Consider the following 72,089-nt stretch of genomic DNA (forward strand, 5'->3'; position numbering starts at 1 on the left):
GGGATAGGATTTACTCCCATTTGGAAACAAATGGATTTCTTAGCGAGAGGCAGCATAGTGTTCCCTAACTTGATCGAGTTTTTTGAGGAAGTGATGAAGATGATTGATGAAGGAAGGGCAGTAGATGTTGTCTATATGGACTTCAGTAAAGCCTTTGACGAGGTCCCTCATGGCAGACTAGTACAAAAAGTGAAGTCACACGGGATCAGAGGTGAGCTGGCAAGATTGATACAGAACTGGCTCGGTCATAGAAGACAGAGGGTAGCAGTGGAAGGGTGCTTTTCTGAATGGAGGGCTGTGACTAGCGGTGTTCCGCAGGGATCAGTGCTGGGACCATTGCTGTTTGTCGTATAGATAAATGATTTTGAGGAAAATGTAGCTGGTCTGATTAATAAGTTTGCGGATGACACAAAGGTTGGTGGAGTTGCGGATAGTGATGAGGATTGTCAGAGGATACAGCAGGATATAGATCGGTTGGAGACTTGGGCGAAGAAATGGCAGATGGAGCTTAATCCGGACAAATGTGAGGTAATGCATTTTGGAAGATCTAATACTGGTGGGAAGGATACAATAAATGGCAAAACCCTTAGGAGTATTGACAGGCAGAGAGATCTGGGCGTACAGATCCACAGGTCACAGAAAGAGGCAACGCAGGTGGATAAGGTAGTCAAGAAGGCATATGGCATGCTTGCCTTCATCGGTCGGGGCATAGAGTATAAAAATTGGCAAGTCATGCTGCAGCTGTACAGAACTTTAGTTAGGCCACACTTAGAATATTGCGTGCAATTCTGGTCGCCACACTACCAGAGGGACATGGAGGCTTTGGAGAGGGTACAGAAGAGGTTTACCAGGATGTTGCCTGGTCTGGAGGGCATTAGCTATGAGCAGAGGTTGGATAAACTCGGATTGTTTTCACTGGAACGACGGAGGTGGAGGGGCGACATGGTAGAGGCTTACAAAGTTATGAGTGGCATGGACAGAATGAAGAGTCAGAAGCTTTTTCACACGGTGGCAGAGTCAGTTACGAGGGGACATAGGTTTAAGGTGCAAGGGCAAAGTTTAGAGGGGATGTGCAAGGCAAGTTCTTTACATAGAGGGTTGTGAGTGCCTGGAACTTGCTGCCTGGGGAGGTGGTGGAAGCAGGTACGATAGCAACGTTTCAGAGGCATCTTGACAAATACGTGAACAGGATGGGAATAGAGGGATATGGTCCCTGGAAGTGCAGAAGGTTTTTGTTTAGACAGGCATCAAGATGGGCGCAGGCTTGGAGGGCCGAATGGCCTGTTCCTGTGCTGCACTGTTCTTTGTTCTTTCTACATAGATAACACGTTTATAGATGTGGTCACCCCACAGCTTAAGAGTATGCAGGGAGAGAGGGAATGGGTGACCACCAGGCAGTCAAAAGGAATCAGGCAGGTCGTGCAGGACACCCCGAGTTGCGTCTCAATCTCCAGCAGGTATTCAGTTCTGAATACAGAGGACAATGATGCTTCACCTGGGGAGTGCAGCCAGAGCCAAGTCCATGGCACCATGGGTGACTCAGCTGCAAAGGGGAGTACAGGGAAGACTGGAAAAGCCATAGTGATAGGTGATTCAATCGTCAAGGGAACAATCAGGTGTTTCGGTGGCCACAGACGTGAATCCAGGAATGGAGTGTAGGCTCCCTGGTGCCAGGGTCAAGGATGTCATTGAGCAGCTACAGAGCATTCTGAAGGGGGAGGGTGAACAGCCAGCAGGGGTAGTCCACATCAGAACCAACAACATAGGTAGATATAAGGATGTTGTGCTGCATTCAGAAAATAGTGAGCAAGGTAAGAAATTAGCAAGCAGGACATCAAAAGTAATAATCTCCGGATTACTCCCAGTGCCACGTGTAAGTGAGTACAGGAATAGATGGATAAGACAGATGAATGTACAGGAATAGATGGATAAGACAGATGAACGTGTGGCTGGAAAGATGGTGCAGGAGGGAGGACTTTAGATTCTTGGGACAGGTTGGATGGGTTGCACCTGAACAGAGCCGGGACGGAGTTCCTTGCAGGATGTTTTGCTAGTGCTGTTGGGGAGGGTTTAAACTAGTTTGGCAGGGAGATGGGGACCGGAAGGTAGAGTCAGATGGGACAAAATCGGAAATGAAAATGGAAGGCAGAAAATTAATGCAGTTTGGAAGAGAGAGGAAACACTGATTCGGAAATTCAAAACAAAAAATGTTGGCACTGCTCAAGGATATCTAAATCAATGCAAGGAGTATAGCAAATGAAGCAGATGAGCTCAGGGCACAGTTAGACACATGGCAGTATGATATCATAGCTATTACAGAAACATGGCTTAAGGAGGGACAGGCATGGCAGCTCAATTTTCCTGGTTACAGGGTTTTCAGACGTGAGAGAGAAGGGGATAAAAAAGGAGGGGGAGTGGCAATTTTGGTCAAAGAAACTATTAAAGCTGTCAGGAGAGATGATATGTTGGAAGGTTTATCAAATGAGACCGTATAGATTGAGCTGAGGAACTAAAAAGAGGCAATCACACTACTGGGAGTGTACTATAGACCCCTAAACAGTCAGAGGGAGATGGAAGAGCAGATATGTCGGCAAATATCTGAGAAGTGCAAGAACAATAGGGCAGGAACAGTAGGGGATTTGAACCACCCCAACATTAACTGGGCTACTTTTCGTGTAGAGGGAATTGAGGGAGCAGAATTCTTGAGGTGCATTCAGGAGTACTTTTTAGCCAATATGTAGCAAGTCCAACAAGAGAGGGTGAAGTTTTAGACTCAGTTTTAGGAAATGAAGAGGGCAGGTGGAAGGAGTGGCAGTGGGAGAGCATTTTGGTGGTAGTGATCAGAATTCAGTCAGTTTTAATATAATTATGGAAAGGACAAGGACAGAACAGGAGTTAGAGTTCTCAATTGGGGCAAGGCCAACTTTACTAAGCTGAGGAGTGATTTACCGAAAGTGGACTGGAAACAGGTACTTGAAGGTAAATCAGTGTCAGAGCAGTGGGAAGAATTCAAAGGGGAGAATCAAGGGGTTCAGAGTCAACATGTTCCCACAAAGAAAAAGGGTGGGAAGGCCAAATCTAGAGCCCCATGGATGTCAAGGAGTTTATGGGTATAATAAGGTAGTAAAGGAAAGTTTATGCCCAACACAGAGAACTGAATACTACAGAAAGCCAAGAGGAGTACAGAATGTGGAGGGGGGAAATCAACATTGAAATTAGGAAAGTTAAGCGACAGCATTAAAGAATATTGGCAATCAAAATTATGGTGAACCCAAAGATGTTTTATCAATTCATTGAGAGTAAAAGGATAAATAAGGAAAGAGTAGGGCACAGAAAAGACCAAAAAGGTAACCTATGTGTCGAGCAGAAGAAGCTGGCATTGTTCTGAATAAATGCTTTGCATCTGTCTTCACAAAAGAGGGGGAAGAAGCATATATTGTAGATACGGAAGAGGGGTGTGAAGTATGGATGTGATCAACAGAGGGAGAGAGGACATATTACTGGGATTTCTTTTGGGCCTCCTTATCTCGAGAGACAATGGATACGCGCCTGGAGGTGGTCAGTGGTTTGTGAAGCAGCGCCTGGAGTGGCTATAAAGGCCAATTCTGGAGTGACAGGCTCTTCCACAGGTGCTGCAGAGAAATTTGTTTGTTGGGGCTGTTGCACAGTTGGCTCTCCCCTTGCGCCTCTGTCTTTTTTCCTGCCAACTACTAAGTCTCTTCGACTCGCCACAATTTAGCCCTGTCTTTATGGCTGCCCGCCAGCTCTGGCGAATGCTGGCAACTGACTCCCACGACTTGTGATCAATGTCACACGATTTCATGTCGCGTTTGCAGACGTCTTTATAACGGAGACATGGACGGCCGGTGGGTCTGATACCAGTGGCGAGCTCGCTGTACAATGTGTCTTTGGGGATCCTGCCATCTTCCATGCGGCTCACATGGATTAGTGTATATGAAAGTGGATAAATCACGAGCGCCGGATGGAATGCACCTCAGGCTGTTAAAAAGAAGCAAGAGAGGAAATAGCAGAAGAGCTGATCATCATTTTCCAGACCTCACTGGATACAGGTGTGGTGATGGAGGATTGGAGGACTGCTAACGTTGTACCTTTGTTTAAAAAGGGAGTGAGGGAGACCAAATAATTACAGGCCAGTCAGTCGAACATCAGTCGTGGGCAAATTATTGGAATCTATTCTGAGAGACAGGATAAAATGTTACTTCGACAGGCACAGATTAATCAAGGATAGTCAGCATGGATTTGTTAAGGGAAGATCTTGTCTAACCAACTTGATCGAAATTTTGAAGAATTAAGAAGGAAGATAGATGAGGGTAGTGCAGTTGATGTCGTCTACATGGATGTAAAGGTAGGAGGTATGAGTTTGCAGATGGCACAAAGATTGGCTGTGTGGTAAATAGCAAGGAGGATAGCTGTAGGCTGCAGGAAGATATTCATGGTCTGGTCAGATGGACAGAAAAATGGCAAATAGAATTCAATTCAGAAGTGTGAGTTGATGCATTTGGGGAGGTCAAACAAGGCAAAGGAGTACACAATTAATGGGAGAATACTGAGAGGTGTAGAGGAAGTGAGGGACCTTGGAGTAAATGTCCACAGATCCCTGAAGGTAGCAGGACAGGTCGATAAGGTGGTAAGAAGGCATATGGAATCCTTTCCTTTATTAGCCGATGTCTTGATTTAAGAGCAGGGAGGTTATGCTGGAACTGCATAAATCATTAGTCAGGCCACAACGAATACTGTATGCAGTTCTGATCACCTCATTACAGAAAGGATGTAATTGCACTCGAGAGGGTACAGAGGAGATTCACGAGGATGTTGCCGGGATTGGAAAAATGCAGCTATGAGGAAAGACTGGATAGGCTGGGGCTGTTCTCCTTGGCACAGAGAAGGCTGAGGGGAAATCTCATTGAAACATACAAAATTTTGAGGTGCCTGGACAGAGTTGAAGTGAAGGGCCTATTTACCTTAGCAGAGAGGTCAGTGACTAGGGGAAATAGATTTAAAGTGATTGGTAGAAAGATTACGGGGGAGATGAGGAAAAGTTTTTTTCAGCCAGAGGGTGGTGGGGGTCTGGAACTCACTGCCTCAATTCATTCAAAAGAAGTCTGGATATACACTTCAAGTGCTGTAATCTGCAGGGCTACAGACCAAATGCTGGAAGGTGGAATTAGAACGGGTGGAAATTTTTTCATCTGGCACAGACACGATGGGCCAAGTGGCCTCTTTCTGTGCCTTCACCTTTCTTTGATTCTATGATACTATAATTACCCAGCTGTTGTAATGGAAATTGAACTTGTTTCTCTGGACCATTAGTGGAGACTTCAGGATTACTCGTCCTGTAATGTCACCACAAAACCACCATACCGCTGTACGAGATTTTTTACTGGTTTGTTCTGTGGATTTCAATCTACACAAATGGAATTGATAATCTATTTCACACTGATAATGTTTGAGATGTTTTTGGCTGGTAAATAATGTGTATCTCAGTCGACTGTATTTTTAAATTCCGCAGTCTGGGTGAGTTCAGGCATTTAATTTACATCACAGTTTGCACTTTCTGTCAGCATTACTTAATCTAATACTGTTTTATTTTTGGACTGGCAATGTTTAGATCAATCTACACTCATGGAATTGATACTGTATTTCAGTTTGATATTGTATGAGTTTTTAGAATGGGATATAATATTTAGATCAATCTACACTAATGGAATTGATTCTGTATCTTTCCATTTCACAGTGTGGGTGAGTTCTGAACTGGTATCTAATTTGTGTCTCGGGTTACAATATCTTTCAGCACTTTAGAACTTTCACTGTAATGAATGTTGAACTTGTATGTAACTTGTATCTCAGGGTACACTATGGGGATGTTTAAACATCCTTTATCATGAATGGATGTGAGCTTTGAGTATGGTATTTAATTTAAATCTCAGGGTACAGCATTACATGAGATTCTGTGCCATTCAATCAATACTGTGTGCCAATTCTATCTGATATTTAATTGATAGCTAAGTCTGCATTATATTTAGATTGACACATTGTATTTCAATCTGTTAATGAGGGTGACTTTGACCTGGGATTGAGGTATCTGACTGTCAATGGGACTGAATTGGGGTGAAATGGAAACAACTTATTTCTCTCCTGTTTTGTTTGATTGTTGGATTGAAAATGTGTCTCTGGAACTTGGAATCAATGTGAGCCTGACTACTTCTGCAGTCTGAGACTAGGGAACTGATTAACTGTCGATACCTCTGTACTCTGAGTGATAATGTACCTACTGTGTGTGAGAGGAGCTGGCTGCACTGTTCCTTGTGCCTCGAGTGCAGCAACCATCACATTCATCACAATATCTTCAAGTATTTGCCTGCATGAAGAAAAAATATGTCTTAACTCAAGAACAGGGGAGGTGCAAAATAACAAAGAGGTGAATTTAATTTTGCAATTAATAATCATTAAAAACACCCACAAATGAAAACCAGTGTCAGTATCTGTCTCCACTGAAGTACTAAAGCTCCCAGCTCCTGCATCACAAGTATTCTGGGCAGATCCATCGAGACAAAACACTGCACTGGGATCGTCCCAACTTCTCTATGCTCTCCACATATTTCCAGCCACCCTGCTTCATATGCACAAATAAAGAAAAATAAAGCCCCATATGTATATCCCTCAATTCCTTTCTTCCCATACAGTTGTTCCACCTCCCCTTAAATGCATCAATACTATTCGCCTCGACCTCTCCCTGTGGTTGCAAATTCCAGATTCTAACCACTCACTACATAAATACCTTTTTCATGAATTCCTCATTGGTTTTATGAATGTCGATTTTATATTTTTGGCTCTTGTTTCATACACCACCACAAGTGGAAACATGTCTCCGTGTATTCTATAAAAGCCCTTCACTATTTCCTCACTTTTTTCATTTGTTAGTGTGATGTCGGCATCACTGGCTATGCCAGCATTTATTGCCCATTCCAAATTGCCCTTGTCAAAGTGGTGGTGAGCTGCCTTCTTAAGCCGCTGCAGTCCTTGAGCTGCAGGAATTCCAGCAGTGCTGTTTGGAAAGGAGTTCCAGGATTTTTACCCAGCGACAGTGAAGGAATGGTGATATAGTTCCAGGTCAGGATGGTGTGTGGCTTGGAGGGGAACTTGCAGGTGGTAGTTTTCCCATGCATCTGCTGCCCTTGTCGGTGGTCGAGGTTCTGGGTTTGGAAGGTACTGTCGAAGAAGCCTTGGTGTGATGCTGCAGTGCATCTTTTAGCTGGTACGCACTGCTGCCACTGTGCATCAGTGGTGAATGGAGTGAATATTGAAGGTGGTGGATGTGGGCAATCAAATAGGCTACTTGAGTGTTGTTGGAGCTGCACTCATCCAGGCAAGTGGGCAGTATTCCATCACACTCCTGACTTGTGTCTTGTGAATGGTGGACGGATGTGGGGAAACAGGAGGTAAGTTACTCGCCGCAGAATTCCTAGCCTCTGACCTGCTCTTGCAGTCACAGCATTTATATGGCTGGTCCAGTTCAGTTTCTGGTCAATGGTAACCAATGGTCAATGTTAATGGTGGGGGATTCAGTGATGGTAATGCCATTGAACATCAAGGGGAGATGATTAGATTCTCTCTTGTTTGAGATGGTCATTGCCTGGCACTTATCTGATGCCAATGTTACTTGCCACTTATCAACCCAAGCCTGGATGTTGTGCAGGTCTTGCTGCATCTGGACATGGGCTGCTTCAGTATCTGAGGAGTCATGAATGGTGCTGAACATTGCGCAATCATCAGAAAACATCCACACTTCTGGCCTTGTGATGGAGGGAAGGTCGTTGATGAAGCTGCTGCAGATGGTTGAGCCGAGAACACCACTCTGAGGAATTCCAGCTGTAATGTCCGGAGACTGAGATGATTGACCTGAACAACAACAGCCATCTTCCCTCGTGCTAGGTATGACTGCAAACAGCAGAGCATTTTGCCCCGATTTCTATTTACACTGGTTTTGCTAGGGCTGCCTTGTTGCCATACATGTCAAAGGCTGCCTTGATGTCAAGGGCAGTCACTCCCACCTCACAATGCAATGTTTCTTTAACTCTAAAATAAATGCAAAAGTCTGCAGATGCTGGAAATCTGAAATAAACAAAAATGTTGGAAATACTCAGCAGTTCAGGCAGCATTTGTGGAGGGAGAAACACAATTAACATTTCAGGTCTGTGTCCTTTCATTTTACAATATGCTTTATGTCCTGGCAGATAACAGTGCATTCAGTTTGTAGTAATGGAATTAATACTGTATCCTCCAGTCTGACCACTTGTGATATTTGTGGAGTTGTGTGTAACATGTAGCTCAGTCTGCAGTCTGGTTACATTATTGAGATTAATTCTGTACTTCACAATCAGGTACTGTTTGTCCGTTCTATCTGACATTGAATTTGTAGTTCAGGCTGCTGTCCTGCGCACTCCAGCTCCAGCTCCGGAAGTCAGGAACAGTGATGTCTTTGAGGAGGGACCGAGGGGAAAGACACCAACAGCAGAGGACAACCCAAGCCTTGCTGCCTACAAGACCCGCCCCCCACCCGCCGATGTCACCCCAGTGGAACAAAACCCTCATGAATAACCATGAGGGGTTTCTGGGCTCAACGAATGTGAAACAGCTTGCGTACACTATGGGTATGCAGGAACATACTCAAGGACTGGGACTAGCAAGGACACCTGGTGTGGTAAGCAACACCCAACTTTATAGTGGATATAAAGATTGCTTCGATTAACATGCATTGTGTTAAATCCACCACGTGATGTGTTTCAACCTTGGATGACTTCGCAAAGGTCAAAGCCGGCGTACTGTTTTGTCAGGAGTGTGGAATCCTGCACCGCAGCACTTACAGGCAATGGTCACGATGGTGATCCCATGGGACATCGATCTGGTCCAGGGGAAATGATTCCTGTTCCTCCGGCCTGGGGATTCTGCTGCAGGGAGGCAATTTAACCATCTCTGAAGTTAAGATGCTGGTGGGCGGTCGCCTTCTCGTAGCAGATGTAATGTACAACAATGCTCCGCTCCATTTAAGCAACGTATATGCCCCGGTCGAATACAGTGAGCGGCTGACCATCCTCCAGCAACTCACACTGCTGCTGGTGACATCCAGGCCGATCATTCTTGGAGGTGACTTCAACTGCATCATTGATGCAGCTGGACAATCTGGCAGTGACGACAGAAAACTGGACGCTACGCCCAGATTCTTAAAAAATGCCAAACTGCACAATGTCTTCAGCAAACCTGCAGACAGAGAGCAGCATAGATACACCTGGTCAAGATCGGACGGGTCTGCCCGTTCCAGGATTGACTTCCTGTATGTGTCCCCTGTTTTCACGGTCAGATCCACCGACGTCAAGCCGGTGTTCTTCTCCAGCCACTGCCTCTTACTGGCTGACTGTCACTTACAGGATGACCAGCGGGTTGGCAGGGGGACATGGAAGCTCAATGCTACACTACTAACCTCAGAGAACATTGAGCAACTCAAAAGAGATTGAAAAAGTTGGAGAACAGTGAGACCCTCCTTGAGTATCCGTTGCACTGGTGGGAAGTGATCAAGGTGAATATCAAGAGGTTCTTTATCTCCAAAGGTGTTCAGAGGGCGAGAGAGAGACAAAGGGAAATGTCCCAACTCCCGAAAAGTATGCAAAATCTGCTATGGCTGCAGTCGATGGGGGTCGAGGTCAAGGAGGATCTCCAAGAGGTGTAGAGCCAGCAGGCCTCGCTCTTTGCCACGGAGGCCTCCAAGATCATCTTCCGGTCCAGAGTCCGCTCCATTGAGCAGGATGAGACGTGCTCGCGTTTCTTCTTCCAAAAGGTACACAGAGAGAGCTCTGTGATCAGCAGCCTGAAGGAAGAGGATGGCTCAGTCACAACTTCACACTCCGACATACTAAGGATTAGCAAATCCTTGAATGCTGGGCTGTAAGACGTGAAGTCTATGGACAGCACGTCCTCCCAGTCCTTCCTGTCATCTATCACAGAGGTCTGAGATGACAGCATGCAGGAGAATCTGGACAAACCGCTAACTCTGGACAAGCTGACAAAGGCCATCAAGTCTTTTGAGACGAAGAAAACTCCCGGAAGCGACGGCTTACCAGTTGAGTTGTATTCGGCCCTGTGGTACTGGGTCAGCCCAGACCTGCTGGAAGTGTACGAGAGTATGCTCCTGGCCGGCAGCATGTCAGAATCCATGAGGAAAGGCATCATCACCCTCATCTACAAGCAGAAGGGGGAGAGGGCAGAAATCAGAAATTGGCGGCCCATCTCACTGCTTAATGTAGACTACAAGGTTCTGTCCAAAGTCATCGCCAGTCGAGTCAAGTCTGCTCTGGAGTTGGTGATTCACCCTGACCAGACCTGTACTGTACCCAGCAGGAAGATCTCTGATAGTGTCGTGCTACTTAGGGATACGATCGCCTATGTACGGGTCAGGAGGGTGGACACCTGCCTCATCAGCCTGGACCAGGAGAAGGCTTTTGACAGGATATCGCACACATACATGATGGATATGCTGTCCAAAATGGGGTTTGAGGAGGGAATCTGCAATTGGATCAAACTGCTCTCCACAAACATCAGTAGTACAGTCCAAAAAATTGGGTGGGAATCAGAAAGTTTCCAGTCAAATCTGGAGTCAGACAGGGCTGTCCTCTTTCCCCTGCCTTGTGTGTTTGCTGTATCGAACCCTTTGCTGAGTCTATTTGGAAGGATGCGGGCATAAGAGGGGTGACAATCCCAGGCAGCGGAGTCACTCAGGTCAAAGCCTCCCTGTCCATGGATGATGTTGCAGTATTCTGATCGGATCCGCTGTCCATTCACAGACTGATGAGCATCTGCGACCAGTTCGAACTGGATTCGGGAGCCACTGTTAACCATGGCAAGAGCGAGGCCATGTTCCTTGGAAACTGGGCTGACCGATCCTTTGTCCCCTTCACCGTCAGGTCAGACTACCTGAAGGTGCTGGGGATATGGTTTGTAAGGGCCGGGACGCGCACCAAAACCTGGGAGGAGCGAGTAGCCAGGGTACAACATAAACTGAGCAAGTGGGAGCAGCGATCTCTCTCTATTATGGGTAAGAACCTGGTCATCAGGTGCAAGGTGCTCACGTTGTTGCTGTAAGTGGCACAGGTCTGGCCCATACCCCACTCCTGCGCTGTGGCGATCACCCGAGCCAATTCCCGCTTTATCTGAAGACACAAAATGGACAGGGTCCAGAGGGACACGATGTTCAAACCTCTGGATAAAGGCGAAAAAATGTACTCAACATCGCCCTCAACCTGATGGCCGCCTTAGTATGTGGCTGCATCAAGCTGTGCGGAGAGCCCCAGTATGCAAACAGCAACTGTCACTATGTGCTGAGGTTCTATCTGACCCCGGTGTTGCGAAGGATGGATCTGGTCACATTGCCACGGAACGCTCCATCCAGTTGGACTGTGCGTTCGTGGAAATGTTTGTGTGGAAAAACACCTTTGACCACCAATCCATCAGGCAGTGGTCTGCACGGAATGTCCTCAAGTATATTTTTGGAAAAGAAAAGTCTGGAAGAGGAAAGACCGGCGGGAAAGCTCGGTCCAAGGCCAAGTCACGCTCCTCCTGGGCTGGACTGCAGTTCCCGGTGGGCCGTGTTCACAGGCTCCTGAGAAAGGTCAACTATGCTGAGCATGTGGGTGTCGGAGCCCCGGTCTATCTGGCTGCTGTGCTCGAATATCTGACCGCTGAAATCCTCGAGTTGGCCAGTAACGCGGCCCAGGACAACAGGAAGACCCGCAACATCCTCAGACACCTACAGCTGGCTGTCCAGAATGACGAGGAGCTCACCAATCTGCTGGGAGGGGTGACCATCACTCAGGGCTGGGTGCTGCCTAATATCTAGGCCATGCTGCTGCCCAAGAAAACCAGCGCTCCGGGCACCAAAACCAAGGCAATCTGCCAGGATTTTATCAAATACCCAAAGGTTCTTTTCAGAGCCACCCACAGTATCATTCTTGTAAATCTCCTCTGTACTCTCTACACAGCAATTATGTCCTTTCTGTAATGTGATGACCAGAACTGTACGCAATACTCCAGCTGTGGCCAAACCACCGTTGTAAACACTTCTCGCATTACATCCCTGCTTTTGTCGACCAAGAAAGGAAAGCATTCCATATGCCTTCTTCACCACTCTATCTACCTATCCTGTCACTTTCAGGGACCTGTGGACATGCGCTCCAAAGTCTCTCACTTCCTCTACCCATCTCAGTATCTTCCCGTTTATTGTGTATTCCCTTGCTTTGTTTGCCCTCCCCAAATGCATTACCTCACACTTCTCCAGATTGAATTCCATTTGCCACTTTTCCGCCCACTTAATTAATTCATTCATATCATTCTGAAGTCCACAGCCATCCTCCTCACTATCAATTACACGGCCAATTTTTGTGTCATCAGCAAATTTCCCAATCATAGCTCCCACATTTAATTCCAAATAATTAATTTTTTTTTGAAGAGATACAGCACTGAAAGAGGCCCTTCTGCCCACCGAGTCTGTGCCGACCACAAACCATCCATGTTATCCTAATCCTACACTAATTCCATATCCCTACCACATCCCCACCTGCCCCTATATTTCCCTACCACCTACCGAAACTAGGGACAATTTATAATGGCCAATTAACCTAACAACCAGCAAGTCTTTGGCATGTGGGAGGAAACTGGAGCACCCGGAGGAAACACACGCAGACACAGGGAGAACTTGCATACTCCACACAGGCAGTACCCAGAATTGAACCAGGGTCGCTGGAGCTGTGAGGCTGCGGTGCTAACCGCTGCGCCACTGTGCTGCCCGTGTGGTAATATACACCACAAACAGCAAGGGACCCAACACTGAGACCTGTGGAACGCCACGAAAAACCGCTTTCCATTTGCAAAAACATCCGTTGACTACTATCCTTTGTTTGCTGTCACTGAGTCAATTTTGGATCCAACCTGCCACATTCACCTGTATCCCATGGGCTTTCATTTTATTGACCAGACTGCCATGTGGGACCTTATCAAATGCCTTACTAAAATCCATGTAAACCACATCCACCGCACTATCCTCATCAATGTTCCTTGTTACTTCCTCAAAAAACTCAATAAAGTTAGTGAGACATGACCTTCCCTTAACAAATCCATGCTGACTATCCCTGATTAATCCGTGCCTTTCTAAGTGGTAGTTTATCCTGTCCCTCAGAATTGATTCGAATAATTTACCCACCACTGAGGTCAGACTTACCACATCCTTTTAAAATAATAGTACAACGTTCGCAGAGCTCCAATCCTCCGGCACCTCCCCCATATCCAGTGAGGATTTGAAGATGATCCTCAGCGCATCCACTATTTACTCCCTGGCTTCCTTTAACAACCTCAGATGCAAACCATCTGGCCCTGGTGATTTATTCATTTTCAAGGATGTCAGACCCTCTCGTACTTCCACTCGCATTATGCTTATCGTATCTAATATTTCACACTCCTCTTCTTTTACTACAATGTCTGCATCATCCCTCTCCTTTGTGAAGGCAGAGACAAAAAACTCATTAAGAACCCCGCCCACATCTTCTGGATCCACACAGAAGTTCCCTTGTACATCTCTGATAGGCCATACCCTTTCCTTAGTTATCCTCTTGCTCTTAATGGACTGATAAAACATCTTTGGGTTTCCTTCAAGTAGTTGTATCCAGTCCACATCCACCAAATCACCTCTCAGTTTTGTAAAATTTGCCTTCCCCCAATTTAGAACTTTTACTTTTCGAGCTGCCCTGCCATTACTTAGCTTTACAAACTCATTATTGCTCGTGTAATAAGTGGAATAAGTCGAATAATTTACCAGTTACTCACCGATCAGCTTCTTCCCCTATACCATGGAGGCTGAAAAGGCAGAAGAGACCAAAGAGCACCTCCTTCCCCCAGTCAGTGAAGTCCCTCACACATCAACTCACAGCTTTACACTCTGTCCAAACAGCACTTTCTAATTAGTAATTATTCATAAATTACACTAACTAAAACATTAGTAACCTGACCAATTACAAGGTAGCTATTTGAGGGTTTTTAAACAAAGAGCTTTTTTCCCTATCCCAAAGGCTCTTTTCAGATCCACCCACAGTATCTGAAAGGGTTGATTACTGTCTGAAGTCTGCTGTACCCACACCTCTGTCTATCCCTCTTCATCTAGAACAACCAGCATCATCTTCCATTCCTTTCACCATCATGTGTTTAACTCGCTTCTCCTTATAGACAGTCAGATATCAATGTAATAATGAAATGATCTGTGTCAGTGCTGGCCATTTCCCTGTCCTGATTTCAGACCCTACTCTGGACACTTGTTTCCCATTCCAGGACCTTCTTGTACTAATATTCATCACCACCTGTCAGTCAGAAACTTGTCTCAATGAACCGATCCTTTTACTGAACTTCCAACTGCTGCTGTCTATTTCTCGAGGGAAAGAGCTGCTCACTGGATAAGGATGTGAGGGGAATGTAACCCGGCTGCTGGTGAGACGGTCCCGTCTTCTTAATCAAAATTTTACTACAGTGATTCCCAGATTCCCAGCTGGTCTGTTGAGGATTTTGTTTTCACAGAAATATCTTGTTAAATACAAATCTGATTCCAACATGTCAGTAACAGGACAGAATGGGAACCTTTTAAAAGGATGAAGCAACTATTTCAGTGGCTTCTCACTGTCCCCCTGAAGCCTGTGTGAAGGGGAATTACCAATAGTCTGTAATTTATTACTTCCACACCGAGTTTGAGTTATTTGTCGTGTGAAAGATTGCTGAACGGAGTCTTTTAATGTCAGTTACGGATGAGAAGTTGACAAAAATTGGCAAAATAAAGCTGTTCATAAAATAGCACCAGCAATTTGAGTCGGTAAAAGCAAAATTGTGTTTTAAAAGTTTATTTAAACCGCTACGGGAAAATAGATTTTATGTACTTTCCCAGTCGATCACTTCTTTTCCACAGTGAAATTGGCGGCTTTCACAAATTCAAATATTCTGCCAGGTTGATAGGTTCAACCAATGATTTTTTTTATATTTTGTGCTTCGAGATTCTCTGATTGAATTATTCATGTAAGCTAATGGCTGTGTGGCCTAATGGATAAGGCGTCTGACTTCGATATATTCTATGATGTTATCAGAAGATTGCAGGTTCGAGTCCTGCCACGGTCATTTTGACCCGCAAGGATTTGGGGATTGAGTCGGGGACTGAACAGATTGGAAACCCGACATGGACTCAATGGGGCGAATGGCCTCCTCATGTGCTGTCACTGACTTTATGAGAAGAGGGTGACCAATCAGAAGTGGGCTGGGGTTACAGCGGGTTCAAACTGCAGGAATTCCAGGTCCCTGAATGACTGAGCTGAAACTTCTCAGTTTCACTGCAGGAAACACCGTCTCGGGGGAAATAACATCACAAATAATTCCATTTGACTAATTATTCAATTATAAAACAATGTGAAGGTGTGATGTTACTTTTCACTGTGAGGGGAGAATCCGCCATCTGGGTAAATCAGCAACTTTATAACATCGTCTGTACGTTTAGAAAAGAAACGATGAAAACTCTCCCCATAACCCTGGTGTGGTGGAAAGGCTCAATTCAGAGATTGGAATATAACGAGAGCAGAACATAAATCATTAACTGATATTTCCGGCATAAAACACACCCCAGCTCCCGTTCCCATGTCACTGCTGTCCCTATGAGGCGGTGGGTGACTCTGGAAAGAGACTTTGTTTTGTGTTTCTGCAGGAAAACCACAAAGATCCTCCCAGGCAGTGAAACTCATCTTCCCAGAATCTCCATACCAGATTGAAACAGAAAACACAAAGACAGTGAGAAAGTTCCAGAGAGTTACTGAGCATTAAAACCAATGAAATAACCCAATTCTAGAGAGATGTTGGTGCAGTTTTTTCAGAGCGATTGTGGGTGGCTCTTAAAAGAGCCGTTGTGTTTCGAGTGTTTTCACTACATGGTGGAGTTTTACTTGGAGTTGATGTACATGGTCACTCACTTTGTCCCTTCTCACATTCCGAGCGCTTTGTTGGGTGGAAATATTTATTCAGGCAGTTTCAACAGCTCAGAGCCGACTTTGAGTCAGAAACCAGAAATGGGATTACGGGACACAGACAAGGAATTTATGCTGGACCTTTAGAAATCTCACTGGTTATAGGCCTCAGTTAGAGCGTTGTGTCTAATTCCATGCTCCACACTTTAGCAGGAATGTCAAGGCCTCAGAGAGGGTGCAGAGGAGATTTACTGGAATGGTATCAGAAATGCAGGAATTCAGCTAATGTGGAAAGAATAGGGGTCTGGGGTGTGTGAAGCTGGGGTCCTTCTTCTTAGAGCAGAATGGCAGTTAATAGTTGTGTTCAACATTGTGAAGAGTTTTTATAAGAATAAAGAAGTTTGACTGCAATTAGACAGAGCCTTGGTGAGATCGCACATTATGGGCAGCACAGTGGTGCAGTGGTTAGCACCGCAGCCTCACAGCTCCAGCAACCCGGGTTCAATTCTGGGTACTGCCTAGGTGGAGTTTGCAAGTTCTCCCTGTGTCTGTGTGGGTTTTCTCCAGATGCTCCGGTTTCTTCCCACAAGCCAAAAGACTTGTTGGTAGGTAAATTGGCCATGATAAATTGTCCCTGGTTTAGGTAGGTGGGAGGGAAATATAGGGTCGGTGGGGATGTGGTAGGAATATGGGATTAGTGTAGGATTAGTATAAATGGGTGGTTGTTGGTCGGCACAGACTCGGTGGGCCGAAGGGCCTTTTTCAGTGCTGTATCTCTCTGTGACTCAAGAGATGTGGATGCTCGTTGGGTATATCCAAGAGAGAGATCGATAGGTTTTTGGATACTAAGGGAATCAAGGGATCTGTGCCAGTGTGGGAAGATGGAGTTGATGTAGGAAATCAGCTGTGATCTTATTGAATGGCAGAGCTATTTCCATGGGCCGAATGGCCCACTCCTATTTTTTATGTAACGTTCCATTCCTCTCAGGGAATATTTTTATTTTCAAAAAGAGAAATACTGCACACACTGGAAATCTGAATAATAACAGAAGATTCTGGAAACACTCAGCAGTTCCAGCAGTATCTGTGGAGAGAGGAAGGTAGGAGCAATGTTTCAGGTCTATAGAAGGGTCACAGAACTGGACCACTAACCCGAGCTTCTCTTCTCCACAGTTGTTTCCGGACTGGCTGAGTGTTTTCAGTATTTTAGGCTTTTTCTTTCTGTATTTCATCCTTTTCTCACTTGACTATTTGCTGTGAAACTTTCAGCGTTGTGCTCAATTCTTTGTGTCGTTGTGTTGCCTTTATTTGAAGTAATGTAAATAGTTTCCTGAAATGAATTTGCCAAATGGTTGGGCAAATTGTTCCAACCAGTTTTTGAGCAAGTTCACCACATGCACAGTGAAGGATTCCTTCACATTTGCGAAGACCATACAGGACTTGCATATCGATAGCAATGCCGTGTCCATGAGTCATTTGACATTGCTAGCCCATTCACCAATGTACCACTTCAGGAAGCCATAGATATTTGCAATGCAGTGCTATATCATGGTGATCTATACCCTTCACCATTGTGTGAATCTGTATTCATTGAACTTATGAACTCGGCAACTTGCACAGTTGAGTTCAGTTTTATTGACACCATGCATTGCTGGTGTTGCCATGGGATCCCCTCTAGGCCCAGCTCTCACAAACATCTTTGTTGGATTCCATGACAAAACTGTTTTTAAGGGAATGACACCTAACCTCCGACCGCTTGCATATTTCCAATATGTAGATGATACGTTTGCTAAATTTGAATCCGCAGCTGCATGAAATAATTTCCTTGCACGTCTTCATGGGCTTCATCCTACACTCAGATTCACCTTTGGAATGGAGCAGTCAAATGAGCTCCCTTTCCTTGATGTACTAGTTGAGAAATCTGCTAAGGGGTTTTCTACCACAGTCTACCGCAAACCTACCTTCACTGGTCAATACACGCGTTGGGATTATTACAGTTCCACGCGCTATAAAATTGGTCTTATCGACAACGTCATAAATAGGGCTGAGCCATTTGCTCACCATGCAAGCTTGATGCTGAAATAGGGCGAATCAAAGACATCCTGCATTACAATGGCTACACTGATCAGATCATTTCTCACTGCATATCACACAAACTTATAAATGGGCTGAAGGACGTCATTTTGAGCCCTGAAAAAGTGCCCAGTCTCCCTCAAATTACCCTGGAAGGGTAATATATCCCCAGTATTTGAGTAACAGGTGAAGCGAGCTGTTTCCTGCTGTTGCTATGCAGGAGCAACAAGTGTGGTGTTCGCCACTAACAGGATGCTGCTGTCAAGCAAAAGAGACATCCTGCCTATCACACAAATAAGTAACGTGATATATGAATTTCAATACCAGTGTGATGCTAGGTTTCTAGACCGTACATCCCAAAACTGGCGGATTGTATCAAATAACATGTCCCTTCCGCTGTTCGCAATGGGCCCAACCCAACCAACCCGTGCTTGCAAAACTCAAAACACAGTATCCAACATGAGATGTGATTCCACAATAGGACAACATTTGTGAAATAATTCTCAGTGTGCTGAGAATTACACTGACCACCGATTTAAGACTGTCAGTAGGGCTCGCAGTGTGGTGCACTGGTGTGTACTGCAAGCTACATATATTAATACACAGGGCCCTGTTCTTTGCAGACAGAAAGAACATGCACACATGTTGTGCCAGTTTCAGCTAAACAAAATAAGTGACAGCCATTCACTGGCTCATTCCACAGGGCAATGCCGTGACCAATCAGAGTCAAGCTGCCTGGTTTAAATTTCAGACAAAGCTGGGCAGTTATCTGTCAGTTACCATAAACTGATGCATTCTGAATGGCAATGCCTCGACCAATCAGAGTTCACTTGCCAACCAATCAGCACTCTCTTCTCATACAGAAGAAAGTTGTTGTTTTCCCTTCAATTGGTATTCTTGTGGATTGCCCTGCTGAGTGCAAGACGAAAACAACTGGCTACCAAAGTTTGGACAACATGTCACTATTTTCACGAAATGATTACTTTTATTTTCAATATAAAAATATAAAGCAATGTGAGTGTAACATTTACAGACAAATTCTATTACCTCACATTGCCTGATTCTTTCACACTGACAGACTATGTGAACTACTGTCCCGATTTTGCAGTTCTCACTTCCAGTTAGCAAATGTCAGCAATCTGTGATACAGTGCAGTTTACAGACCAGACCGTCAATCACAACATGCAATAATTGTTCAGCTTATGTTGGACTGGTGGGATTTAGAAATACTAGGAATTGAGATGAGCTGTTATTGTATTTAATTATTTGTTTCATGGGATGTGGACGTCGCCAGCCAGGCCAGCATTTATTGTCCATCCCTAATTGCCCATGAGAAGGTGGTGATGAGCTTCCTTCTTGAACCACTGCAGTCCATGTGGGGTAGGTACACCCACAGTGCTATTAGGAAGGGAGTTCCAGGATTTTTACCCAGCGACAGTGAAGGAAGGAATAGCGATATAGTTCCAAGTGAAGATGATGTGTAGCTTGGAGGAGAACTTTCAGGTGGTGGTATTCCCATGCATCTGCTGCCCTTGTCCTTCTAGGCAGTAGAGGATGCAGGTTTGGAAGGTGCTGCCTGACTAGCCTTGGTGCATTGTTGCAGTGCATCTTGTAGATGGGACACACTGCTGCCACTTTACGTCAGTGGTGAAGGGAGTGAATGTTGTGGACGGGGTGCCAATCAAGCGTGTTGCTTTGTCCTGGATGGTGTCGAGCTTCTTGAATGTTGTTGGAGCTGCACCCATCCGGGCAAGTGGATAGTATTCCATCACACTCCAGACTTGTGCCTTGTAAATGGTGGACCGGCTTGGGGAGTCAGGAGGTGAGTTACTCACCGCATGATTCCTACCCTCTGACCAGCTCATGTAGTCACACTATTTATAAGGCTACTCCAGTTCATTTTCTGGTCAATGGGAACCCCCAGGAAGTTGATAGTGGGGGATTCAGCGATCGTAATGCCGTTGAATGTCAATGGGAGATCGTTAGATTCTCTCTTGTTCGAGATGGTCATTGCCTGGCACTTGTGTGGCGCGAATGTGACTTGCCACTTATCAGCCCAAGCCTGGATATTGTCCAGGTCTTGCTGCATTTCTACATGGACTGCTTCACTATCTGAGGAGTCGCGAATGGTGCTAAATTTTGCAATCATCAGTGAACATCCCCACTTCTGACCTTATGATTGAAGGAAGGTCACTGATGAAGTAGTGAAGAAGGTTGGGCCGAGGATACTACCCTGAGGAACTCCAGCAGTAATGTCCTGGAGCTGAGGTGATTGACCTCCAACAATCACAACCATTTTCCTTTGTGCTAGGTACGATTCCAACCAGTGCAGAGTTTTCCTCTTGATTCCCATTGACTCCAGTTTTGCTCTGGCTCCTTGATGCCATACTCAGTCAAATGCTACCTTGATGTCAAGGGCAGACACTCTCACCTCACCTCTTGAGTTCAGCTCTTTTGTCCTTGTTTGAACCAAGGCTGTAATGAGGTCAGGAGCTGAATGGCCCTGGCGGAACCCAACTGAGCGTCACTGAACAGGTTATTGCAAAGCAAGTGCCCCGTCGATGACATCTTCCATCACGATACTGATGATTGAGAGTAGACTGATTTGGCAGCAATTGGCTGGGTTGGAATTGTCCTGCTATTTGTGTACAGGACATACCTGGGCAATTTTCCACATTGCCGGGTAGATGCCAGTATTGTACCTGTACTGGAACATCTTGGCTAGGGGCGCGGCACGTTCTGGAGCACAGGTCTTCAGTACTATTGCTGGAATATTGTCAGGGCACGTAGCCTTTGCTGTATCCAGTGCCTTCAGTCGTTTCTTGATATCACATTGAGTGAATCGAATTGGCTGAAGACTGGCATCTGTGATGCTGGGGACTTCAGAAGGAGGCCGAGATGGATCATCAACCCAGCACTTCTGGCTGCAGATTGTTTCAAATTCTTCATCCCTATCTTTTGCACTGATGTGCTGGGCTCCCCCATCATTGAGGTTGGGGATATTTGTGGAGCCACCTCCTCCTGTTGGTTGTTTAATTGTCCATCACCATTCATCATTGGATGTGGCAGGGTGTAGATCTGATCCATTGGTTGTGGGATCACTTAGCCCTGTCTATTGCATGCTGCTTCTGCTGTTTGGCATGAAAGTAGTCCTGGGCTGTAGCTTCATCAGGCTGATGCCTCATTTCAAGGTATGCCTGGTGCTGCTCCTGGCATGCCCTCCTGCACTCTTCATTGAATTAGGGTTGATCCCCCAGCTTGTTGGTAATGTTAGAGTGGGGGAATATGCCGGGCCATGAGGTTATAGAATGTGGTTGACTACAATTCTGCTGCTGCTAATGGTCCACAGCACCTCATGGATGCCTAGTTATACATTGCTGGTTCTGTTCAAAATCTATCCCATTTAGCACAGTGGTAGTGGCACACAACACGATAGAGGGTATCCTCAATGTGAAGACGGGACTTCATCTCCACAAGGACTGTGCAGTGGTCACTCCTACCAATACTGTCATGGACTGATGCATCTGCGGCAGGCAGATTGGTGACGATGAGTTCAAGTATGTTTTTCCCTCTTGTTCGTTCCCTCACCATCTCCCGCAGACCCAATCGAGCAGCTATGTCCGTTAGGACTCGGCCAGCATGGTCAGTAGTGGTGCTACCGAGCCACTCATGGTGATAGACATTGAAATCCCCCAGCCAGACTACATTCTGGACCCTTGCCACCCTCAGTGCTCCCTCCAAGTGGTGTTCATCAGTCTTTCGCTGTCTCTTGCTGGTTTGCTCAGTACCGTTCTCTGTCTGTTCCTTTCTGAGTCCTGATAATATCTTCCTGGTTTTCTGTGTGTCTTTCTCTGCCTGCCTCATTGTCGGTGCTGTTACTCCGTGTCCTTGTGTCATTGCGCAGTGAGGGTGAGTCCGTCAGCATGTGTGTTGCTGAGTCCGGGATTCTTGAGAAATCCGACTACAATCCTATTTTTATCAAAACATTGGGGAAATGAACATATTTCACTAACGGGCAGCCAAAATTTAAAACAGCAGTTAGCAGAGTGGCGCAGTGGAAGCGTGCTGGGCCCATAACCCAGAGGTCAATGGATCGAAACCATTTTCTGCTATTTATGCTTCGTAATAATGCAAACTGTTCACTTTCAAAACATCACGTATTTCCCCAGAATAACAAGATGCTTCCAAAGGCACTCCATTGCAATCAGCTTCTTCCTTCCAGTGAACACATCAATCAGTAACAAATCACATTTGCTCACACGAACACAAGCTGCAAACACGGACCAGCCGAGTCTCTCCCACTTTGTCAACCCCTTCCTGCAGAGCCTCCTCTCCACCACCAGATGGTGATGTTGGCCACAATAAAACCAGGACAAATGGTCACAGTGAGGAGACGGTCAGTCACAGAAAATAAAACAATAACAGGGAAAACCTTTGCACAACAACAGGGGACATCTTTACACAACAGAAAACATATTTACACACCAGGAAATACCTTTAGACAACAGGGAGAACACAATCATACAAATGCCTTGTTTCTCCGTCTCAGTCTCGTTGTCTCTCTCTCTGTCCCTCAGTTTTGCTTCCTCACTGTCTATTGGTTTTCTGTGTGTTTTTCTCTCTGTCCCGTTGTCGATGGTGTTACTCAGCGTCCTTGTAACATTGTGTAGCCAGGCTGAGCCTCCCAACACCTGTATTGCTGTAATAAAAACAGAAAATGCTGGAAATGCTCAGTAGGTCTGGCAGCATCTGTGGAGAAAGAAACAGTTAACAGTTCAGATCTGTTTCCTTAGCTCACATTAACTTTGTTCTCTCTCCACAGATGCCGCCAGACCAGCTGACTATTTCAAGCATTTTCTGTTTATGTTTCAGATTTCCAGCATCCGCAGTATTTTGCTTTTGTACGTGTGTTGCTATGTCTGGGACTGTTTGAGTGCAATGCTATTGCTTTATAAACAGCGTTGAAACAAACATTTATCTCGCTAACACACAGCACTAATACACAGCTGGATATAAACAGCAGCCTGCAGCAGAGGGCGCATTGGAAGTTTATCAACACAAATAATTCACCAACACTATATTTACTGCTATCCCCAATCACACCACGCTTCGTCTTAACATGTTTTACTCTTTATTTGCATCAACATCTTCCTTCCAGTAAACACTTCAATTTGGAACACAGCTTCCAAATCACCTTTATTCACAAACCCGAACACACACCAGCCCAGACTTTCCCCTTCCTGTCAACCCATTCCTGCATCACTGCCTCTCCACCAACAGTTGTTGCTAGAATCATACAATCATAGAATGGCGACAGCACAGAAGGAGGCCATTCAGCCTGTCGAACCCGTGCTGGCTCTCTGTTAGAGCACTAAAATAAAAGCAAAATACTGCGGATGCTGGAAATCTGAAACAAAAACAAGAAATGCTGGATTCACTCAGCAGGTCTGGCAGCATCTGTGGAAGGGTCACTGACCCGAAACGTTAACTCTGCTTCTCTTTCCACAGATGCTGCCAGACCTGCTGAGTGAATCCAGCATTTCTTGTTTTTGTCTCTGTTAGAGCAACTCACCTCATTTCACTCCCCAGTCAGTTCAATTTTGGAGGTGGGAAAACTTCTCGAAAGAATAATTCGGGACAAAATTAATAGTCCCATGGACAAATGTGGGTTAATTCAAGAAAGCCAGCATGGATTTCTTAAGGGAAAATCATGTTTAACTGTCCTGCTGGAGATTTTGATGAGGTAACAGAGAGGGTTGATGAGGGCAATGCTGTTGATGTGGTCTACATGGACTTTCAAAAGGTCTGGCAGCATCTGAAAGGTCACTGACCTGAAACGTTAACTTTGCTTCTCTCTGTACAGATGCTGCCTGACCTGCTGAGTATTTCCAGCATTTCTTGTTTTCATTATGGCACAGAGTTCCCTTTTCAAACTTACAGAATTAACCACAATAGTGTACTCTGAGATTCAAGTTAAATATCAGCCCAATATTTACACACATTATGAGTTTATAAGTTTCAGTATTAATTCCCATAGTGCATCCTGACATATACATTAGATATAACATAACATAAGAACAGAAGAAATAGGAGCAGGAGTAGGCCATTCGGCCCCTCAAGCCTGCCCTGCCATTCAGTAAGATCATGGCTGATCTGCCCCAGACCTCAACTCCTCTTTCATGCCAGCTCTTCATAGACCTCAACTCTCCAATATTTCAAAAATCTATTTACATCCTCTTTAAATACTTTCAGTGATTTAGCCTCCAATACTGACTCTTCCTGGTTTTCTGTGTGTCTTTCTCTGTCTGTTCCCTTTTGGGTCCGAATGATCTCTACCCGGTTTTCTGTGTGTCTTTCTCTGCCTGCCTCATTGTCGGTGCTGTTACTCTGTGTCCTTGTGTCATTGGGCAGTGAGGGTGAGTCCGTCAGCACGTGTGTTGCTGAGTCTGGGATTCTTGAGAAATCCGACTCCAATCCTATTTTTATAAAAACATTGGGGAAATGAACATATTTCACGAACAGGCAGCTAAAATTTAAACCAGCAGTTTGCAGAGTGGCGCAGCGGAAGCGTGCTGGGTCGATGGATCGAAACCATTCTCTGCTATTTATGTTTGGTCGTAACACAAACAGTTCACTTTCAAAACATCAAGTGTTTCCCCATAATAACAAGATGCGCTCGATTGCAATCAGCTTTTTCCTTCGAGTGAACGCATCAATCAGTAACAAATCACTTTTGCTCACACGAACACAAGCTGCAAACACGGGCCAGCCGAGTCTCTCCCACTTTGTCAACCCCCTTCCTGCAGAACCTCCTCTCCACCACCAGATGGTGATGTTGGCCACAATAAAACCAGGACAAATGGTCACAGTGAGGAGACGGTCAGCAACAGAAAATAAAACAATAACAGGGAAAACCTTTGCACAACAACAGGAGACATCTTTACACAACAGAAAACATATTTACACAACAGGAAATACCGTTACACAACAGGGAGTACACAATCATACAAATGCCTTGTTTCTCCATCTCAGTTTCGTTGTCTGTCTCTCTCTCTCTCTCCGTTCCTCACTTTTATTTCCTCACAGTCTATTAGTTTTCTGTGTGTTTTTCTCTCTGTCCCGTTGTCGATGGTGTCACTCAGCGTCCTTGTAACATTGCGTAGCCAGGCTGAGCCTCCCAACACCTGTGTTAGAGAACATAGAACATAGAACAGTACAGCACAGTACATGCCCTTCGGCCCACGATGTTGTGCCGAACCTTTAACCTACTCTAAGATCAAAACTACCTACATACCTTTCATTCTACTATCATCCATGTACCTATCCAAGAGACGCTTAAATGTCCCTAATGTATCTGCTTCTACTACCACCGCTGGCAGTGCATTCCACGCACCCACCACTCTCTGTGTAAAGAACCTACCTCTGACATCTCCCCGAAACCTTCCTCCATCACCTTAAAATTATGCCCCCTGGTGATAGCCCTTTCCACCCTGGGAAAAAGTCTCTGGCTATCCACTCTATCTATGCCTATCATCATCTTGTACCCCTCTATCAAGTCACCTCTCATCCTTCTTCGTTCCAATGGGAAAAGCCCCAGCACCCTCAACTTTTCTTCGTAAGACATGCCCTCCAGTCCAGACAGCATCCTGATAAATCTCCTCTGCACCCTCTCTAAAGCTTCCACATCCTTCCTATAATGAGACGACCAGAACTGAAAACAATATTCCAAGTGTGGTCTAACCAGGGCTTTATAGAGCTGCAGCATAACCTCGCGGCTCTTAAACTCAATCCCCCTGTTAATGAAAGCCAACACACCATACGCCTTCTTAACAACCCTATCAAACTTGGGTGGCAACTTTGAGCGATCTATGGACCTGGGCCCCAAGATCCCTCTGTTCCTCCACACTACCAAGAATCCTGTCTTTTAGCCTGTATTCTGCATTCAGATTCGACCTTCCAAAATGAATCACTTCACACTTTTCCAGGTTGAACTCCATCTGCCACTGCTCAGCCCAGCTCTGCACCCTGTCAATGTCCCGTTGCAACCTACAACAGCCTTCGACACTATCCACAACTCCAGCAACCTTCGTGTCATCGGCAAACTTGCTAACCCAGACTTCCACTTCCTCATCCAAGTCATTTATAAAAATCACAAAGCGCAGAGGTCCCAGAACAGATCCCTGCGGAACACCACTGGTCACCGAGCTCCAGGCTGAATACTTTCCATCTACTACCATCCTCTGTCTTCTATGGGCCAGCCAATTCTGTATCCAGACAGCCAACTTTCCCTGCATCCCATGCCTCCTTACTTTCTGAATGAGCCTACCATGGGGAACCTTATCAAACTCCTTGCTAAAATCCATATACACCACATCCACTGCTCTTCCTTCATCGATGTGTTTTGTCACATCTTCAAAGAATTCAATAAGTCTTGTGAGGCATGACCTGCCCCTCACAAAGCCATGCTGACTGTCTCTAATCAAACTATGCTTTTCCAACTAATCATAAATCCTGTCTCTCAGAATCCTCTCCAATAATTTGCCCACTACCGACATAAGACTGACTGGTCTATAATTCCCAGGGTTATCCCTATTCCCTTTCTTGAACAAGGGAATAACATTTGCCACCCTCCAATCATGTGGTACTACTCCAGTGGACAGTGAGGACGCAAAGAACATCGGCAAAGGCGCGGCAATCTCTTCCCTCGCTTCCCGTAATATCCTTGGGTATATCCCGGCTGGCCCCAGGGACTTATCTGTCCTCATGTCTTTCAAAATTTCCAGCACATCCTCCCTCTTAACATCAACCTGTTCGAGCATATCAGCCTGTTCCACGCTGTCCTCACAAACGTCCAGGTCCCTCTCACTAGTGAATACTGAAGCAAAGTATTCATTTACGACCTCCCCTACCTCCTCCGACTCCAGGCACAAGTTCCCTCCACTATCCCTGATCGGCCCTACCCTCAGTCTGGCCATCCTCTTGTTCCTCACATAAGTGTAGAACGCATTGGGATTTTCCTTAATCCTACCCGCCAAGACTTTTTCATGTCCCCTTCTAGCTCTCCTAAGTCCATTCTTCAGTTCCTTCCTGGCTACCTTGTAACCCTCTGGAGCCCTGTCTGATCCTTGCTTCCTCAACCTTAAGTAAGCTTCCTTCTTCCTCTTGACTAGCTGTTCCACATTTCTTGTCATCCAAGGTTCCTTCACCCTACCATCCCTTCCTTGCCTCATCGGGACAAACCTATCCAGCAGTCGCAGCAAGTGCTCCCTAAACAACCTCCACATTTCTGTCGTGCATTTCCCTGAGAACATCTGTTCCCAATTTATGCACCCCAGTTCCTGCCTAATAGCATTGTAATTCCCCCTCCCCCAATTAAATATTTTCCCATCCCGTCCGCTCCTGTCCCTCTCCATGACTACAGTAAAGGTCCGGGAGTTGTGATCACTATCACCGAAATGTTCTCCCACCGAGAGATCTGCCACCTGGCCTGGTTCGTTGCCAAGCACCAAATCCAACATAGCCTCCCCTCTAGTCGGCTTATCTACATATTGAGTCAGGAAACCTTCCTGGACACACCTGACAAAAACTGCTCCATCCAAACTATTTGCACGAAGGAGGTTCCAATCAATATTAGGGAAGTTGAAGTCACCCATGACAACAACCCTGTTACTTCTGCACCTTTCCAAAATCTGCCTCCCAATCTGTTCCTCCGTGTCTCTGTTGCTATTGGGGGGTCTATAGAAAACTCCCAATAAAGTGACTGCTCCTTTCCTGTTTCTGACTTCCACCCATAATGACTCAGTAGACAAACCCTCCTCGATGACCTCCCTTTCTGCAGCTGTGATACTATCCCTGATTAACAATGCAACTCCCCCACTTCTTTTACCTCCCTCCCTATTCCTTTTGAAACATCCAAACCCGGGAACATCCAACATCCATTCCTGCCCCTGTGATCTCCAAGTGTCCGTAATGGCCACAACATCGTAGCTCGAAGTACTGATCCATGCTCTAAGTTCATCACCCTTATTCCTGACACTTCTTGCATTAAAATAGACACACTTCAACCCATCATACTGGCTGAAACTTTGCCCTGTCAACTGTCTAACCTTCCTCACAGACTCTCTGCACTCTGTATCTGCCTGTTCAACAGCTACCCCATCCACTGATCCGTAGCTCCGGATCCCATACCTCTGCCAAACTAGTTTAAACCCTCCCGAAGAGCTCTAGCAAACCTCCCGCCCAGGATATTGGTGTCCCTCCAGTTCAGATGCAACCCGTCCTTCTTGTCCAGGTCCCACCTTCCCCAGAAGGTATCCCAATGATCCACATAACTGAAGCCCTCCCTGCTACACCAGCTCTGTAGCCACGTGTTCAGCTGCACTCGCTCTCTGTTTCTAGCCTCACTAGCACGTGGCACCGGTATCAATCCTGAGATTACTACTCTGCTCGTCTTGCCTTTTAGCTTCCAACCGAACTCCTATATTCGCTTTTCAGGTCCTCATCCCTTTTCCCAGCTATGTCATATGTACCACGACTTCTGGCTGCTCCCCCTCCCCTTTAAGAATCCGAAAGACTCGATCTGAGACATCCCTGACCCTGGCACCCAGGAGGCAACATACCATCCGGGAGTCTCGTTCGTGACCACAGAATCTCCTGTCTGTTCCTCTAACCATTGAATCTCCTATCACTATCGCTCTCCTATTCTCCACCCTTCCCTTCTGAGCCGCAGAGCCAGGCTCAGTGCCAGAGACCTGGCCGCTGTGGCTTTCCCCTGGTAGGTCCCCCCCCACAACCGTATACAAAACGGTATACTTATTCTTGAGGGGAACGGCCACAGGGGATCCCTGCACTGTGTGCCTATTCACTTTCCCTCCCCTGACGGTCACCCAGCAACCTTTATCCTGTGACTTAGGTGTCAGGACTTCCCTATAACTGCTCTCTATCATCCCCTCTGCCTCCCGCATGATCCGAAGTTCATCCAGCTCCAGCTCCCGTTCCCTAACGCGGTCTGTGAGGAGCTGGAGTTGGGTGCACTTCTCACAGGTGAAGTCAGCAGGGACACAAGTGGTGACCCTTACCTCCCACATCCTGCAAGAGGAGTATGCAACTGCCCTAGCTTCCATCCCCTCTGCTCCAAATTGACGACAGAGAATAAAAAAATATAAAGGAAAACCTTACCTTACCAAACCCTCCACACAAGAGTCCTTTTTTTTGGTTGGAGGAGGAGGATGGGTGGGAGACACGACACGTGTAGTGTTTCGGGTTTAGCCACTGCCCGAATATATAAGTTCACTTACCCAGCAGTCCCCGTGTCCGCGTCCGCCGAATCGTCAGGTAAGTACTTTATAGTGAAACGTACCTTCCCGGCTGCCCCCTGGCTCGCACTATCACCGCTACTGCTGATCAGAGGTGTTGCTGTAATAAAAACAGAAAATGCTGGAAATGCTCAGTAGGTCTGGCAGCATCTGTGCAGAGAGAAACAGTTAACAGTTCAGGTCTGTTTCCTTCGCTCACATTAACTTTGTTTCTTTCTCCACAGATGCTGCCAGACCTGCTGACTATTTCAAGCATTTTCTGTTTATGTTTCAGATTTCCAGCATCTGCAGTATTTTGCTTTTGTACGTGTGTTGCTATGTCTGGGACTGTTTGAGTGCAATGCTATTGCTTCATAAACAGCGTTGAAACAAACATTTATCTAGTGAACACACAGCACTAATACACAGCTGGATATAAACAGCAGCCTGCAGCAGAGGGTGCAGTGGAAGTTTATTAACACAAATAATTCACCAACAATATATTTACTGCGATCCTCAATCACACCACCCTTCATCTTAACACGTTTTATTCTTCATTGACATCAACTTCTTGCTTCCAATAAACACTTCAATTTGGAACACAGCTTCCAAATCACCTTTATTCACAAACCCGAACACAAGCTGCAAATGCTGCAAACACACACCAGCCCAGACTTTCCCCTTTCTGTCAACCCATTCCTGCATCACTGCCTCTCCACCAACAGTTGCTGCTAGAATCATACAATCATAGAATGGCTAAAGCACAGAAGGAGGCCATTCGTCCTGAAGAACCCATGCTGGCTCTCTGCTAAAGCAACTCACCTCGTCTCACTCCCCAGTCAGTTCAATGTCGGTGGTGGGAAAACTTCTCGAAAGAATAATTCGGTACAAAATTAATAGTCCCATGGACAAATGTGGGTTAATTCAGGAAAGACAGCATGGATTTCTTCAGGGAAAATCATGTTTAACTGTCCTGCTGGAGTTTTTTGATGAGGTAACAGCGAGGGATGATGAGGGCAATGCTGTTGATGTGGTCTACATGGACTTTCAAAAGGTCTGGCAGCATCTGAATGGTCACTGACCTGAAACATTAACTCTGTTTCTCTCTCCACAGATGTTGCCAGACCTGCTGAGTATTTCCAGCACTTTTTGTTTACATTTCAGATTTCTAGCATCTGCAGTATTTTGCTTTTATTGACTTTCAAAAGGAGTTTGATACAATGCAACACAACAGACTTGTGAACAAAGTTATAACTCATGGAATAAAAGGGACAGTAGTAACATGGACATGGAATTGGCTGAGTGACAGGAAACAAAGAGTAGTGATCAATGGATGTTCTTCGGGCGAGAGGAAGGTTTGTTGTGGAGTTCCCCAGGAGTCAGTGTTGGGACCCTTGCCTTTCCTGATATATATTAATGACCTAAACCTTGGTGTACAGGGCAGAATTTCAAAGTTTATGGATGATACGAAAATTGGAAGCATTGTGAATTTGTAGTAACAATTCTGTGATTCTGTGATTCCAATATTCAAGTCATTTATATATATGGTGGTCCTGACACTGACACTTGTGGACATCACTGTTCACCATCTTCCATTCTGAAAAACAACTAAATACCACAACTCGCTTTTCTTGATATTTCATACATTTTTTAATCTAAGCAGATACTGACCCTCCTATTCCAGGAACCTGAGTTTTGTTACCCAGCCTTTTATGTGGTAGTTTGTCAAACGCTTTCTTAAAATCCATATAGACAACATCCATTGCTTTCCCTTCATCAACCATTCTGTTACTTCATCAAAAAAATCAGTTATTTATTAATAGATGCAGTACTGAAACAGGCCCTTCGGCCCATCAAGTCTGTGCCGACCAACAACCACCCATTTATACTAATCTGACATTAATCCCATATTCCCTATCACAGCCCCACCATTCTTCTCCCACCTCCCTGCACTGGGGGCAATTTACAATGGCCAATTTACCTATCAATCTGCAAGTCTTTGGCTGTGCGAAGAAACCCACGCAGTCACAGGGAGAACTCAAACTGCGAACAGGGACTGAACACGGGTCGCTGGAGCTGTGAGGCTGCGGTGCTAAACACTGATCGCCCAAAATGACCGTGGCAGGACTCGAACCAACAATCTTCTGATAACATTGTTGAAGTCAGACGCCTTATCCATTAGGCCACAAGGCCAATAGCGAAGAAGTAAAAAGGTGCTGAACCTCTCAGTTTTCGGTCTACCCAAACCAAGTTCAAGGCCTGAAAAATGAACCGATTGCCTCATTCGTTCTGTGAATAATACAATGATTTCATAGACAAAGTTTTGAAACATTCCTGCCCATAAATCTTGATAACAGAGAGTGTGTGGATCTCCTGACTCAGAATGTTTCATGGATACAGTCCTCAGATCCGACAAGGAACCCCTGAACATCCACAGTAAAGACAGTGTGGATGAGGAAATGTAAGAGCTGGGAGCTGAAACTCAGGGACGGCCGAGCTCTCCTGTCATTGAGCTTGTGTGTCTGCTCTGCTCGCCGCACTTCCGGCTCTACTTTGTTTCCAATGAAAAGATGAAAAGGGCCGTTCGGTTTTCCTCTCACTGACAGCGTGTTTCACTCGGGTTAATATAACCCGGGACTTTTGCTGCTGAAATGAATTCTGCAAGGTCCCAGCAAACACACCGGCTCCCTCCTTTCTCCCCTCTTTCTATCGGATTGTTTTACCAGGAGGGGCTCAATAATAACAAACCCCCTGCAGGGAATGACCGCAAATTGAGCATCCAAATGGGGCAAGTGGGCAGCTTTCTGGGTTCTAGGTTCCCCCTACACCGCCCCTCCCTCCCTCCAGTCCAAGCCCCTCTTCACTTTCTTTGGGACTTTGATGAGGGTGAAATGGGGAAAGTTCCCATTGATGTTTGAATGCTGAATTGCTGCAAAGATCTGCGCACGCGCGACATAACCCCGCCCCCCCAGTGGGACGTCACAATGAGGAGTGGAGCGCATGCGCATCCTTCCCCAACCCAGTCTGTGAGGCCATTCACTCAATCAGGGGAAGATGCTTTAAATCAGCTGCGAATGGAGACTTCCCGGGCCCGGGGGAAGGGAACAAACAGCATCTGCTTCCAGCAGCCACTGCTTTGGGAGCGTGTCCGCAGATGTGCTCAGAGATTAGCATTGAGTGGTGGGAAGTTGAGGGGGAGTCGGGGAGTGTTTGAAACAGACACTGTGGAGCAGGAGCTGCTCCTGGAACATGGAGTGAGCCGGGGACACGGGGAAGGGAGAGTTCATTCTCGGACAGTGTCTGTACAGGCTCAGGGAGACACAATGGGAAGAAATCACTGTTGAAAATCACTGACAATTTCACCACCCAAAGGAGAGGGAATTTTCCTGCTTTAGTTCCAGTCTTTCACTGTTTGCTGGATTGTGAACAGTGGGGGGAAAATAGCTGCAAAATAACGATGTGGACAGTTAGACAAAGAACATATATTGCAGATAACAGGTGAGAAGTGTGAAAGGCACATTTTAAATAGTGGCTGCTGGTTTTTTCGTTGAAATAGAAATGTGACAGTGTGAAGGTCACTGCTCTATCGGACAGTCCCAGTCATTGAGCAGTTCAGGGCTTGTGTTGTTTCTGAATGTCACAAACTTCTTGTAAAAACACTGCAAACACCTGGTAAACAGAAGCTGAATACTGCAGTGCTGCAGTGGAGTCAGACACTGACACTGTTTGTGTTCCTGGTTTTCATTTCGCGATTGTTCATAATGATTATAATTGGGACGATTACATTGATCGTTTTTGTATCTTCTACCTCATCAATTCTTTCATTCCTGCAGGAAAATACATGAAGGAACCTGACTGGATGTGGTGATTCTTGGACACAAAGAAAAGTGCAGCGAGCTCGTTCCAACACACAGTCGGTACAGGATCACTCCCAAAGCACAGAGATACTGCCAGCTCATCAGTTCCACTGGAACAAATAAAAGTAGTCAGACAGACACTGATCCCAAAATCGAGAGACACATTTTCAATCCAACAGTCAAACAGCAGCAGGACAGACAGAAGTTGTTTCCATTTCACTCCAATTCAGTACAGCTGACAGGTTGATACATCAATCACAGTAGAAAAACAAACTCACTATCAGATCTAAATAAAGTCTGTCACCATGGTTACATTTTAAATATAAAACTTGAAACAGAACAGACACAATTTACCTCATTGAAAGGTACAGAATGAATGCAAGGAGGCTTCAAGGGGATTTAGACAGGGTAAGTGAATGGGCAAGAACATGGCAGATGGAATATAATGTAAATAAGTGTGAAGTTCTCCACTTTGGTAGAAAAACAGAAAGACAGAGTATTTCTTAAATGGTGAGAGGTTGAGAAGTGTCGATGTCCAAAGGGACCTGGGTGTCCTTGTTCATGAGACACTAAAAGCTGGTGTGCAGGTTCCGCAAGCAATTAGGAAGGCAAATGGTATGTTGGCTTCATTGAAAGCGTATTTGAGTACATGGTTAAACATGTATTGCTTCAATTGTATAAAGTCTAGCTGAGACTGCACCTGGAGTATTCTGTACTATTTAGGTTTCCTCATTGAAGGAAGGATAGACCTGTCACAGAGGGAGTGCAACAGAGATTCACCAGACTAATCCCCTGGGATGGTGGGATTGTCTTATGATGAGAGACTGCAGAAACTGGGCCGAAATTCTCTGGAGTTTCGAAGAATGAAAGGTGATCTCATTGAAACTTACAAAATTCTTATGGGGTGCGACAGGGTAGATATGGATAGGATGTTTCCTCTGTCTAGTGAGTCCAGAACAAGGGGACACAGTCTCAGAATAAGGGCAGGCCATTTGAGACTGAGATGAGCAGGAATTTCTTTACTCAGAGGGTGAGAAATCTGTGGAATTCTTTATCCCAGTGGGCTGTGGAAGATCAATCATTGAACATATTCAAGACAGAAATCGATAGATTTCTAAATACTAACGGGATCAAGGGATATGGAGAGAGCAGGGAAAAATGGCGTAGAGACAGATGATCAGTCACGATCTGTTTGAATATTGGAGCAGGCTTGATGGGCTGAATGGTCTAATGCCCCAATTTCCTATCATCCTTTGAATCCCAATAATGTACATCAGAACGTTAGACCAAGTTATGCATTACATACCAGTTCAAAAATCCCACAGAGATTAAGACTGAAAGATACAGTATCAATTCCATTACTACAAAATGAAGGACTTGGAGCTTGCAGACCAGCCCATGTATAAGATTGAAAGTTATATTTTCATTCACTATTGTTTTCACAGAGCTAAATATTGAATACCAATCCACAACTTGTACAGGACTACCAAATAAAACCTACAACTGTAAAATACAGTTAATCCATATTTTGAATTAAACACAAGGCAAATAAATATTGATACATTAAGAGAGCTGGAAACAGTGAGAGCAGAGTGGAGCATAAAGAGCCCAGGAGAGGGAGCATGAGTTCACTCGGAGAGCAGGGAACAGTGAGAGCAGGCGTCAAAAAAGGCAAAGGAATCCACAATTAATGGGAGAACACTGAATGGTGCAGAGGAAGTGAGGGACGTTGGAGTGAATGTCCACAGATCCCTGAAGTAGCAGTACAGGTCAATAAGGTGGTTCAGAAGGTATATGGAATCCTTTCCTTTATTAACTGAGGTATAGAATGTAAGGGTGACCTGGGTGTCCATGTCAATAAGTCACTGACAGCTAACATGCAGGTGCAGCAAGCAATTAGGAAGGCTAATAGTATGTTAGCCTTTATCACAAGAGGATTTGAGTACAGCAGTAGTGAATTCTTGCTTCAATTGTATAGAACCTTGGTTAGACTGCACTTGGAGTACTGTGTACAGTTTTGGTCTCCTTACCTTACGCAGGATATTATTGCCATGGAGGGAGTTCAATGAAGGTTCATCAAACTTGTTCCTGGGATGGTGGGATTGTCCTATGAAGAGACATTGGGGAAACTGGGGCTGTATTCTCTAGAGTTTTGAAGAATGAGAGGTGATCCCATTGAAACGCACAAAATATTGAAAGGACAGTGAGGGTAGATGCAGCTAAGATGTTTCCCCTGGTTGGGGAGTCGAGAACCAGGGGACGCAATTTCAAAATAAGGGGGAAGCTCCTTAGGACAGAGATGAGGAGAAATTTCTTTACTCGGAGGGTTGTGAATCTTTGGAATTCTGTACACCAGAGGGCTGTGGAAGCTCAGTCATTGAGTATGTTTAAAGCAGAGATTGATAGATTTCTAAATACAAATGACATAAGGGAATATGAGGAAAGTGTGGGGAAAAGGGCATTGAAGTGGATGATCAGCCATGATCATATTGAATGGTGGGGTAGGCTCGATGGGCTGAATGGCCGACTCCTGCTCCTATGTTTCGATGTTCCTAATGCCACATGATCGGCGAGACACAGCCTCAGGCCGACTTGTCGGGTGTTGCAAACAGATAACACTGCTTCTGATCTTCACCAGAACAGAGAGTGAGATGTAACATTGATCATCAAACAAACTGTGAGAGAATACAACAGAATAAAACACATGGAGAGACACTGTGGAATAACAAATTGATTTGATTGGAATGTTGAATTTTGATTGGAATGGATAAAACACCAGAAACAGCAGATGAAATTGGGATTCTCATCATTATATTGATCTGAAACAGAAAAGAGAAACTGATGGGAAGAAGGAAGAATGGAACTGTTCAGTTTTTTTGAGTTTTTCACTCACCCATGAAAGCTGATTAAAAAAAGATGCAAATAACAGAGAATTTCACCAAAAAGGGAGATTAAATGCTGCCGAAACCTTGGATGGAAGGATGCCCCAACAGATCACCTGTTTAACTGTCTCCTCACTGGGGGATTTCAATCAGTGAGCAATATTATTCTCTACCTTTTTTTTGTTAAATGAACCCAGAACTGTCACTTGGAGTTAATATCTGCATTCCGACTCCTGAATATTTTCTGGACACATTTCCTGCTGAAAGAACGAAGAACTCTTTTCTAATTTACACAATACTATATACACATTCATCAAACCTCTTAAGCTAGCATCCTTGGTGCTGCTCTCTCTTCTCCCAAACCTCATCTCATGTGACTGTTACATCACCACTCTGACAGTGGGAGGGGTTGATCCCACTGTCTTCAGCATTAACCCTTTACATCCTTATACTACACTGTCTGTCCAAACAAATGGGTGGAGGGAACTTCCTTCATTTATTCAAACACTTGAAAATCAACTCAAAGCCATCAGAGAGAGAGAGAGAGAGAGAGAGAGAGAGTGTCAGAGCACTTCCTGCATCCAGTCCTGACCCTGTCACACTCAGCAGCTGCTCACCCAGACCCCACTCTCATCAACACTGAACATTGTTACAGAGACCCTTCAAATAATGTTTATAAAAGGCGGAAAAATGCAAAGTTCATCGCAGCCGGATTGAATGGAACAAAGTTTAATATCTTCTCACCGTCTCTCAATACCCACGAGACATAGGTTTTCTTATTTGGTTTTCTTTGATTTTTCTTGTACCTGATTGACAAATATTCCAAACCTCGGATCAACCCTCCCACTTGCGTCATGTCCCCAGTCTCGGTTAAAAGCAACACATAACGACACAAACACTCTGAAATATACAACGCAGTCACACTTTCCTTCAGTGAGATTAATGTCGAGCTGTTTTCCAGATTGAATGTAACCGTGAACAAATTTGTATCAAAGAAGTTGCCTTTGGCGTATCAGCACTGAATTTCTGGACAAGGAGGAACAGCCATTCCCAACTCACATCCTTCACAAAGGCTGTTTTCTCCTGTGACTGAAATTCATCATGTAATTTGAATTCCAAGTTCAAGTTCACAAAACAGAGATGTATATGATTGATAAGGAAACTTCTAAAGCATATCACAAATGTGAAATGAGGCTCTGCTGTGAGTTGAACCCAGTCTCTTCTATTTACTGGAGAGGTGCTTTAACCAACTAAGCTACAGAGCCAGATTATAAATGATTGCGTCGTTGAAATCAGAGGAGGATCTGTTTATTCTCATCACACTTCTCCACTGGTCACAACATATTTTAACTTTTCCTACTTACTGATACAGTCATATACTCTATTTTTCCCAAAACTGAGAATGGAGGTGGAGGGGCGACATGATAGAGGTTGACAAAGTTATGAGTGGCAGAGACAGAGTGGATAGTCAGAAGCTTTTTCACAGGGTGGCAGAGTCAGTTACGAGGGGACATAGGTTTAAGGCGAGAGTGGCAAAGTTTAGAGGGGATATGCGAGGCAAGTTCTTTACACAGAGGGTGGTGAGTGCCTGGAACTTGCTGCCGGGGAAGGTGGTGGAAGCAGGGAACATAGCGATGTTTAAGAGGCATCTTGACAAATACATGAATAGGATGGGAAGAGAGGGATACGGTCCCCTGAAGTGCAGAAGGTTTTAGTTTAGACAGGCATCAAGATCGGCGCGGGCTTGGAGGGCCGAATGGCCTGTTCCTGTGCTGTACTGTTCTTTGTTTATAGATGTGGTCACCCCACAGCTTAAGTGTATGCAGGGAGAGAGGGAATGGGTGACCACCAGGCAGTCAAAAAGAATCAGGCAGGTAGTGCAGGACACCCCGAGTGCGTCTCACTCTCCAGCAGGTATTCAGTTCTGAATACAGAGGACAATGATGCTTCACCTGGGGAGTGCAGCCGGAGCCAAGTCCATGACACCATGGGTGACTCAGCTGCAAAGGGGAGTACAGGGAAGACTGGAAAAGCCATAGTGATAGGTGATTCAATCGTCAAGGGAACAATCAGGTGTTTCTATGGCCACAGACGTGAATCCAGGAATGGAGTGTTAGCTCCCTGGTGCCAGGGTCAAGGATGTCATTGAGCAGTTACAGAACATCCTGAAGGGGGAGGGTTAACAGCCAGCAGTGGTAGTCCACATCAGAACCAACAACATAGGTAGATATAAGGATGTTGTGCTGCAGTCAGAACTTAGGGAGTGAGGTAAGAAAATAGCAAGCAGGACATCAAAAGTAATAATCTCCGGATTACTCTCAGTGCCACGTGCAAGTGAGTACAGGAATAGATGGATAAGACAGATGAATGTACAGGAATAGATGGATAAGACAGATGAACGTGTGGCTGGAAAAATGGTGCAGGAGGGAGGACTTTAGATTTTTGGGACAGGTTGGACGGGTTGCACCTGAACCGAGCCAGGACGGAGTTCCTTGCAGGATGTTTTGCTAGTGCTGTTGGGAAGGGTTTAAGCTAGTTTGGCAGGGAGATGGGGACTGGAAGGTAGAGTCAGATGGGACAAAATCAGAAATAAAAATGGCAGGCAGAAAATTAATGGAGTCTGGAAGAGAGAGGAAACACTGATTAGAAAATTCAAAACAAAAAATGTTGGCAGTGCTCAAGGATATCTAAATCAATGCAAGGAGTATAGCAAATGAAGCAGATGAGCTCAGGGCACAGTTAGACACATGGCAGTATGATATCATAGCTATTACAGAAACATGGCTAAAGGAGGGACAGGCATGGCAGCTCAATTTTCCTGGTTACAGGGTTTTCAGACGTGAGAGGGAAGGGGATAAAAAAGGAGGGGGAGTGGCAATTTTGGTCAAAGAAACTATTACAGCTGTGAGGAGGGATGATATGTTGGAAGGTTTATCAAATGAGACCGTATAGATTGAGCTGAGGAACAAAAAAGAAGCAATCACACTGCTGGGAGTGTACTATAGACCCCTAAACAGTCAGAGGGAGATGGAAGAGCAGATATGTAGGCAAATCGCTGAGAAGTGCAAGAATAATAGGGCAGGAACAGTGGGGGATTTGTACCACCCAAACATTAACTGGGATACTTTTTGTGTGGAGGGAATTGAGGGAGCAGAATTCTTGAGGTGCATTCAGGAGTACTTTTTTAGCCAATATGTAGCAAGTCCAACAAGAGAGGGTGAAGTTTTAGACTTAGTTTTAGGAAATGAAGAGGGGCAGGTGGAAGGAGCGGCAGTGGGACAGCATTTTGGTGGTAGTGATCATAATTCAGTCAGTTTTAATATAATTATGGAAAGGACAAGGACAGAACAGGAGTTAGAGTTCTCAGTTGGGGCAAGACCAACTTTACCAGGCTGGAGAGTGATTTACCGAAAGTGGACTGGAAACAGGTACTTGACAGAAAATCAGTGTCACAGCAGTGGGAAGAATTCAAAGGGGAGATTCAAGGGGTTCGGAGTCAACATGTTCCCACAAAGAAAAAGGGTGGGAAGGCCAAATCTAGAGCCCCATGGATGTCAAGGAGTTTACGGGTATAATAAGGCAGTAAAGGAAAGTTTATGCCCAACACAGAGAACTGAATACTACAGAAAGCCGAGAGGAGTATAGAATGTGGAGGGGGGAAATCAACATTGAAATTAGGAAAGTTAAGCGAGAGCATTAAAGAATATTGGCAATCAAAATCATGGTGAACCCAAAGATGTTTTATCAATACATTGAGAGTAAAAGGATAAATAAGGAAAGAGTAGGGCACAGAAAAGACCAAAAAGGTAACCTATGTGTAGAGCAGAAGATGCTGACATTGTTCTGAATAAATGCTTTGCATCTGTCTTCACAAAAGAGGGGGAAGATGCATATATTGTAGATAAGGAAGAGGGGTGTGAAGTATGGATGTGATTCATACAGAGGGAGAGAGGACATATTAATGGGATTAGTGTATATGAAAGTTGATAAATCATGAGCGCCGGATGGAATGCACCTCAGGCTGTTAAAAAGAAGCAAGAGAGGAAATAGCAGAAGAGCTGATCATCATTTTCCAGACCTCACTGGATACAGGTGTGGTGATTGAGGATTGGAGGACTGCTAACGTTGTACCTTTGTTTAAAAAGGGAGTGAGGGAGACCAAATAATTACAGGCCAGTCAGTCTAACATCAGTATTGGGCAAATTATTGGAATCTATTCTGAGAGACAGAATAAAATGTTACTTCGAAAGGCACAGATTAATCAAGGATAGTCAGCATGGATTTGTTAAGGGAAGATCTTGTCTGCCCAACTTGATCGAAATTTTGAAGAATTAAGAAGGAAGATAGATGAGGGTAGTGCAGTTGATGTAGTCTACATGGATGTAAATGTAGGGGGTATGAGTTTGCAGATGGCACAAAGATTGGCTGTGTGGTAAATAGCAAGGAGGATAGCTGTAGGCTGCAGGAAGATCTTCATGGTCTGGTCAGATGGGCAGAAAAATGGCAAATAGAATTCAATTCAGAAGTGTGAGTTGCTGCATTTGGGGAGGTCAAACAAGGCAAAGGAATACACAATTAATGGGAGAGTACTGAGAGGTGTAGAGGAAGAGAGGGACCTTGGAGTAAATGCCCACAGATCCCTGAAGGTAGCAGGACAGGTCGATAAGGTGGTAAGAAGCCATATGGAATCCTTTCCTTTATTAGCCGAGGTATAGATTTAAGAGCAGGGAGGTTATGCTGGAACTGTATAAATCATTAGTCAGGCCACAATGAATACTGTATGCAGTTCTGATCACCTTATTACAGAAAGGATGTAATTGCACTAGAGAGGGTACAGAGGAGATTCACGAGAATGTTGCCGGGATTGGAAAAATGCAGCTATGAGGAAAGACTGGATAGGCTGAGGCTGTTCTCCTTGGCACAGAGAAGGCTGAGGAGAAATCTCATTGAAACATACAAAATTTTCAGGTGCCTGGATAGAGTTGAAGTGAAGGGCCTATTTACCTTAGCAGAGAGGTCAGTGACTAGGGGAAATAGATTTAAAGTGATTGGTAGAAAGATTACGGGGGAGATGAGGAAAAGTTTTTTTCAGCCAGAGGGTGGTGGGGGTCTGGAACTCACTGCCTCAATTCATTCAAAAGAAGTTTGGATATACATTCAAGTGCTGTATTCTGCAGGGCTACAGACCAAATGCTAGAAGGTAGAATTAGAATGGGTGGAAAGTTTTTCATCTGGCACAGACACGATGGTCCAAGTGGCCTCTTTCTGTGCCTTCACCTTTCTTTGATTCTATGATACTATAATTACCCAGCTGTTGTAATGGAAATTGAACTTGTTTCTCTGGACCATTAGTGGAGGCTTCAGGATTACTCGTCCTGTAATGTGACCACAAAACCACCATACCGCTGTATGAGATTTTTTACTGGATTGTTCTGTGGATTTCAGTCTACACAAATGGAATTGATAATTTATTTCACTCTGATAATGTTTGAGATGTTTTTGGCTGGTAAATAATGTGTATCTCAGTCGACTGTATTTTTAAATTCCGGAGTCTGGGTGAGTTCAGGCATCTAATTTACATCACAGTTTGCACTTTCTATCAGCATTACTTAATCTAATACTGTTTTATTTTTGGACTGGCAATGTTTAGATCAATCTACACTCATGGAATTGATACTGCATTTCAGTTTGATATTGTATGAGTTTTTAGAATGGTATATAATATTTAGATCAATCTGCACTAATGGAATTGATTCTGTATCTTTCCATTTCACAGTGTGAGTGAGTTCTGAACTGGTATCTAATTTGTGTCTCAGGTTACAATATCTTTCAGCACCTTAGAAACTTTCACTGTAATGAATGTTGGACTTGTATGTAACTTGTATCTCAGGGGACACTATGGGGATGTTTAAACATCCTTTATCATGAATGGATGTGAGCTTTGAGTATGGTATTTAATTTAAATCTCAGGGTATAGCATTACAAGAGATTCTGTGCCATTCAATCAATACCGTGTGCCAATTCTATCTGATATTTAATTGATAGCGAAGTCTGCATTATATTTAGATTGACACATTGTATTTCAAACTGTTAATGAGGGTGACTTTGACCTGGGATTGATGTATCTGACTGTCAATGGGACTGAATTGGGGTGAAATGGAAACAACTTATTTTTCTCCTGCTTTGTTTGATTGTTGGATTGAAAATGTGTCTCTGGAACTCGGGATCAATGTGGGCCTGACTACTTCTGCAGTCTGAGACTAGGGAACTGATGAACTGTCTATCCCTCTGTACTCTGAGTGATAATGTACCTACTGTGTGTGAGAGGAGCTGGCTGCACTGTTGCTTGTGCCTCGAGTGCAGCAACCATCACATTCATCACGATACCTTCAAGTATTTGCCTGCATGAAGAAAAAATATGTCTTAACTCAAGAACAGGGGAGGTGCAAAATATCAAAGAGGTGAATTTAATTTCGCAATTTATAATCATTAAAAACACCCACAAATGAAAACCAGTGTCAGTATCTGTCTCCACTGAAGTACTGAAGCTCCCAGCTCCTGCATCACAAGTATTCTGGGCAGATCCATCTAGACAAAACACTGCACTGGGATCGTCCCAACTTCTCTATGCTCTACACATATTTCCAGCCACCCTGCTTCATATGCACAAATAAACAAAAATAAAGCCCATTCTGTATATCCCTCAATTCCTTTCTTCCCATACAGTTGTTCCACCTCCCCTTAAATGCATCAATACTATTTGCCTCGACCTCTCCCTGTGGTTGCAAATTCCAGATTCTAACCACTCACTACGTAAATACATTTTTCATGAATTCCTCATTGGTTTTATGAATGTCGATTTTATATTTTTGGTTCGTTTCAGACACCACAAGTGGAAACATGTCTCTGTGTATTCTATAAAAGCCCTTCACTATTTCCTCACTTTTTTCATTTGTTAGTGTGATGTAGGCATCACTGGCTATGCCAGCATTTATTGCCCATTCCAAATTGCCCTTGACAAAGTGTTGGTGAGCTGCCTTCTTAAGCCGCTGCAGTCCTTGAGCCACAGGAATTCCAGCAGTGCTGTTTGGAAGGGAGTTCCAGGATTTTTACCCAGCGACAGTGAAGGAATGGTGATATAGTTCCAAGTCAGGATGGTGTGTGGCTTGGAGGGGAACTTGCAGGTGGTAGTGTTCCCATGCATCTGCTGCCCTTGTCCTTGTTGGTGGTGGAGGTTCTGGGTTTGGAAGGTACTGTCGAAGAAGCCTTGGTGTGATGCTGCAGTGCATCTTTTAGCTGGTACGCACTGCTGCCACTGTGCATCAGTGGTGAATGGAGTGAATATTGAAGGTGGTGGATGTGGGCAATCAAACAGGCTACTTGAGTGTTGTTGGAGCTGCCTTCATCCAGGCAAGTGGACAGTATTCCATCACAATCCTGACTTGTGTCTTGTGAATGGTGGACGGATGTGGGGAAACAGGAGGTCAGTTACTCGCCGCAGAATTCGTAGCCTCTGACCTGCTCTTGCAGTCACAGCATTTACATGGCTGGTCCAGTTCAGTTTCTGGTCGATGGTAACCAATGGTCAATGTTAATGGTGGAGGATTCAGTGATGGTAATGCCATTGAACATCAAGGGGAGATGATTAGATTCTCTCTTGTTTGAGATGGTCATTGCCTGGCACTTATCTGATGCCAATGTTACTTGCCACTTATCAACCCAAGCCTGGACGTTGTCCAGGTCTTGCTGCATCTGGACACGGGCTGCTTCAGTATCTGAGGAGTCATGAATGGTGCTGAACATTGTGCAATCATCAGAAAACATCCACACTTCTGGCCTTGTGATGGAGGGAAGGTCATTGATGAAGCTGCTGAAGATGGTTGGGCCTAGAACACCTCTCTGAGGAATTCCAGCTGTAATGGCCGGAGACTGAGATGATTAACCTGAACAACCACAGCCATCTTCCTTAGTGCCAGGTATGACTGCAAACAGCAGAGCATTTTGCCCTGATTTCTATTTACACTGGTTTTGCTAGGGCTGCCTTGTTGCCATGCACGTCAAAGGCTGCCTTGATGTCAAGGGCAGTCACTCTCACCTCACAGAGCCCCATCTCTGGGCAAAAAGTCTCACTTCTCAAGGGTTGTCTCGAGAAGACACAGTGGCGCAGTGGTTAGCACCGCATCCTCACAGCTCCAGAGTCCCCGATTCGATTCTGGGTACTGCCTGTGTAGAGTTTGCAAGTTCTCCCTGTGTCTGTGTGGGTTTTCCCTGGGTGCTCCGGTTTCCTCCCACAGCCAAAGACTTGCAGGTGATAAGTAAAATGGCCATTGTAAATTGCCCCAAGTGCAGGTAGGTGATAGGGAATAAGGGATTACTGTCGGGTTAGTATAAATGGGTGGTTGTTGGTCGGCACAGACACGGTGGGCCGAAGAGCCTGTTTCAGTGCTGTATCTCTAAATAAATAAAAAAATGCAATGTTTCTTTAACTCTAAAATAAAAGCAAAAGTCTGTAGATGCTGGAAATCTGAAATAAACAAAAATGCTGGAAATACTCAGCAGTTTAGGCAGCATTTGTGGAGGGAGAAACGCAATTAACATTTCAGGTCTGTGTCCTTTCATTTTACAATATGTTTTATGTCCTGGTAGATAACAGTGCATTCAGTTTGCAGTAATGGAATTAATACTGTGTCTTCCAGCCTGACTATTTGTGAGATTTGTGGAGTGGTGTGTAACATGTAGCTCAGTCTGCAGTCTGGTTACATTATTGAGATTAATTCTGTACTTTACAATCGGGTACTGTTTGTCTGTTCTATCTGACATTGAATTTGTAGTTCAGGCTGCTGTCTTGTGAGAGTGACACAGTGCCTTGCAATCTGACAGTGGATGTGATTTTGGACTGGGATTGATGTATCTACCTGTCAGTGGGACAGAGCTGGGGTGAATTGGAAACAACTTCAGTCTGTCATGCTCTGTGTGACTGTTGGATTGACTGTTAGTCTCTGGAACTTGGGATCAGTGCCAGTCTGACTAGTACTGCTGGCAGTGATTGTGGAACTGATGTTTCTTTTCTCTCTGAATGATACTGTACTTACTGTGTGTGAGGAGCCGGCTGCACTTCCCCTTGTGCTGAGGCATCATTATATTTATTCTACTTCCTTCAAGTATTTGCCTGTAGAAAGAAAAAGTATTTATTATAATTCAGGAAGAGGTGTGGTGGAAGTGACAAGAGAGACCAAAACAATCTTTGAATGAATAATCATTGTGAACAATCACAAAGGAAACACAGCAATACAAACAGAGTCAGTGTCTGATTCCACTGCAGTCCTGCAGCCCCCAGCTACTGCATACCAGGGGCTTTGGCCGTTTTACAACAATTAAATGACATCCAGACATAATCCGCTGGGCCATGAATGGGACTGACCGACGGAACAGGGACTTTTACACAGGTCAGATTTCCAGTTCCCGCTCCCATGGTCTAACCGTTTAGTCGAAACCAAACAGCTGCTGTTCAAAATGTGTCCTTCACACTTCTCACCTGGTGCCTATAATAGATTCTCTTTGTGTAAATCTCCACATCCTGACTGTCCGCTTCTGTTTCCACACTTCACTGTCCAATAACAAGAAACTGTGGGAACAGGCTGGATCGCTCTCTTTGCGCTGGCACGGACATGATGGGCCGAATGGCCTCATTCTGCGCCGGAAATTTTCCATGTTTCTGTTTGCTGAATTGTTGCCGGAATCTGCGCCTGCGCTCCCCTCCCCCAGCACTGCCTGTGAGCGGAAGAAGATGGTTTAAAACAGCCGCGAATGGAGAGATCCCGGTCCCGGGGGAAGGGAGCAAACAGCAGCCTCCTTCCAGCAGCACATCGCTTTGGGAGCGTGTCCGCAGACTGACTCAGAGATCACTATCGAGTCCAGGGCAAGTTCAGGGGCAGGCGGGGGCTGTTTGTAAGAGGTGGAATGGAGAATCAACTGGTCCCGGAACATGGAGTGAGTGGGGGAAGGGAGAGGCCATTCTCAGGCTGTGTGTCGACAGGGAAAGGAGACAGAATGGGAAGAACCTGTTACTGCAGTGCAGTCAAACAATGATAATATTTGTATGACTGGGCTTCCTTTGTGGGGGCTCATTATTATTCGAGAGATTAAATTCATTAAAATCCTGTATCTTCTATCTCACCTGTATTTTAGTTATAAACATACTTTTGTTCAAACAGACAAATAATTGAATGAACCAGAATAAATGTGATGTTTCCTCCACCCAAGTTACAAGGAAGAGTGTCACCAGCTCCTTCTCACACACAGTCCGGACATTATCATTCACAGAGCGCAGAGACACAGACAGGTCATCAGTTCCACAGTCTCAGACAGCAGAAATAGTTCCAGAGACACATTTTCAATCCATCTATCCAACAGAACAGGAGAGACAGACGTTGTTTCCATGTCACCCCAACTCAGTACCACTGACAGGTAGATACATAAATCCCAGCCCAAATTCTCACCCACTATCAAATTATCAGTGTGTCAATCCCACAATAGTGCAACCTCAGCTACAAATTAAATACACAAAGAACTGACACATGGTTCCCTTTTCAAAGTTACAGAATTAAGGGCGGCGCAGTGGTTAGCACCGCAGCCTCACATCTCCAGCGACCCGGGTTCAATTCTGGGTACTGCCTGTGTGGAGTTTGCAAGGTCTCCCTGTGTCTGCGTGGGTTTCCTCCTGGTGCTCTGGTTTCCTCCCACATGACCAAAAGATTTACAGGTTGATAGGTAAATTGGCCATGATAAATTGCCCCTAGTATAGGTAGGTGGTAGGGAAATATAGGGACAGGTGGGGATGTGGTAGGAATATGGAATTATTGTAGGATTAGTATAAATGGGTGGTTGATGGTTGGCACAGACTCGGTGGGCCGAAGGGCCTGTTTCAGTGCTGTATCTCTAAACTAAACTAATATAATCTGAGATTCAAGTTAAATACCAGCCCAAGATTTACACATGTTATCAGTTTATTATCAGTATTAATTCCCATAATGTGTCCAGACATATACATTAGATACAAGTCCAAATCTAAAATGCATAATCAGATTGAGAGATTCTGAAATATCGTATAACCTGAGATACAAACTCAGATTCCAGTTTAAAACTCATCCGGATTGTGAAACTAAAAGATACATTATAAATTTGATGAGTTTAGTCTGAGCTATAAATTACATACCAGTCCTAAAACCTCATAGTGTCAGATGGAAGATACTGTACAATTCCAGACTGAGCTCATTTTACACACAAGTCCAAGATTCTCCCTCAGAGTCAGACTGAATGGCATTGATCAAATTGATTAGTACAGCCTGAGTTACACTTGCACATCAATCCTGTATCAGATTGAAAGATACATTATCTTTCACTATTATGTTCACAGTGACAGATATTTAATACTTGGCAAAACTTCAAACATATTGTCTGCTTAAAACCGACCACATCTGTGGCCTGTTGCTGTGCTGACATTTTATGCAGAATGAATCCAGACTTGCAAACAGTCCCAGGGACGGAAGGTTATATAATGAATCCCCCACTCACACAGAGTACCAGATATTGACAGATAAAGTGATGCTGATACACATGCTCAGTGCCAGATGCTGAAAAGTATAGGTTGATTATTGCACTCACTCACAGTACCTCAGCCTGAGTCATCTAAAGCAACCTAACACACAAATAGTAGCACTGAGAGATTGAGAAAGAGTCCAAAACTCACATAGAGTACCAGACACTGACAGAGACAAACTGAAAACTACACGCACATGGATATAGGATTGGCTAACTCACAGAAAAGAGAGTGGGGATAAATGGAGCATATTCAGATTGGCAAACTGTAACTAATGGAGTGCCACAGGTACAGTGCTGGGGCCTCAACTATTTATGGTCTATATTAATAACTTGCATGAAGGGACCAAGTATATTGTTGCCAAATTTGTAGATGGTACAAAGATATTTAGGAAAGCAAGTTGTGAGGAGGACACAATGTGTCTGTGAAGAGATATAGAAAGGTTAAGTCAGTGGGAAAACATTTGGCAGATGGAGTATAATATGGGGAAATGTGAGATTGTCTACTTTGGCAGGTAGAATAGAAAAACAGAATATTATTTATATAGAGAGAGACTGCAGAATGCTGCTGTACCAAGGAATTACAAAAATGTTAGCATGAAGGTATAGCAAGTAATTGGCATTTTTAGCAAGGGGAATGGAGTATAAAAGTAAGGAAGTTTTGCCATAACTTTACAGGGCATTAGTGACATCCCAACCCCATACAGTTTTGGTCTCCTTACATAAGGAGGAATATACTTGCATTGGAATCACTTCAAAGAAGGTTCACTCGGCTGATTGCTGGGATGTTTGATTGTCTTAAGAGAAAAAGTTGAGCAGGCTGGGCCTATACTCACTGGAGTTTAGAAGATTGAGAGGTGATCTTATTGAAACCTGCAAGATTCTCAGTGGGCTGGACAGGTAGATGCTGAGAGGACGTTTCTCCTTGTAGGGGATTGTAGAATTAGGGGCCAGAGTTTCAGATAAGCAGTCTCTCTTTCAAGAAGGAGATGAGGAGGAATTTCTTCTCTGAGAGGGTTGTTAATCTTTGGAATTCTGCTCTGCAGAGGACTGTGGAGGCTGTGTCATTGAATATATTCAACGCAGCAATAGACAGATTTTTGATCTACAACAGAGTCAATGGTTATGGGGGCAGGCAGGAAAGTGAAGTTAAGGCCACAATCAGAACAGCCACGATCTTATTGAGTGGCGGAGCAGGCTTGATGGGCCAAATGGTCTACTCCTGTCCTATTTCGTATCTTCTTATGTTCTTATGCACACACACACACACACACACAACCAATGTGTGGCGGATCTAGAATTAATCCCACTTTCATACACAATACCAGTGACTGAAAGGTACAGAATTAATCCCACAGATAGATACGGTACCACCGACAGGTACAGAATGAATCCCATGCTCACAGTCAGCACCCGGGATTGAAAGATACATCTGATTCCTACCCTCACATAACAATATCAGACTGAGTTACAGAATGATTTCCACATTCATACTGGGCACCAATGACTGCTAATTAATTCATCCCACAATCACACACACTACCAAAGGCTGACAGATACAGAATTAATCCCACACTCCTATGTAGTAGCAAAGACTGACACATACAAAATCATTCTCAAATACTCCTACAGTAGCTGGCAGATTCAGTGAATGCCAAACTCACATAAATCACCAGAGACTGACAGATAAAGAATGAACTCACACACACACTGAGCTACTGACAGATATAGCTTGAATTCCACATATACAGAACAACTGACAGATTAAGACAAAGTCCCAAATTACATAACATTCCAGAGACTAACAGAATGAATAAAATCCTCACATACTGTGGAACTGACAGAATGTATTCCACACTCACATACAATACTGAAGACTGACAAATACAGAATGTAACTCACACTTTCACAAATTACCAGTGAGTGACAGGTACAGAATGAATCCCACAACCACACATGACACTAGAGATGGATCGCCAAAAAAACAATAAGGCTGCCAGAATAGATAGAATTCACATCAAAATTCTAAAATATGGCAGAGAAACACTCGACACAAATACATGTCTCATTTCCCTCATCTGGAAGGAGGAGAGCATGTCAGGGGATCACCGTGATGCGGTAATTGTGATCATCTTTAAAAAAGGTTGACACAACCGACTGTGTTAACTATAGAGGGGTATCCCTGCTGTCCACCACAGGGAAGGTCATCACAAGAGCCCTTCTCAACTGCCTCCTCCCCGTGGCTGAAGAGCTCCTACTGGAAACACAATGTGGATTGTGTCCATCAACAGGCACAGTGAACATAATCTTCACAGCAAGACAACTTCAAGAAAATGTAGGGAGCAGCAGCAACATTTATACATGGCCTTCTCTGACCTGACAAAGGCCTTCGACTCTACCAGCCGAGAGGGATTATGGAATGTCCTCCTCAAACATACTGCACTACGACATGCAAGCTGTAATCCTTGCCAACGGATCTATCACTGACCCAATCCGAGTGCAAACTGGGGTCAAGTAAGGCTGTGTCATCGGCACCAATGCTCTTTTCCATCTTCCTTGCTGCAACAAGTGGCGCAGTGGTTAGCACCGCAGCCTCACAGCTCCAGGGACCCGGGTTCGATTCCAGGTACTGCCTGTGTGGAGTTTGCAAGTTCTCCCTGTGTCTGCGTGGGTTTTCTCCGGGTGCTCCGGTTTCCTCCCACAAGCCAAAAGACTTGCAGGTTGATAGGTAAATTGGCCATTATAAATTGTCACTAGTGTAGGTAGGTGGTAGGGAAATATAGGGACAGGTGGGGATGTTTGGTAGGAATATGGGATTAGCGTAGGATTAGTATAAATGGGTGGTTGATGTTCGGCACAGACTCGGTGGGCCGAAGGGCCTGTTTCAGTGCTGTATCTCTAATCTAATCTAAACACTCCACCTCATCTCCTCACACTCAAACACAGTACCTGACAGAGACAGAATGAATCCATACAGCACCAGAGACTGAGAGTTACCAAATTACATAAAACACTCGAACACAGTAGCCGAGACTAAAAAGGAAATTAATTGCACACTCACATGCAATAGCAGAGACACAACGACACAGAATCAGTCAATAAGTGTCCTCCCAACAACAGCCAGGACATTTCGAGGAAGCGCGACACAGTGAGCAGCTCTTTCAATATAAACTGGGGCTGGGGAGAGTCTTTGTGCAATATACTTCCTGATTGCAGTCAGGGTGTTTGTGATTGGTTGCAAATATTTAATCTGATTGGATGGCGAAAGAGACCACTGACAGAATTACAATAAAAAAACCATTGTGACATCACTCCCAATCACGCAATCACAATCTTTACTTTTCCCCATCCCTCATTAGCATAGAGCTGTGGGATTGTCTATTTAATCCGCACTCGGAAGGGGTTTGGTTTATTTCTGTGTCTGAAATTGAATCTGAAGATGGTTGAGGAGAAGAAGAAAGCAGCTGCTAAGAAGGGCGCCAAGAAAACTGTGAGTAAACCGTCAGCAAAGGGTGGCAAGAAGCGGAGAAAGTCGAGGAAGGAGAGTTACTCCATCTACATCTACAAAGTGATGAAGCAGGTTCACCCCGACACCAGCATCTCCTCCAAGGCCATGAGCATCATGAACTCGTTTGTGAACGATATTTTCGAGCGCATCGCGGGTGAGGCTTCCCGCCTGGCCCATTACAACAAGCGCAGCACCATCAGCTCCCGGGAGATCCAGACCGCCGTGCGCCTGCTGCTGCCCGGGGAGCTGGCCAAGCACGCCGTGTCGGAAGGGACAAAGGCGGTGACCAAGTACACCAGCTCCAAGTAAAACTGCACAATGGACTGAAAAACATCCCAAACACAACGGCTCTTTTAAGAGCCACCCACAATCTCTCTGAAATAGCTGCATCCGAACATCTCTATGAAATCATTTTAAGACAATGTGTAACATAATGAATGTCCCACTCTTGTGTTTTTGTCTGCTGTCCGATAAACCGAACTCAAACCCATAATCCGCTCATCCGCCTTTCCTTTTTTGCATAAAGCTGTTATTGTGGTTTTGCACAGCCCCTGAATGACCGCATTAACAGCTGCTTTCAGCGGTAAGGGTCAGACCTCAGTCCCTTCACTCTATTCCTGAAATGTGAACTAATTCATCATTTTATTAACAGCAACTCTCCGCACTGTAACAGCCCGGAATGGGATTATTACACAGCAGACTAAGGGCAGTTTGAGGACTCGATCCGGCTCCCTCTTTTCAGAGAAGGACACTGGGCTCTGATTGAAGATAAACTGAACGTTTCTCTTCAGGGAAATGCTGTGAACAGGGATTTAGTCCCGGGACAGTTTGAAAGCGATTGGAGAAAGATCCACAATTTAAACAACATTTTAAACCCGCGCCTGTAATTGGTGACGGAACGAGTTGAATAGAACAAAATGAAGAGAAGAGATTTTAAATATTTGACTAAGGATGACATTTATTTTGATCCGCTCCTTTCTGACAATGAAATTGGCGGGCTTTTTGAAATTGACACATTTTCTGCTTCTGATGTTGTGGCGGGAAAATCCCGCCCACTGTGTTTGTCAGTGACTTGATTGGTGAAGAATATAGGCAAATGAGGTGAATTTTGTAGCGACCAATGGGGAGAGTTTTCAGTCTATAAGTAAAGTAAATGCTGCAGAAAATATCCATTCTTTGTGAAAGTCTTTGTGAGATTGTGGAAATGTCTGGAAGAGGAAAGACCAGCGGCAAAGCTCGGGCCAAGGCCAAGTCTCGCTCCTCCCGGGCTGGACTGCAGTTCCCGGTGGGTCGTGTTCACAGGCACCTAAGAAAGGGTAACTATGCTGAGCGTGTGGGTGCCGGAGCCCCGGTCTATCTGGCTGCTGTGCTCGAGTATCTGACCGCTGAAATCCTCGAGCTGGCTGGTAACGCGGCCCGGGACAACAAAAAGACCCGCATCATCCCCAGACACCTGCAGCTGGCCGTCCGCAACGACGAGGAGCTCAACAAGCTGCTGGGAGGGGTGACTATCGCTCAGGGCGGGGTGCTGCCTAATATCCAGGCCGTGCTGCTGCCCAAGAAAACCAGCGCTCAGAGCTCCCAGAAAAAGTAAAGCGGCCAAAATGTCATCTAATAAACCAAAGGCTCTTTTCAGAGCCACCCACAGTCTCTGTGAAAGGGCTGGTTCCTGTCTGATTCCAAAATGTCAGTAACAGGACCGAATGAGAACTATTTCAAATGTTTAAGCATCTGTTTCAGTGATTTCTCACTCCCCTCAAAGCCTGTCTAATTTATTACTTTAACACCAAGTTTGAGTTATTTGTCCCGTTACAGATTGTTGAATAGAGTCTTTTCCCGCCAGATACAGATAAGTAGACAAAAAATTAGATTAGAACGACGTAATATATATAACCCATCAAAAACTTTTTCAATTCCGCTTTTATCAGCACAAAGTCCTGGCGCGATTTTACGAACAGCTTTAAACTAACGCCAGATTTTCCATCAATTCGCTTCTTTCCGACACTGAAATTGGCGGCTTTTTCGAATTCAAACTGTCTGCCAATTTAAGCCAGTGATTGTTGTATTTCCTAATTCGAAGCTCTGCGATTGGTTAAGACATGTGAATGAGAAGAGGGTGACCAATCAGAAGTGGGCTCGGGATAGCGCGAGCTCAAACTGCGGGAATTCCAGGTCCCTGAATGATTGAGCTGAAACTGATCAGTTTCACAAACCCTGTCAGTTTCAGTGCAGGAAACACCGTCTCGGGGGAAATAACATCACAAGTGGGTTTGGCTCCAGTGACCGATTCAACGGCTGCTGCTAAACTTCCGGATTCCCTTACTGCAGCGAAATCATTTTGAAATTCTATGAAAACAATGAGTGATTCTGGAGGAGTGATGTGGCTTTTCACTGAGGGCATGTGTCGACTGGGGAAATAACTAACTGTAGAGTCTCGGGCACAGTTTACACAGCCCGTTTAGAAAATCAAATCCACTGCACATCCTTGCTGCAAATGAAATGTCAAATTCGGGGATTCCATTTTTTTTCATCCCGAACACAGCAGATTGATTGAACAAAGAAGTAAAAGCAAAATACTGCGAATGCTGGAAATCTGAAATATTTCAGATTGATTGAACTGTTCTAAACAGCCTATCCCAGCTCCCATTTCTAGGTCACTGCTCGCTCTGTGAGGCAGTGGGTGGCTCTTAGAAGAGCCTTTGTTGTGTGTTTGCTGAAAAGGGTCGAATTGTTCAGCCGCCGAATCCGGAGAGTGCAGCCCTGCCGTTTCAGTGCGTACACCACATCCATGGCAGTGACCGTCTTGCGCTTGGCGTGCTCAGTGCAGGTGATTACATCTGAGTGCGAGACAAATTCCATCCATCTTTTGTACTTCATGAGATTAATTTTGACACTTTCAGGTACATTATGTGACAGCGAGTTTAATTCTACATCTATCTGTCTGTGGTACTGTGTCTGAGTGTGAGATTATTTGAGTATCAGTCTATGAAACTAAATGTGATTGTGTGATTCATTCTGTATGTCAATCATGAGTATTGTATGCGTGGCAGCTTCTGTATCTATCTGCTACTGTGGCTGAATGTGGATATCATTCTGTATCTGTCAGTGTCTGGAACTAAATGTGAGTGTGAGATTCATTCTGTATGCACCACTCTTCACAGTCAGAATGTGACTGTGTGATTCATTCTCTATGTGTCAGTCTAAAGTACTATATATGCCATGGTTTTAATTATGTGTCTGTCATTTTATGTGAGCTTGGGTATCAATGTATATATGTCAATCTCTGGTTCTTTCTGTGAGAGTGAGATTAATTCTCTATCTGCTGGTCTCTGAAATTAATTGATTTTGTGATTCACTCTGTGTCTGTCAGTCTATGAGACTGTGAATAAGTGGGGGGTATATATGGTGTCTGTCTGAACTTGGTATTGAACATGATTGTAGGATTCATTGTGTATCTATCAGTATCCAGACTGAATGTGAAATAAGGTTCATTCTGTACATGAAAATCTCTGGTATTCTATGGAAGTGAACTCAAATATGCCTATCAGTCTTTGACACTGTATCTGATTATGGGATTGACTCAATACCTTTCAGACTTTGCTACTATGCATATGTGTGGTTCAAGTTCTGCACGTCAGTCTCTGTTACTCTATTTGAGTGTGGATATCTTTTATGTATCTCAGTCTCTCGCAATGAATACAAGTGTGGGATTAACTCTCTTTTCAACAGTATCTGGTAATGATTGTGAGCATGTGAGTCCGACAGTATCTGTCAGTATTTTCTATTGTATGTGACTGTGCAATTCTTCCTTTGTCTTTCAGTGCCTAGTACAGTGTGTATGGGATTCATTCTGTACCTGTCAGTATCTGGTACTGAATGAGATTGTGGGATTCATTCTGTTGTCTGTCAATCTCTGCTAATGTATGTGAGTGATATCTGTTATGCATATATTATTTTCTGGTAGTGGAAGTGAATATTGTATTTATTCTTTACCTGTTAGCCTCTGGTACTACGTATGAGTGTGGGTCTCATTCTGTATCAGTCAGTTTCTGGTACAGTCTGCGTGTGCATATCCAGGGCTCATTTTGCATTTGGCAGTCTCTGGTACTGAATGTGTGTTACAATTTATTTTTTATGTGTCTATCTCTAGGACAGTCCATTACAGTAGGATTCATTTTGTATCTCTCAGCTACTGGTATTGTCTGCAATCGTGATACATTCTGTATCGATGTGACGCTGGTGCTGTATGAGTGTGGAATTCTTCTGTACCTGTACTTAATATGTATCTACGGGATGCTATTGAGAACTATTTGTTGGACACCATAATGTATCACTATTTTCTTGTCTCACTGGTATTTTAAAATATAAACCACTGCACATTTTAACTGTGTGTTTTACTCAGTTGTGGTCTGAGCTTTTTGGACTAGTATTTAGTCTGCAACTGTATGAACACATTTGTGAATGACAACATATATTTCAAACTCACACATGGCATGCTCAGTATAATCAGAATCATTCATTTGATACGATATCATTCAGTACAGCTCTTACAGAGATTATTGGATTGGTATGTAATGTGTAGTGCAGTGTGCACTAATTGACATAATACTGTAACTTTCCTTTTGATACTGTATCAGATTTTTGTACTACATTGTAATCTGTCACTCAGTCTGCAGTCTGGGCTACATTATTAGGATTCATTCTGCACGTTTCCATCAGCTGCTCTACCTCATATTTAATTTGTAGCTTAGGGTGCACTCTTGTGGGATTGATCCGGTGCCTTTCAATCTGATAGTGGGTGTGATTTTGAACTGAGATTGATGGATCTACCTTTCAGCAGTACTGAGTTGGGGTGAATTGGAAACAACTTCTGCCTCTCCTGCTTTGTTTGATTGTCTGCTGGATTGAAAATGTGTCTCTGGAACTTGGGATCAGTGTGAGTCTGACTGCTTCTGCTCTCTGTGACTGTGGAACTCATGGCCTGTCTGTGTCTCTGAGCTCTGGGAGTGATAATGTACCTACTCTGTGTTAGAAGGAGTGGACTGTACATATCCTTGTGCTGGGGAATCATCACAATCCTTCTGGTTCCTTCAAGTATTTCCTGACAGAAATAAAGAAAAATATCTCTTGTAACTCAAGATCAATTGAGGTAGAAACTAGAAAAGACATGAATGTAATATTTCAATTAATAATCATTATGACCAACCACACAGGATGATCAGTAATACAAAGAATGTCAGTGTCTGATTCCACTGCAGCACTCAGCTTCTGCTGATCAGGTTTTCTTTGGTAGTTTTAGAACAATTTAGTGACATCCAGGAACAACCCAACATCTGCACTGCTCCATAAATGAGAATAACTGCTGGAGCAGGGATATTTGCACAAGTCAAGTTTTTAATTCCACCTGGCATTATAATGCAAGAACATAATAACACGGAGCAGGATTAGGCCATTCCGCCACTCAGTCTGTTCCACCATTCAATAAGATCATGGCAGATCTGATCAAAGTCTCAACTCCACTGTCCTGCGTGTCCCAATAACACTTCACTCCCTTGTAAATCAAAAGTCAGTCTAACTCAGCCTTGAATATATTCAATGACCAGCCTCCACCATCCTCTTGGGTAGAGAATTCTAAAGAACAACAACCCTTTGAGAGAAGAAATTCCTCTTCAATTCCATCGAAAATGGGAGCCCCCTTATGTTGAAACTGTTCCCCCTAGTTCTTGATTCCCTCATGAGGGGAAACACCATCTCAGTAAATACCCTGTCAAGCCCCTTCAGTGTCTTATATGTTTCATAAGATCACCTCTCATTCTTCTAAACTCCAATGAGTGTAGCACAACCAGGTCAAACGTTCCTCATAAGACAACATCTTCATCCCTGGAATCAACCTAGTGATGTTTGCCTGAACTACCTCCAATGCAAGTATTTTCCTCCTTAAATAGGGAGACCAAAACTGTATACACACTCAAGGTGTGGTCTCACCAACACGCTGTACAGTGGTAGCAAGACTTCCCTACTTTTCTACTCCAACCCCATTGCAATAAAGGCCAAAATTCCAATAGCCTTCCTAATTACTTGCTGTACTTCCATGCTAACTTTTTGTGATTCATATAAGAGGACACCCAGATCCCTCTATACCACAGCATTCTGCAGTCTCTCCCTATTTAATATTCTTCTTTTCTCTACATCATACCAAAGTGGATAACCTCACATTTTCCCACATTATACTTAAAATGCCAAATTTTTCCCACACACTTAACCTGTCTTTATCTCTTTGCAGACTCATTGTGTCCTCCGCACAACTTGCTTTCACACCTTTCTTTGTATCAACAGCAAATTTAGTTACAATACACTCGATCCCTTCATCCAAATCATTAATCCAGGCTGTAAGTAGTTGAGGCCCCAGCACTGATCCCTGTGGCACTCCACGAGTTCCAGTTTGCAAACCTGAAAATGACACATTTATCCTAATTCTCTGGTTCTTGTTAGTTAGCATGTACCAGCGACCTGGGTTCGATTCTGGGTACTACCTGTGCAGAGTTTGCAAGTTCTCCCTGTGACCGCGTGGGTTTTCGCCGGGTGCTCCGGTTTCCTCCCACAGCCAAAGACTTGCAGGTTGATAGGTAAATTGGCCATTATAAATTGCCCCTAGTATAGGTAGGTGGTAGAGGAATTGAGGGAAGTTGGGGATGTGAGAGGGTAATGGGATTAATGTAGGATTAGTATAAATGGGTGGTTGATGGTCAGCACAGACTCGGTGGCTGAAGGGCCTGTTTCAGTACTGTATCTCTAAATAAATAAAATAAATATTATAGTACTCGTTAACACCACAAGCGCTGAGCTTGTGTAAGAACATTTTGCATGGCACTTTAGCGAATGCCTTTTCAAAATACAAATACATTACATCTACTGGTTCCCCTTCAGTTACCGTGCTTCTTACATCCTCAAAGAACGCTCATAATGTTGGCAAACTTGATTTCCTTTTCATAAATCCATGTTGACTCTGCATGATTGTATTATAATTTTCTAAATGTTCCACAGATTGGAGGGTGGCAAATGTAACCTCACTATTTAAAAAAGGAGAGAGAGAAAAAACAGGGAATTACGGACCAGTTAGCCTTACATCAGTAGTGGGGAAAGTGCGAGAGTCTATTATAAAGGATGTGGTAGCAGAACACCTGGAAAGCATAAACGGGTTTGGACAAAGACAGCATGGGTTAACGAAAGGGAAATCTTGCTGAACAAATCTACTGGCGTTTTTGAGGATGGAACTAGTAGAATAGATAAAGGAGAACCAGGGGATGTGTTGTTGCTGGATTTTAAGAAGGCTTTTGATAAGGTCCCACATAAGAGGTTCGTGTGCAAAATTAAAGCTGATGGAATTGGGGGTAATATACTGGCATTGATTGATAATTGGTTGACAAACAGGAAACAGAGAGGAGGAATAAACGGGCCTTTTGCCAGGTGGCAGGCAGTGACAAGTGGCGTACTACAGGGATCAATGCCTGGGCCCCAGCTATTCACAATATATATTAATGACTTGGGTGAGGGAACATTTCCAGGTTTGCAGACGACACAAAGCTGGGGAGGAAACTGAGTTGTGAGGAGTATGCAAAGAGGCTCCAATGTGATTTGGACAAGTTGGGTGAGTGGGCAAATGCATGGCAGATGCAGTATAACGTGGATTAATGTGAGGTTATTCACTTCGGTTGTAAAAACAGAAAGGCAGATTATTATCTGAATGGTGACAGATTGGGAAAGGGGGAGGTACAAAGAGACCTGGGTGTCCTTGTACACCAGTCGCTGAAAGCAAATATTCAGGTGCAGCAAGCAGTTAGGAAGGCAAATGGTATGTTGGCCTTCATTGCAAGCGGATTTGAGTACAGGAGCAAGGAAGTCTTACTACAGTTATACAGGGCTTTGGTGAGAGCACATCTGGAGTATTGTGTGCAGTTTTGGTCTCCTTATCTGAGGAAGGATGTTCTTGCCATGGAGGGAGTGCAAAGAAGATTTACCAGGCTGATTCCTGGGATGGCAGGATTGACATTGAGGAGAGATTGGGTTGACTAGGCCTATATTCACTAGAGTTTAGAATAATGAGAGGGAATCTCATAGAAACCTATAAAATTCTAACAGGACTAGGCAGGCTAGATGCAGGGAGGATGTTCCTGATGGCTGGGGAGTCCAGAATCAGGGGTCACGGTCTCAGGATACGGGTATGCCATTTAGAACCGAGATGAGGAGAAATTTCTTCACTCAGAGGGTGATGAACCTGTGGAATTCTCTGCAAAGAAAATTACAGCACAGGAACAGGCCCTTCGGCCCTCCAAGATTGCACCGATCCAGATCCTCTATCTAAACATGTCGCCTATTTTCTAAGGGTCTGTATTTCTTTGCTTCCTGCCCATTCATGTATCTGTCTAGATACATCTTAAAAGACGCTATCGTGTCCACGTCTACCACCTCCGCTGGCAACGTGTTCCAGGCACCCACCACCCTCTGCGTAAAGAACTTTCCACGCATATCCCCCCTAAACTTTTCCCCTCTCACTTTGAACTCATGACCCGTAATAATTGAATCCCCCACTCTGGGAAAAAGCTTCTTGCTATCCACCCTGTCTATACCTCTCATGATTTTGTACTGCAGAAGGCAGTGGAGGCCAAGTCATTAAATATATTCAAGAAGGAGATAGATATATTTCTTAATACAAAAGGGATCAAGGGATATGGGGAGAAAGCGGGAAGAGGGTACTGAATTATATGATCAGACTTGATCATTTTTGAATGGCAGAGCAGGGCCGAATGGCCTACTCCTGCTCCAAATTTTCTATGTTTTCTGCGATAACTGACTTAATCATTGGTTCCAGCATCTTCTCAATGGCAGACATTAGGCTAACAGGCCTATCGTTGCCTGCTTTCTCTTTACTGCTTTCTTGAACAGGGACATTACATTTGCAGTTTAATATCCACTGGAACTGTTGCAGGATCGAGGGAATTTAAGAAGATTACAACCAATGCATCCACTATCTATGCAGACACTTCTTTTCAACCTTAGAATGTAGGCCATCAGATCCAGTGGACTTGTCAACCTTTAGTCCCATTAGTTTTCCAAAAACATGTTTTTCTCGCGATGGTGATGTTTTAAGGTCCCCCCTCCTTACTCCCCTTGATTTTCTACTATTCTTGGGATGTTTTTTGTGTCTACTTCTGTGAAGACAGATGAAAAATTCTTGTTCAGAGTATCTGCCATTTCCTTGCTTCTCTTGGATCAATCGTTCAACGGAAACCGACAGCTGCTGTTTAAAATGTTTCCTTGACACTACTCACCTGGCGCCAGCAATAGGTGTTGTTTGCATAACTGTCCCCATCCCTACTGTCTGGCTCTGTTCCCTCTATTCACTGCTCAATAACAACACAGTGTGAAACTGGAGCTAAACCATGAACATGCATTACAGGTTTGAGGAGAGAAAACAACAATGATTTTCAACAGCAGCTTCTTCCTGCTCTGTCTCCGTTACCTTGTCCACAAACAGCCTGAGAAAGGCTTCTCCTTCCGCGCTCACTCCATGTTCCTGCTCCACTCCGCCTCTTACAAACAGCCCCCAACTCCCCCTGAACTTGCTCCGTAGTCAATGCTGATCTCTGAGCCCCTCTGCGGACAGGCTCTCAAAGCAATGTGCTGCTGGAAGGAGACTGCTGTTTACTCACTTATCCCGGGGCTCTCAGTCTCCATTCCCGTCTGTTTCAAACAAACTTCTTCCGCTCACTAATTAAATGACGCAGAAGGACACGGCTGGAGGAGGCGCATCGCGCATGCGCTTCTTTCCCCACTCATTGACAAAAAAAAAATAAATTGGAAGAAAAGCAAAATACTGCGGATGCTGGAAATCTGAAATAAAAACAAGAAATGCTGGAACCACTCAGCAGGTCTGGCAGTATCTGTGAAAAGTGAAGCAGAGTTAACGTTTCGGGTCAGTGACCCTTCATCGGAACTGACAAAAATAAACTGGAACTTTCCCCAGTTCAGTTTTCTCCGAGTTTGAGCAAAGGAACTGGGGCTGTGGGGAAAGGTCAGAGAACGTTTCAAGCTGGGGGATTCCCCCTTTCTGAAGCTCAGTTTGACATCATTCCCTGCAGTGTGTTTGCTCTTCATTCACCCGTCTTCTCAAAGCAATCCTCCGAGGGAGTCGCTGTGTTTGCTGCGATCGCGCAGGAGTTAATATCTGACAGTAACAGTCCCAGATTAAAGTCATCACATTGAAACTGTCCCTCACTGACAGTCATATCGAACGGTGTGAGCTGAGAGATTACAGAGATCAACAGGGCCAAGAGCCTTAAATTTGGAACATTGTTCACCTCACTCTCTAACTGCACCCAGAGTCTAGGAATAATAATGTGTCTGTTTCTGAGACAATATCAGTTAGAGATGAGACTGCACCGTCTGTCTCCCACGGATCTTTCAAGATAAAATGAGGCTTCCAGGTCAGCCTGTAACTGCTGATGGGGATCTCTCTCTCTCTCTCACTTATTCACTTTCAGCTCTGTCTCTGGTGCTCTATAAAAACGTGGGACCCAGTTATTGGGTGTGATATGGACACACGAATAGAAAATGCACTATTGACACTCCCTCTCTAATGTTGTACATATGTTTGGGATACCATTATTTAGGATGATATGTATGCACTTTATTGTGTTACTAATACTGTCTCTGATGATACATAAGAATGTGTAATACAGTGTGATATGGACACACTGTTACGAATGGCCGGACTGATTCTCTCTCTCTCTGTGGTGCTGTATATGAAAAGGGGATAATGTTAGTGAGCATCATAGAATCATAGAAGGTTTAAGGCAGAGAAAGAGACCACTTGGCCCATCATCGTATGCGGCAGCCGAAAAACAGTGAACGTAAAGGAATGGCAGGGGGGCTTCAACCTCGAGAGTGCACCTCCTGTGCTATGTGGAAGCTCCTGGATGCTTCCCGTGTCCTGGAAAACCATTTGGCGGTCATCACCTCGTAGCAGATGTAATGTACAACAATACTCCGCTCTCGTTGATTGACGTCTACGCCCCGGATCAATGCAGCGAGCATCTGACCGTCTTCCAGCATCTCCCACTGCTGCTGGAGACGTCCAGGCCGGTCATCCTAGGCAGTGACTTCAACGGCATCATCGATGCACCTGGATGATCCGGCAGAGACGTCAGCAAATTGGATGCTATGTCCATATTCTTAATAGAAACAGTAAAAGATGCCAAACTGCACGACGTCTTCAGCAAACCTGCAGACAGAGCGCAGCATAGATACACATGGTCAAGAAAGGACGGGTCTGCCCATTCCAGGATTGACTTCCTATTTGTGTTCCGTGTTTTCACGGTCAGTTTCACCGACGTCAAGCCGGTGTTCTTCTCCAAGCATTGCCTTTTACTGGCTGACTTTCACTTACAGGATGACCAGCGGGTTGGCAGGGGGACATGGAAGCTCAATGCTACACTGCTAACCCCAGAGAATCTTGAGGAACTCAAAAGAGATTACAAAGGTTGGAGGACCGTGAAACCCCACCTTTGAGTCTCCAGTTCCCTGGTGGGAAGCGATCAAGGAGAACATCAAGAGGTTCTTTATCTTCAAAGGGGTTCAGAGGGTGAGAGAGAGAGACAGATGGAAATGTCACGACTCCAGAAAAGTATGCAAAATCAGCTCTGGCTTCAGTCGATGGGGGTCAAGGTCAAGGAGGACCTTCATGAGGTGAAGAGCCAGCAGTCCTCGCTCTTTGCCACGGAGGCCTACAAGATCATCTTCCAGTCCAGAGTCCGCTCCATTGAGCAGGATGAGATGTGCTCGTGTTACTTCTTCTAAAAGGTACACAGAGAGAGCTCTGTTATCAGCAGCCTGAAGGAAGAGGATGGCTCGGTAACGTCTTCGCAGTCTGACATACTAAGGACCAGCAAATCCTTTTATGTTGGGCTGTATGACGCGAAGCCCACAGACAGCAGAGCCTCCCAGTCCTTCCTGTCATCTATCAAAGAGGTCTTCGATGACAGCAGGAGGGAGAGACTGGACAAACCGCGAATTCTGGATGAGCTGACTAAGGCCATCAAATCCTTCGAGATAAATAAAACTCCTGGAAGCGACGGCTTACCGGTTGAGTTGTATTTGGTCCTGTGGGACTGGGTCGGCCCGGACCTGCTGGAAATATACGACAGTATGCTCCTAGCCGGCAGCATGTCAGAATCCATGAGGAAAGGCATCATCACCCTCATCAACAAGGGGAAGGGGAGAGGGCAGAAATCAGAAATTGGCGGCCCATCTCACTGCTTAATGTCGACTACAAGATACTGTCAAAAGTCATAGCCAGTCGAGTCAAGTCTGCTCTGGAGTTGGTGATCCACCCTGATCAGACCTGTACTTTACCCACTCAGGGACACGATCACCCACATACGGGACAGGAGGGTGGACACCTGCCTCATCAGCCTGGACCAGGAGAAGGCTTTTGACAGGATATCGCACACCTGCATAATGGACGTACTTTCCAAAATTGGGATTGGGGAGGGAATCTGCAATTGGATCAAACTGCTCTGCACAAACATCAGTAGCACAGTCTCAATCAATGGGTGGGAATCGGAAAGTTTCCCAATCCAATCCGGAGTCAGACAGGGTTGTCCTCTCTCCCCTGTCTTGTTTATTTGCTGGATTGAACCCTTTGCTGAGTCTATCAGGAAGGATGCGAGCATAAGAGGGGTGACAATCCCAGACAGTGGAGGCACTCAGGTTAAAACCTCCCTGGACATGGATGACGTCGCGGCCTTCTGCTCGAACCCGCTGTCTGTGCGCAGAGATGAGCATCTGCGACCAGTTCGCACTGGCCTTGGGAGCCAACGTTAACCACGGCAAGAGAGAGGCCATGTTCTTTGGGAACTGGGCTGACCGATCCTTTGTCCCCTTCACCGTCAGGTCAGACTACCTGAAGGTGCTGGGGATATGGTTCTGAAGGGCCGTGGCATGCACCAAAACCTGGAAGGAGCGAGTAGCCAGGGTCCAACACAAGCTGAGCATGTGGGAGCAGCAACTCTCTCCATTATGTGCAAGAACCTGGTCATCAGGTGCGAGGCGCTCACGTTGTTGTTGTAAGTGGCACAGGTCTGGCCCATACCCCATTCCTGCGCTGTGGCGATCACCCGAGTCATTTCCAGCTGCATCTCTGGATCCAAAATGGAGCGGGTCCAAAGGGACACGATGTTCAAACCTCTGGATAAGGGCGGGCATAATGTACCCAATATCACCCTCATCCTGATGACTACCTTCGTGTGCAGCTGCATCAAGCTGTGTGCAGATCCCCAATACGCCAACACCAAGTGTCACTACGTGCTGAGATTCTCTCTGTCCCCAGTGTTGTGAAGGAAGGGCCTGGTCGCATTGCCGTGGAACGCTCCATCTAGTTGGACTGTGCCGTACCACCAATCCTTCGTGGAACAGTTTCTGCGGAAAACACCTTTGACCACCAATCCATCAGGCAGTGGTCTGCACGGAATGTCCTCAAGGCCCTACGGGAAAAGGAGATGGTGGATCCTGTCGGATGGTTACCAGAGCAGACCGCCAAATCATTTGGCGGAATGCCTCATCACCAGAACTTTCAAACAAGCACCAAGGTGTAGCTTGGCTGGTGGTGAGCAGAGCCCTCCCCGTCAGATCCTTCCTGCACGCCCGAAGTCTCACCCCCTCCGCACAATGCCCTCGAAGTGGCTGTGGTGGGGATGACATGGTTGCCCAGCTTCTTCTGGAATGTGTCTTTGCAAAGCAGGTGTGGAAAGAGATGCATTGGTTTTTGTCGAGGTTCATCTCAAGCAGCTCTGTAACACAGGAGTCTGTGCTCTGCGGGCTGTTCCCAGGGACACACACCGAGATAACCACAACTGCTGCTGGAGGACTATCAATTCGGTGAAAGACACTCTTTGGTCTGCCCAAAACTTGCTGGTCTTCCAGCACAAAGAGTTGTCCAATGTTGCAGACTGGCACACTCCAAGGTCCAGGACTACGTGTTGAGGGACGCACTAAAGCTTGGGGTAGCCACAGCAAAGGCTCAATGGGGAAAGACCACCATGTAAGCTCCCCCCACCAAGCTGAACTGAGGGGCTGGATCCATGGAAAACCCCTCAAACTGCAGCGGGAAAATTTTCGTTTGCCATAAAATGTATATGGCATGAGAAATGAAATGGAAGGGTTGTGAGGCAACTCCCTCCTGTATTGAATGAAACTGACCTCCTTTGCACTGTTTGTATTTTTTGACTTGGTGCTGTTTGGAACTGTTTTGTAACGTATTTTTTACAGATCTTTATGAATAAAGTATATTTTGGAAATAAAAAAAACATTTGTGCAAGTAAGTGTAATCAATTGCGGCTGCTTGAGCTCTGGGTTTGGAACTTGAGCAGCAGCTGGAGACACTGCTGTGCATTCATGAGGAGAGTTACATGGAAAGCATGTTCTTAGATGTGGTCACCCCACAGCTTAAGAGTACGCAGGGAGAGAGGGAATGGGTGACCACAAGGCAGTCAAAAAGAATCAGGCAGGAAGTGCAGGACATCCCGAGTGCATCTCACTCTCCAACAGGTATTCACTTCTGAATACGGAGGACAGTGATGCTTCACCAGGGGAGTGCAGCCAGATCCAAGTCCATGGCACCATGGGTGACTCAGCTGCAACGGTGGAGACAGGGAAGATTGGAAAAGCCATAGTGATAGATGATTCAATAGTGAAGGGAACAATCAGCTGTTTCTGTGGCCACAGACGTGAATCCAGGAATGGTGTGTTGCCTCCCTGGTGCCAGGGTCAAGGATGTCATTGAGCAGTTACAGAGCATCCTGAAGGGTGAGGGTGAACAGCCATCCTTTGTGGTCCACATCGGAACCAACAACATAGGTAGAAATAAGGATGTTGTCCTGCAGTCAGAATTTATGAAGCTAGGTCAGAAATTAGCAAGCAGGGCATCAAAAGTAGTAATCTCCGGATTAATCCCAGTGCCACGCGCAAGTGAGTACAGGAATAAAAGGATAAGACAGATGAACGTGTGTCTGGAAAGATGGTGCAGGAGGGAGGGCTTTAGATTCTTGGGACAGGTCCCACGGATTGCAGTTGAACAGAGCCTGGACAGAGTTCCTTGCGGGACATTTTGCTAGTGCTGTTGGCGAGGGTTTAAACTCATTTAGCAGGGGGATGGGAAACGGAAGGTAGAGTCAGATGGGACAAAATCAGAAATGAAAATGGAAGTCACAAAATTAATGGATGAGTCTGGAAGAAAGAGGAAACAAAGGTTAGAAAATTTAAAAAGAGTTTGGCAGTGCTCAAGCATATCTATTTCAATGCAAGGAGTATAGAAAATAAAGCAGATGAGCTGAGGGCACAAATAGACATGTGGCAGTATGATATCACAGCTATTACAGAAACATGGCTTAAGGAGGGACAGGAATAGCAGCTCAACATTCCTGGTTACAAGGTTTTCAGATGTGATAGGGAGGGGGATAAGAAAGGAGGGGGGGGGTGGCAGTTTTGCTCAAAGTAACTATTACAGCTGTGAAGACGGATGATATGTTGGAAGGTTTATCAAATGAGGCCGTATAGATTGAGCTGAGGAACAAAAAAGGGGCAATCACACTGCTGAGAGTGTGCTATAGACCCCCAAACAGGAGATAGAAGAGCAGATATGTAGGCAAATCTCTGAGAATTGCAAGAACAATAGGGCAGTAATAGTAGGGGATTTTAACCACCCCAACATGAACTGGGATACTTTTAGTGTGAAGGAAATTGAGGGAGCAGAAGTCTTGAGGTGCATTCAGGAGAACTTATTTAGCCAATATGCAGCAAGTCCAACAAGAGAGGGTGCAGTTTTAGATGTGGTTTTAGGAAATGAAGATAGGCAGGTGGAAGGAGTGGCAGTGGGAGAGCATTTTGGTGGTAGTGATCATAATTCAGTCAGTTTTAACATAATTATGGAAAGGACAAGGATAGAACAGGAGTTAAAGTTCTCAGATGGGGCAAGGACAACTTTACTAAGCTGAGGAGTGAATTAGCAAAAGTGGACTGGAAACAACTACTTGAAGGTAAATCAATGTCAGAGCAGTGGGAAGCACTCAAAGGGGAGATTTCAGGGGTTCAGAGTCAATATGTTCCCACAAAGAAAAAGGGTGGGATGGCCAAATCTAGAGCCCCATGGATTTTATAAGGTAGTATTATAAGACAGTAACGGAAAGCTTATGCCCGACTCAGAGAACTCAATACTGCTGAAAGCCGAGAGGTGTATAGAATGTGGAGGGGGGATATCAACATTGAAATTAGGAAAGCAAAGAGAGGGCATGAAAGAATATTGGCAATCAAAATCAAGGTTCGCACAAAGATGTTTTATCAATACATCAATACAGAAAAAGGATAACTATGGAAAGAGTAGGGCCCATAAAAGATCATGAAGGTAACCTATGTGTAGGGGCAGAAGATGGTGGCACTGTTCTTAATAAATACTTTGCATCTGTCTTCACAAAAGAGGGTGATGATGCAGATATTGGAGTTAAGGAAGAAGGGTATGAAGTGTTGGATGTGATCAATAGAGGGAGAGAGGACATATGAGTGACAGGACATACAAATAGCATATTTGTAAGTTGATAAATCACTAGGGATGGATGAAATGTACCCCACGCTGATAAAAGAAGCAAGAGAGGAAACAGCGGAAGGTTTGACCATCGTTTTCCAGACCTCACTGGATACAGGTGTGATGCTGGAGGATTGGAAGACTGCAAACATTGTACCTCTGTTTAAAAAGGGAGTGAGGGATAGACCGAATAATTACAGGACAGTCAGTCTAACCTCAGTAGTGGGCAAATTATTGGAATCTATTCTGAGTGACAGGATAAAATGTCACTTAGAAATGCACAGATTAATCAAGGAGAGTCAGCATGGATTTGTTAAGGGAAGATCTTGTCTGACCAACTTGATTGAAATTTTGATTGGCTGTGTGGTAAATAGCAAGGAGGATAGCTGTTGGCTGCAGGAAGATCTTCATGGTCTGGTCAGATGCACAGAAAAATGACAAATGGAACTCAATCCAGAGAAGTGTGAGGTGATGCATTTGGGGAGGTCAAACAAGGCAAAGGAATACACGATTAAGAGGAAAATGTTGAGAGGTGTAGAGAAAGTGAGGTACCTTGGAGTAAATGTCCACAGATCCCTGAAGGTAGCAGGACAGGTCGATAAGGTGGGAAGAAGACAATATGGAATCCATTCCTTTATTAGCTGAGGTATAGAATATAAGAGCAGGGAGGTTATGCTGGAACTGTATAAATCATTAGTCAGGCCACAACTTGAGTACTGTGTGCAGTTCTGATCACCTCATTACAGAAAGGATGTAATTGCAATAGAGAGGGTACAGAGGAGATTTACGAGGATGTTGCCGGGACTGGAAAAATGCAGCTTTGAGGAAAGATTGGATAGGCTGGGGCTATTCTCCTTGGCACAGAGAAGGCTGAGGGGGGATCTGACTGGCATGTACAAAATTTGTGGAGTCTGGATAGAATTGAAGTGAAGGGCCTGTTTACCTTAGCAAAGAGATCAGTGACTAGGGGAATAGATTCAAAGTGATTGGCAGAAAGATGACAGGGGAGATGAGGAAAAGACTTTTTAGCCAGAGGGTGGTGGGGGTCTGGTGGAATTGATACTGTATTTTAGTTTGATATTGCATCACTTTTTAGAATGGTATGTAATGTTTATATCTATCTACACTGATGGAATTGATTCTGTCTCTTTCAATTTCACAGTGTGGGCGAGGTCTGAACTGGTATTTAATTTGTGTCTCAGCTGACAATATCTTTCAGCACCTTTGAAACATTCACTGCAATGAATGTTGGACTTGTATGTAACTTGTACCTCAGGGTACACCATGGGGATGTTTAAACATCCTTTATAATGAATGGGTGTGAGCTTTGGGTATGATATTTAATTTAAATCTCAGGGTACATCACTAGGTTAGATTCTGTGCCATTCAATCAGTAGCGTGTGCCAATTCTATCTGATATTTAATTGCTAGCTCAGTCTGCATTATATTAGACAGGCAGAGAGACTTGGGCGTACAGGTCCACAGGTCACTAAAAGTGGCAACGCAGGTGGATAAGGTAGTCAAGAACCCATATGGCATGCTTTCCTTTATCGGTCGGGGCATCGAGTATAAAAATAGGCAAGTCATGCTGCAGCTGTACAGAATTTTAGTTCGGCCACACTTAGAATATTGCATGCAATTCTGGTCGCGACACAACCCGAAGGACGTGGAGGCTTTGGAGAGGGTACAGAAGAGGTTTACCAGGATGTTGCCTGGTCTGGAGGGCATTAGCTATGAGGAGAGTTTGGATAAACTCGGATTGTTTTCACTGGAACGACGGAGGTGGAGGGCCGACATGATAGAGGTTGACAAAGTTATGAGCGGCATGGACAGAGTGGATAGTCAGAATCTTTCTCCCTGGGTGGAAGAGTCAGTTACTAGGGGACATAGGTTTAAAGTGCGAGGGGCAAAGTTTAGAGGGATGTGCGAGGCAAGTTCTTTACACAGAGGGTGGTGAGTGCCTGGAACTTGCAGCCGGGGGAAGTGGTGGAAGCAGGTACGATAGCGACGTTTAAGAGGCATCTTGACAAATACATGAATAGGATGGGAATAGAGGGATACGGACCCCAGACGTGCAGAAAGTTTTAGTTTAGGCAGGCATCAAGATCGGCGCAGGCTTGGAGGGCCGAATGGCCTGTTCCCGTGCTGTACTGTTCTTTGTTCTTTGTTAGATTGACACATTGCATTTCAATCTGCTAGTGGGTGTGATTTTGACGTGGGATTGAAGTATCTGACTGTCAGTGGGACTCAATCGGGGTGAAATGGAAAAAACTTCTTTCTCTCCTGCTTTGTTTGGTTGTTGGATTGAAAATGTGTCTCTGGAACTTGGGATCAATGTGAGCCTGACTATTTCTGCAGTCTGAGACCAGGGAACTGATGCACTATCTGCACTCTGAGTGATAATGTACCTACTGTGTGTGAGTGGAGCTGGCTGCACTGTTCCTTGTGCCTCGAGTGCAGCAACCATCACATTCATCACAATATCTTCAAGTATTTGCCTGTATGAAGAAAAAAATACATCTGATAACTCAAGAACAGATGCGGTGCATAATATCAAAGAGGTCAATTTAATTTCTCAATCAATAATCATTAAGAACATCCACAAATGAAAACCGGTGTCATTATCTGCCTCCACTGAAGTACTGAAGCTCCCAGCTCCTGCATCGCAAGTGTTCTGGGCAGATCCATCCAGACAAAACACTGCAGTGGGATCGTCCCAACTGCTCTCTGCTCGACATATATTTCCAGCCATCCTGCTTCATATGCAAAAAATTTTTTGAAATGAAGCTCGATATGTATATCCCTCGATTCCTTTCTCCACATACAATTGTTCATTTGTTCCACCTCCCCTTCAGTGCATCGATACTATTCACCCCAACATCTCCCTGTGATAACAAATTCCAGATTCGAACCATTCACTGCGTAAATACATTTTTCATGAATTCCTCATTGGTTTTATGAATGACGATTTTATATTTTGGCTCTTGTTTCAGACGCCACCACAAGTGGAAGCATGTCTCCATGTATTCTAAAAAAGCCCTTCACTATTTCCTCACTTTTTTCATTTGTTTGTGGAATGTAGGCATTAGTGGCTATGCTAGCATTTATTGCCCAATCCAAATTGCCCTTGACAAAGTGGTGGTGAGCTGCCTTCTTGAGCCGCTGCAGTTCCTGAGATGTAGGAACACCAACAGTGCTGTTTGGAAGGGAGTTCCAGGATTTTTACCCAGCGACAATGAAGGAATGGCGATATAGTTCCAAGTCAGGATGTTGTGTGGCTTGGAGGGGAATTTGCAAGTGGTAGTGTTCCCTTGCAACTGCTGCCCTTGTCCTCCTCAGTAGTAGAAGTTCCAGGTTTGGAAGGTACTGTCAAAGGAGCTACTGTGTGTTGCTGCTGTGCACCTTGTAGATGGTACACACTGCTGCCACTGTGCATCAGTGGTGAATGGGGTGATTGTTGAAGGTGGTGCTTGGGGGCAATCAAGCAAGCTACTTGAGTGTTGTTGGAGCTGCACTCATCCAGGCAAGTGGAGAGTATTCCATCATACTCCTGACTTGTGTCTTGTGAATGGTGGATAGGTTTGGGGAGACAGGAGGTAAGTTACTCACCACAGAGTTCCTAGCCTCTGACCTGCTCTTGTAGGCACGGCATTTATGTGGCTGGTCCAATTCGGTTTATGGTCAATGGTAACCCCCCCCCCCCCCCAATGTTGATGGTGGGGGATTCAGTGATGGTAATGCCATTGAACATCAAGAGGAGATGATTAGATTCTCTCTTGTTTGAGATGGTCATTGCCTGGCACTTATCTGATGCGAATGTTACTTGCCACTTATCAGCCCAAGCCTGGATGTTGTCCAGGTCTTGCTGCATCTGGGCACGGGCTGCTTCAGTAGCTGAAGAGTCATGAATGGTGCTGAACATTGCGCAATCATCAGTGAACATCCCCACTTTCGGCCTTGTGATGGAGGGAAGGTCATTGATGAAGCAGCTGAAGATGGTTGGGCCTAGAACACGAGCCTAAGGAATTCCAGCTGTAATGTCCTGAGACTGAGATGATTGACCTGAACAACCACAGCCATCTTCCTTAGTGCGAGGTATGACTCCAACCAGCAGAGAGTTTTGCCATGATTCCCATTTACACTAGTTTTGCTAGGGCTCCTTGGAGCCATTAATGGTCAAAGGTTGCCTTGATGT

General features: G+C 44.8%; 1 protein-coding gene and 2 non-coding genes across 3 annotated transcripts; all 3 read left to right on the forward strand.

Annotated features, from left to right (window-relative positions):
• Positions 1-15,127: 15,127 nt before the first annotated feature.
• On the forward strand, positions 15,128-15,216 carry trnar-ucg (transfer RNA arginine (anticodon UCG)). The gene is given in 2 exon segments: positions 15,128-15,164; positions 15,181-15,216. It is a non-coding gene; the product is annotated as a tRNA-Arg (tRNA).
• Positions 15,217-22,162: 6,946 nt separating this feature from the next.
• On the forward strand, positions 22,163-22,234 carry trnam-cau (transfer RNA methionine (anticodon CAU)). Its single transcript has one exon. It is a non-coding gene; the product is annotated as a tRNA-Met (tRNA).
• A 30,231-nt stretch (positions 22,235-52,465) lies between these two features.
• On the forward strand, positions 52,466-52,855 carry LOC137360610 (histone H2A-like). The gene has a single exon (XM_068026001.1). It carries the CDS (start codon positions 52,466-52,468, stop codon positions 52,853-52,855), a length of 390 nt encoding a protein of 129 aa, XP_067882102.1.
• The last annotated feature ends 19,234 nt before the right edge of the window (positions 52,856-72,089 follow it).

The sequence above is a fragment of the Heterodontus francisci genome, unplaced genomic scaffold, assembly GCF_036365525.1.
Source record: "Heterodontus francisci isolate sHetFra1 unplaced genomic scaffold, sHetFra1.hap1 HAP1_SCAFFOLD_59, whole genome shotgun sequence".
In the NCBI taxonomy this organism is placed as follows: Eukaryota; Metazoa; Chordata; class Chondrichthyes; order Heterodontiformes; family Heterodontidae; genus Heterodontus; species Heterodontus francisci.

Bases quoted from the DNA above. Each gene is read 5' to 3' on its own strand.
- LOC137360610 (XM_068026001.1), top strand. From the start codon at position 52,466: ATGTCTGGAAGAGGAAAGACCAGCGGCAAAGCTCGGGCCAAGGCCAAG.